Below are 72,089 nucleotides of genomic sequence, written 5' to 3'. Positions count from 1 at the left end.
TGGCCATTAGTCCATACTTAAATTTTCCATTGGTGATATATTGTTAACTATTGGCATCAGAGACATGCCTCGGGAACATGTGGGACGAAGCGTAAAGGAGTTCATTGCCCAAAACGTTATCCACCCAAGAGTGTACAGATACCCTTGTTCTTACCTAGACTTTGATGAGGAGCTTCACTGAGACGGTCCCCATTGGCAGACATAGTGTGAGCATCAACTCCATGGTCATTCTCAGCGTTCTTCCAGGTTGCTGCCTCTGACCTCTCACCTCGCAGTTTATTGCTCCCTGCTGTGGTGGTGATGACACCCTAGCTTCATGGTTAAAGAGAGGATATTTTACCTAATTTTCCTTTAACTCCGAGGAACAGATAGACGAGGAACATTGCCAGCTTCTTCCATTCCAGAGCCACATGGAAACCTAATGGAAACCAGCCGGACAAAGCTGTTGCTACTTTGGGTGATGAATTACTGATAGCAATACCACAATTTTTGATCAACCTAGTAAACATTCTTTGAAGGTGTCTCACCTTCTACGTTAATCTCTGACCTTTGTTCTAACCACCTGTCGATTTGTCCTGCTTCTCCTTTCACCCTATTTTCTTCCCCACCCCTTACAATCAGTCTGAAAAAGGGTCTCGACCCGAAACGTCACTTATTCATGTTCTCTAGAGATGCTGCCTGACCCGCTGAGTTCCTCCAGCACTTTGAACCTTCTTTTCAGTTTATTCAGTGCCTGTATATATTTTTTCATAGATGGAGACCTAAACTGTGCACTTGAATCACCTAGTCGTAGAAGCTGTGGGCCACGTACGGGAAGGTGGGATTAATAAGAATGGGTGCATACTGGTCAATGTGGATATGGTGGGCTGAATGGCCTGTTTCCATATTATATATCCCTACTCTAAATGTCATTGAAACCAAGGTTTGAAATTTTTAATTTCGTTTAGAGATACGATATGGAAACACAGCCTTTGGCCCCCCGAGCCCATGCCGACCAACGATCCTCATACATTAGTTCTATCCCACACACTAGGGAGAATTTAAAGGAGCCCATTAACCTATACATCTTTGGAATGTGGGAGGAAACCGGAACTCCCAGAGAAAATACACGCGGTCACAGGGAGAACGTACAAACTCTGTACAGACAGTACCCATAGTGAGGTTCGAAGCCAGGTCTCTGGCGCTGTGAGGCAGAAGCTCTACCACTGCACCACTGTGCTTCCCCTTTGAAATAAAGGTTGAGAATTTATTTGCAATTGTGAGCCACCATGCTTGCCACTCACTTTTGCCTGCACATGCTCCAAATCTCTTCAATCCCTGCATGTTCATGTGCCCCTCTGAAAGCCTCTTCACCACCACAATCATATCTGCTTCCACCAACTTCCCTGGCAGCGTGTTCCAAGCACCCAACAAACTCCGTGTTAAAAATAAATCCCATCTGACCTTTTAGCTATACCCTGGCCCCATAGCAGAAGCATCCACGTCGCGGGGCTGGAAACAGGAAGTGTCCTGAGCTCATTCTGCTACCACCACCATCTATTGTACAAGTGATGGCTCCCACTGATTGTCGCCGGAAGTTTGCCCCCTTTTCAGGACGGACGGTGACAGTGATGTAACATTTGAAACATGGATGATGGACACGAACGAAGAATAAACTATACCCTCTAGTATTTGACATTTCCATCCTGGAAAAAATATTCTGACTGGAGTAAGTACCCAATTGTCAAAATTCAAATGTTTAGCACAGGTAAACATCTTGCAGTGTTGTAGAATTTCTGGACTGTTCCATTTCTTAAACTACTATCTTCTTCATTTCCATAGGCCTGGACCAACAGCAATAGATGTGATCCATAACTCATAAATTTCATAGGATCATAAAATAGTATAACATTTTGCCGGCTCCCTGGAAGAATTATTTAATTAATCCCGACTTTTAGCATGGATTTAAAGGTCTCACAGTTTGCCTTCTGCTACTTTTAAGTTGGATTGAACATGGTGTCCATAAGACAACTTATGCAGTGGTACCCATGGAACAATAAGGGAATGTCAGTATTATTCATTCATAGTGTAAGGGGTTTCTGCGCAGAGCTTTCGCCCGACCTAAGGTCCCCGTGCCTTGCTCAGATCCCTTGACCAGGCCGCGCACACTGGTTCCCCATGAGTGGTTCGAGCCACTCACCCCCTACAGTTCTAGACACTGGACTTAGATACAGGAGCGTTGATAGTGCAGAAAAAAACTCAACCAGACCAGATTTGAAGACCAGGGTTTAAATGGAAAAGGCTTTTATTGAGCGCTGGGGACTATTGTCCATGAATACTTATACAGTTCTATAAGACATATCTATAAGACACATACCGAATTACATGAATACTTTTGACTATGAATCATAAAACGCACAGTTCTACAAGACATATACATGAATACCTTTTACTCTGAATTCTAAAATGCACAGTTCTACAAGACATATACACGACTGTAAGATGGGGAACGTACGACACATCGCAAAATTGACCAACACATATTCCTTTACACACCCACGTTTATTCAAACCACCCTCCCCTCTACACTAAACTATGTCCAGGATATGCAGGATTGGGGTACAAGCTCACCATGGGGCTATTACTGGGGTTACTGGCTGTTCGTGCTGCTTCTCCGCTGCTTTCCGTGAGGGTCGTGTTTGTCCCCTGAGTTTCTTCCTTCCGTTTCTTGCGTTCCTTGCAGGCTTTCTTGCAGTAATTCTTCTCGAGTTGCGTGCCGGTTCCTCTCTCTTGCACTTCGCTTCTTCTTGCCTGTCTTTTCTTCCTCCTGCATCCGTTTGACTTCTTTCTTGCATCAGTTTAAAACCCAAAAGTCGTGGCCAGTTATACTAATTCTGGCCCGTCCTATCTCCCGCCAGATCTCGGGATCTCTTTGTTTAAAAAGATATGTATGAGTTTTCTCTCTGATCTGCGCTTATGTCCGGGGGTACCGGGGATGGCCAGATGGTGTTAATTGGTATTTCGTTGCGAGGTGATGGGTTTAACTGGTTTCCCATCACCTACCAGGTAGTTTTCTATGGGCTATTGTGCCCCCTTAACGAGATTAACTGTGTAGGTCGGCTTGGGGCATTGTGAGTATGCTGATGTCAGCGCCCCAGTGTCTGGACTTCGACCTGGTTTCGCAGGTTTCTGCATGGCCAATACCCATCCATTGTTCTGGCCGTGGCTTTGCAGAAACCTAGAGACTGGGCTGTAAGGTTTTTGCTTTTGTGGCTGGTCACGAGGTCCTGCAGCCATCTTAGGACCCACAGATAGTGACATCCCTTGGTAACTTGACCGCAGCCTTTCTCCGCTATCAGCCCCAGTCTCCCGTTTAAAATGTCCAAACTGCAGCTCTTTGGTTAGGTGTTGCTTTCAGAACGAGGGAAAACTTCTCAAATCTTACAGTCCCTCCTGTTGATTTGCATAACCCCAGCTTATCGAATCAATTAAACAATGTGGTTGAGCAATGTTTTCCCGATTCTCCACACCAAACCCCTGAGGTTTTAACTAAACTAGTGTTCCATTGCGAACGTACAGTCCCCATCTTTTAGGCTGACCTTTACTGCCCGTGTCCCGGGCAAAACTACATTACAAGTATGTACATTTTCATGTCAGACATATACACCTACACCTTGTCCCAGGCCGATGCCTCCGCCATCCTCCTACTGGTGTCAGCTTTAATGTAGGACATGAAAACAACACAACAGCAAAACGATACATTTTGTACATTCCTTCACAATCACTCTTGATACAAATTTTGAAAAAAAACAATGCAAATCACAGTTCACTCGGTGCGGAGGGGGCACGTCCTATCTAGCAGCTTGCGGCTGGGTCCTGCTCGCCCACCCGCACGTAACGGTCTCTCCATTCCCCTTGATATACCCGGTTATTGAGGTGCTGCCCTCTTTTACATTTTACACATAATAAATATAATACTATCCCTGCTTGTACCACAACTAATGCGTGTGACGCTATCCTAACCCAAGACGGGACCTCGATATTGGTGAACAGGTCCCACCATGGTGGAATCACAATGTCCAATATTTCGGACCCTATCTCTACTGTCTTTTGCTCCAGGGTGTAAAAGTGCCTTTGTGATACGGCGACTGCCTGTAACAGGGTTGTGAGATGTTCGGGGAGAGGGGGAATGGCGTACCCGAAATGTGCTACAAATCGCTGCAGGTCGGTGAAGTTCTCCTGTACAGTTAGGTGAACCGTGGAGGGTTCAGGAATGGGGACAATTCGCTGCTGTGCCACTTGAACCTCTGCCCTGGGTTTAAAAACAGAAGCTGCTGTCTCTTACCGGACACGAACCGTGCTGTCCGTGTCGATAGTACTGCGCTGCAGTGGTAACACAATAGGTACCACCCCCTATGTATGCCACCTGTGGGGGCACATGGCTCTGTGCCATTGCCTCCATGGTACAATTCATAGGCTTTGCGCCAGCAGTCCTGAACCCGCACTGCTGTTCCGAAAAGGCATTCAAGTGCTGAGGACACAATATGATATGTGCTCCCCGGCTCCGACACCCCGAGAGGTCAGTACCCGTCATCGATTGCTCCCAGCGGATGACGTGCGATGGGACCGCTGCGTAGCGAAATGGGCTCCCCCCTGAATGACTCCAATGTTCTCCACCCTGTACACTGGTGCGGGCCTTGTCGTCTTGCCCAACACTGGCATCCGCACCACTATTCCCATGACTGTGTGGTTTGACTGGCCACAATCTACGGGAACAGGGTATGCCTCCGATGCTAACCTGAGCTGGCATGGGGTGAGCGCGTTCTGAAAGGGTAGCAGCGCCTGTAGGTGTTTGTTACTGATCCAGGACGGGACCAATCCTTCCTTTAGGTCCTCGAGGTTGCTGCGGCCCTCGCCCAGCAACCATGCCCCGTACAGTATGCACACCTCATTTTGCGCTGCCTGATCGGACGCGTTCCGATCTTCCCTAATCAGTGCGTTCACCGTGCCGGCATGCCTTTCCAGCTCAGCGATTATCTCGCGCAGGTGTAGTGTCATCGCCTGGGCCTCATGCAGCTCGGACCCGACGACCTTGTTCTCACCCGTGAGTATGCCTTTTAACTGCGCCTTTAACCTGTTAATCTGGGTCTGCAGCTCCATGGTATCTAGAGCGTTGACCACAGATGTCCCGGTGTTAAAGCCCGTAAATACATCATTCACTACACCCCTCCTATGCCTCCCCGTCTGACCCCAGTCCTCCGGCTCTTGGCTATACAAGTTCTCCTTGTCCACACTGGCAAGGTCGAACTCGTAAAATTGCCGGAACATGTTGGTCAGTAGCACCTGGTACAGTCTTTCAGTTTCCCTGGGGCACAACCCCGGCAACCGCACCTCGGTGAGGTTTAAGATCACCGAGGCTACCGCGTAGTGCACCCCCTGGTACAATACCTGATCAGTCGGTATCAGTACCAGGCCATTCCCGGGCCCCTTAGTGGTTTTTGGGCACTCACACTCCTGTGCTACTGCCAGCGGAACTGTGGGAGGTGTTATGCGTGGTCGTGTGATGAGTTCAGTGGCGTTTACCGGGATCGGGGAAAGGGGGACCCCACAAGCCCGCGAGCTAACATCCCACCTCATCCCCTTACCGTCATCCTGCCACTGTCTCTGGAAAAATATGCTGTTGCCCGTGGGGCAGCGATACCTCGAACCCCACATACACATATAAATCCCCTCATCCGGTTCCCACCATTTGTCCCAACACACACTCAACTGTTCTTTAGTCCCAGAAATAGTTCTGTGAGTGTTGTTGTTAAGTCTCTCCCACTCAACAGTGGAGTTGGCCTTGTCCGGCTCGTTTTCCTCAGCCACCACCGCCTGCTCGCGGGGACCTTTCCCGTGCATACCAGGCAGATCCTTTTGCCAACGGTGGCGCTTACCCTTTGGGCGATGATCTTGACTCTCGGGCACAATAACGAAGTGTCCCGATAAGCAAAGCCTGAGGCGCTGGAATACTCTGAAGAGTTCGATCCCAGCCACCCCGGCCACCGGCCTTCATGGAAGTGAACTGCGGTCTCCTCCGCTTCTCTCCTTCCAGTCCCATCGGTCGCGATGGGAGCCGTGTCCCCGGAGCAGCCGTAAATGATGATGTCCTTGGTGCGGCCCCGATAGGCCCACCCACATCCGATCGCTGTGGCAACGATCCACCATACGAGTGCCTCCTTCCACTCCAGAAAAACAGATAAAGAAATATGGTATAGCCAGCCTCTTGGGGAGCGCTTGGCTTTGTTAACGCCTCTGCGGGCGGGTCTCTTGACCCCCAGCCTGCACCCCACACCCACACATCCTGGATGCATCAACTTTATTTAAACTCTAACTATCCCCACAAAACTTATCTAAATTACTTATCCTTATCTAATGACCTAATACTTATCTATATTACCTAATCCTTATCTATCTAAAATATAATACAGCGCCGCCTTCCCAGGGCGGCTCAGCTAATCCCTGTCAGGGCTGCAGCGGGTCGTCTCCTGCGGCTGCACCTCGCTGTCTCCCACCTTTGATCCTCCGCAGCCTGTCGCTGCCTGGCGGGGGGGCTAGGCCTCCTCTGAAACGTTAGCTCCCTCCTCCTTACTTGGCTCCCGTACCTCGGGGCGTGATTGACCTCTGGCCAAAACTTTCTAGATTGGGGTTCCCTACTAGACCTACGGAGGATCACCTTAGGCACTGCCCCCTGGACAGCCTGGCTGAGGACCGGTTCCTGCCGTGCCGCAGCTCGGGTACCCCCCGCAGCTGCCGACCCTGGCCCCTCCTCATCCAGCTCTGCCCCTTTGGTGCTGGGTATACCCGCGGCATCCGGCCTCACCCTGCCTGTACCTACAGGTGGTGAGCCTCCGCCCGCTACCCCCGCCTTCCTGGTGCTTGAGTCGGGGACGTTACTGTCGTCCCCCTCCGACTCCGACTCCTCCGTAATGGGATCCAGCCCCTGGTCGAGCTGATCAGGCTCTTCCTCATCTGAATCCCACCCAAAACGCGAGACCCTCCATTCCTGGAGAATGTCCTCCCCCCTCACGCAGGCAACCTTGCCTGCCTGCGTGACCTGCCTCATCCTTGGCTGTGAGTCCCCACTCACAGGGCTGGCCCCTGTGCTTGACCCCTGTGCTCCAGGCTTATAACTACCTACCCTACCACAATCGTGTTTGTGGGTCGCAAACGCGTTCAGGTTGTTCCCCACACACTCTTGCAGTTCGGCCGGGACCTCCGCCACCATGCGCTCGAGGTCGTAACCCTCGGGCGGCTTCATGGTGCACAGAGTCCCTTTCCCCTCTTTTCCCCTAATCCCCTTCCCACCCCCTTCTGTCCACTTCATCAGGATACACTCCCATGTGGTATGGAGTGCTCCCAAGTGAATGGGCAGCGGGATGGAACGTGCGCCAGCCTGTTCCTTCCCTGTGAACCCCGCCAGTGCGAAAGGGACCCCCGTGGACAGGGGAGAGTCAAAGGGTTCCTCTGTGTGGACCACGGTGCATGAAGCCCCCGTGTCCGACAGGTAACTGCCCCTTTGCCTCTCCACTACCATTTCCACAAGCGGCCTCTTCCACGCATCGTAGCGGAGCGGACACAGATAGGCAGGCTGCGTGGGCTGATGTCATTGGGAAATGTCCAGTGCCCCCCCGCACACGGGGAGCCGGTAGCGACTGCCACCTTCCCCTGTGCGGCCATGAGGGACCGCATTACCTCGATCATCGTTTCGATGATCTCGGGCTTAACTGGGACATCGGCGCGCAGGGTGGTGCCAACCCTATTTTCCTTGGTGTGGGCCCTGCAATCCTTCCGCCAGTGCCCCACCTTACCGCACCTGAAACACTTGGACTGTGCGGTAGGGTTACCCTCCTGTCGCCACCCCTTTTGGGCCGGTGCAGTAGCCTCCGCTACGTGCACCTTCCCTTTTACTAGTCGGGTAGACGTACTCCGGGTGTTTCTATACCCTACCGTGAGACGGTCCAAAACTGCCTCCTCCGTGCTATTTGTGGGATCAAACCAGGCTTTCGCCTGCTCCCTGACGGCTGCCAGGCTGTTTGACACCAAGCATGGGAGCCACTGGGCTCTCCCATTCCCGACCAGGACATCCGGCGCGGGGACGTGTGGGCAGCTGCTCTGATACACTGTCCACAGTCGCGCCGCAAAAACCCTTGGGGGTTCTCCCTCCATCTGGAGGGTCTTCCCTAATCGGGCAAATGGACCCTCATCGCCCATCCCCAAGACTTCCAGGACCTCGTCCCGCAGGAGATCGTAGGTCCTGGTCCCTCTTTTACTCTCATCTGAGAGGCATTGGAGGATCGAGCTGTCCAGGGAGAACAGCAACAATTTTGCCCGTTCTCCCTCGTCGCAACCGTTGATTGCGGCGGTTTGCTCTATCTCCCTGAAATGCAGCGAAGGGTCCCCTGACTCGGACAATTTTGCAACATGCCCGATCATAGCTCTTAACTGCTGGGAGCTGTGGGGCACCACGATCTCGCTCTGAATGGGTCCGGCGTCCCCATTCAGCGGGGTGGGTCCCCGTCTGGTTTCCAAGACCGGGCACATGGGCGCCGGTGCCGAGTCCTCGACTGGGAGCTCCTCTCTCTCTCTCTCCCCTACACTACCCCTTTTCCAGGATGCCTCGTCGCTAGGGGGATCGCAGAGTTTGGGGGCTGAAGCCACCATGGTCTTTCTGGGGACCGGAACCGGGACCTTCGCACCCGCTAGTGACTGGCCCGCGGGGGGTTCATCAAACAGACCAGCCCGCTTGCTTTATTTAAAGCACCCCGCAGACCCTCTATCTCCTGCAGGCAGACCCCGTGTTCAGCCCCTTCCGACCTGTCCTCTAAAACCATTTTGTAGGCTGCCCTAACCCCCTTGAGGTTCTCTTCCTGGGTCTCCAGCTGGTGGCTCAGGGAAGCGCACTGCTCCCGGAGCCTGCCCTCACGGAGCATAGCCTCAGTGATCTGACACTCCATCAGCTCTACCCTGGCTTCGTGGCGGTTGGTCACGACCCGGCGCTCCTTGTTTAAAGAGTCCAGAGCCTCGATCAATTGGTTCCCACCCGCAGCCTTCTCCTCTACCTCCTCCTGAAGGTCCCTGATCTGGGCTGCCTGTGCCACAGCGACGCGGTCCAAAAGCTGGACCTGCTTCTTATAGCAGGTCAGCCAGACCGCCTTCTCTACCGATTTCTTGTGGGCTTTACTGGCCGTCCACCGGATCGCTGCATCCAGTGGGCGCTTGTTCTCTAACAAACCACACATCCATTGTTTGGTGATATTCACCTTGCTAAAAACATAGTCCACAATGCGCTCGTCCATTACATCCCTAGTTTTAAAATCTTTTTCTGGCACACTATCATCCTGCTGCCAGTGTCCCTTCGTGGCCGCCATTATCTGTAAGGGGTTTCTGCGCCGAGCTTTCGCCCGACCTAAGGTCCCCGTGCCTTGCTCTGATCCCTTGACCAGGCCGCGCACACTGGTTCCCCGTGAGTGGTTCGAGCCACTCACCCCCTACAGTTCTAGACACTGGACTTAGATGCAGGAGCGTTGATAGTGCAGAAAAAAACTCAACCAGACCAGATTTGAAGACCAGGGTTTAAATGGAAAAGGCTTTTATTGAGTGCTGGGGACTATTGTCCATGAATACTTATACAGTTCTATAAGACATATCTATAAGACACATACCGAATTACATGAATACTTTTGACTATGAATCATAAAACGCACAGTTCTACAAGACATATACATGAATACCTTTTATTCTGAATTCTAAAACGCACAGTTCTACAAGACATATACACGACTGTAAGATGGGGAACGTACGACACATCGCAAAATTGACCAACACATATTCCTTTACACACCCACGTTTATTCAAACCACCCTCCCCTCTACACTAAACTATGTCCAGGATATGCAGGATCGGGGTACATGCTCACCATGGGGCTATTACTGGGGTTACTGGCTGTTCGTGCTGCTTCTCCGCTGCTTTCCGTGAGGGTCGTGCTTGTCCCCTGAGTTTCTTCCTTCCGTTTCTTGCGTTCCTTGCAGGTTTTCTTGCAGTATTTCTTCTCGAGTTGCATGCCGGTTCCTCTCTCTTGCACTTCGCTTCTTCTTGCCTGTTTTTTCTTCCTCCTGCATCCGTTTGACTTCTTTCTTGCATCAGTTTAAAACCCAAAAGTCGTGGCCAGTTATACTAATTCTGGCCCGTCCTATCTCCCGCCAGATCTCAGGATCCCTTTGTTTAAAAAGATATGTATGAGTTTTCTCTCTGATCTGCGCTTATGTCCGGGGGTACCGGGGATGGCCAGACGGTGTTAATTGGTATTTCGTTGCGAGGTGATGGGTTTAACTGGTTTCCCATCACCTACCAGGTAGTTTTCTATGGGCTATTGTGCCCCCTTAACGAGATTAACTGTGTAGGTCGGCTTGGGGCATTGTGAGTATGCTGATGTCAGCGCCCCAGTGTCTGGACTTCGACCTGGTTTCGCAGGTTTCTGCATGGCCAATACCCATCCATTGTTCTGGCCGTGGCTTTGCAGAAACCTAGAGGCTGGACTGTAAGGTTTTTGCTTTTGTGGCTGGTCACGAGGTCCTGCAGCCATCTTAGGACCCACAGATAGTGACATCCCTTGGTAAACTGACCGCAGTCTTTCTCCGCTATCAGCCCCAGTCTCCCGTTTAAAATGTCCAAACTGCAGCTCTTTGGTTAGGTGTTGCTTTCAGAATGAGGGAAAACTTCTCAAATCTTACAATAGTGTACAAAATAATGCAAGTTCAATTCATAATCCTCATTCTGCTAAAAATGCAGTGTCCCAGCCTAAAAGGAGAGTATTTTAAATTGTGTAGGAAAGATCTGAGATGCTGGTTTATGCCGAAGATAGACACAAAGTGCTGGAGTAACTCAGCAGGTCAGGCAACATCTCTGGAGAAAAGGGATGGGTGACATTTCAGATCGGAACCCTTCCCCAGTCTGAAGAACATTTGCGAAAGTTGCAATAGGTTGACATTTAGTCTGATCTTCTCTCAGTTCAGCTGAGCTTTTGATATATAAACACTGTGTTATTCATTTGTTACTCAATGGCAAGTGGCGTCATTTTTTGCTGATATGCATGTGAGTTAGAAGCTGTCTTTGGCATGTTATCAATTTATAGGCACTCACGGACAAAGTCCTTCAACCAAAGTTCGAGAGATACACAAAAGGTTGCCCGAGGAGACTTCAGTTGGAAGAAAAATCTGCTCGAAGAAAGTTTACCCTCTGCTGCACACCAACAAGTTCAAATAAAGGTAAAACACTGCAAAATGGATCTCTCATTAGTTCAGTGTAAGTAAAAAACTGCAGATGCTGGTACAAATTGAAGGTATTTATTTCACAAAATGCTGGAGTAACTCGGCAGGTCAGGCAGCATCTCAGGAGAGAAGGAGTGGGTGATGTTTCAGGTCGAGACCCTTCTTCGGTGGACCTCACTATGGCACTGGAGGAGGCCCATGACAGAAAGGTCAGACTGGGAGTGGGAGGTGGAGTTGAAGTGCTCATTAGTTCAGTTGTCAATTGTGAATAATGAAAATGGAGTGAATTTGGTGGTAAACACATATTGTGTGTGTGTGTGTGTGTGTGATATTTGTGCTGTATAAGTGCAGATTTAAACTCTTCAAGGAGCAAAAGGTTAATAAAAACATATTATTGACTCCAGAATGCAGCTGAACAATTTACCATTGATGGGATAAGCATATGTTACATTCTGAGACATGGCAGTTTGAGAATTTCCATTTCAGAAAATTTGATTATTTATGCTAACTTTTGTCATTTGCACTTACTCATGTACAGCCAAACTGATTTAGCAACATTTATGCAAAAAATAAATGTAAGTTAAGTTCCACACTTTGTATTACGAAGCGCTCGGCTGATATTTGTCCTAATCTAAGAGAGAGATCTTGATACACAAATTAGGTTCTGTGGAACACCTATTTTGGTGCACCACGGGTGCTGTTTTGATTATAAGTTGAATAGTCTGTCTTTAATAATGTATTTAAGGCACAGATCACACCAGATTCCATTTAAATATGTGTGCAATGGATTTCCCACTGGATGTATGGAGGGACTCAAATTGTGATGTCAGTTAGTACGTGAAGCTACAGTGATGAACAGCACTGTCATTATGTGGCTCAGTACACCAGCTACCAATTTTGCATATGGTGAGCATTTGCTTAGTTGCAGGAAGGACTACCCAGTGACAGTATTTAGAAAGACCATCAACTTTCAGATTGATTTTTTTACTGGCTTTAGATTCAATTGCTGTAAGTGTTTGGCATTTTCTAAAATTCATTGCAGTCTTTAAATCGATAAGATGCAGGTGAAGGAGTGAGTGTGGGGATTGGCTGCAACAAGGTAAACCCTTGGTGAGCTTTTTCACTGTTTTCAGTGTGGGAGATTTAAAAGCCAGTCAGAGAGAGCCTGGAGCACAACTTCAAGGTCGGCAGAGGAGCGGCAGTTGAAGGAGCGAGTGGCTGCAACATCTAAGTTAGTTAATTGATTAACAATTAAAAGTAGGGCTAGGTCTAGCGGAGCGACCTTTTGGGAATGGCCTTGTTGAGGTGAAGTGTGAGTCATTGGCGAGGAGGCTACATTTAAATCGGTTCTGTGTGTGTGTTCCACTATTTAAACTTGTGACTTATTGCAGTGACTTATTGAAGGAGGCTATCGGCAGCAGAGAAGGGAATAGGTTTCAGTTCTGTGAGTGTGTCTCATTCTTAATTAGTGAGTTGTCTATTGAAATAATGGCAGGCAAGTTGTTGCAGTGTGTCTCTTGCAGGATGTGGGAAGTCAGGGACACTGCTGGTGCCTCTGACAACTACACCTGTGGAAATTGTGTCCAGGTGCAGCTCCTGAAGGACCGTGTTAGGGAATGGAACAGCAGCTGGATGACCTCAGGACCATCTGGGAAAACGAGAGCTTCCTGGACAGGACCTACAGTGAGGTTGTCACACCGAGGATACAAGAAGAGCAAAATGGGTGGCGATGAGGAAGAGAAGTGAGCATGGAGTGCAGGTGACCCCGGTGGCTGTACCTATTGAAAACAGGTACACCCTCTTGGGAGCTGTCAGGGCAGACGGCACGTCAAGTTTGAGTGGCAGCCAGGGCTGTGACTCCAATCCTGGTGCTGAGGCTCAACAGGGAAGAGTGACATCAGTCAGAGCCATAGTGGTGGGGGACCCGATAGTCAGAGGTGCGGACAGGAGATTCTGCGGCAACAGATGAGACTCCAGGATGATGTGCTGCCTCCCTGGTGCCAAGGTCCAGGACATCCTCGAGAGGAAGGGGGAGCAGCCGGAAGTTGTTGTGCATGTTGGCACAAATGATATAGGTAGGAAGAGGAAGGAGGTTCTGCAACATGAGTTTAAGGAATTGGGTAAAAGGCTGAAAAGTAGGACCTCTAGGATAGTTATCTCTGGTTTGCTTCCAGCACCTCGTGCTAGTGAAGGGAGGACAGGAAGATTGGGGAAATTAATGTGTGGCTGAGGAGTTGCTGCAGGGGGCAGGGATTTAGATATCTGGACCATTGGGATCTCTTCTGGGGAAGGGGTGACCTGTACAAAAGGGACGGGTTGCACCTTAACTTGAGGGCTACCAACATTCTGGCGGGCAGCTTTGCTAATGCTATACGGGTGGGTTTAAACTAGATAGGCAGGTGAGAGGTTAGAAGTTGGTATGGAGGGTGGTGAGGGAAAGGTTAGTGGACAGAATAGGCATGTGAAAGGTGGAGAGCGAGGAAGGAAGGTTGGGTTAAGCTGCGTGTATTTTAATGCAATGGTTCAGGTATTTTACCTGACGGGTAAGGCAGATGAGCTCAGGGCATGATGGATAGTTAAGAGTGACTGGGACATTGTGGCCATTACTGAAACCTGGTTGTGAGAGGGGCAGGGCTGGCAGCTCAATGTTCCGGGGTACAGGAGCTTCAGGAGAGACAGGGGTGAGGGAAAAAGAGGAGGGGGGTTGCATTGTTAGTTAAGGATGATGCCATGGCCGTGGTCAGAGGTGACATTATGGACGGTTGGTCCAGTGAGGCTATGTGGGTGAAGCTGAGGAACAAGAAAGGGATGATTACCTTGTTGGGAGTGTACTACAGACCCCCGAATAGTCAATGGGAATTAGAAGAATAAATATGCCAGGAGATTGCAGGCAGCTGCAGGTCAAATAAGGTTGTTGTAGCAGGGGATTTTAACTTTCCCAATATTGACTGGGAAAATCTGAGTGTGAAGGGTTTAAATGGGTTGCAATTCTCAAAAGTGTTAGGAGAGTTTTCTCAAGCAGTATGTAGAGGCCTCCACACATGAGAGGGCAACAGAAGGCTCCCCAACGGGCCGCAGCTGTGGACTGGGAAAGGGGCTGGCGGCCTTTATCAAGGTGCTGCGGTCTCAATGCCTCTCGGACTGCCACGTAGAAGCCCGGGTCGGGGCCTGGCCAGGGCCTCGCGGGTCGGACGGAGGAGCCAGGCCTTGCGGACCGGAGTCCGGGTCGGCGGAGAGGCCGACGGAGCCTGCGGCTGGGGCCCGGGTCGGCACCACATAGGCGTGAAGTCGGACATCGACAGCAGTGACTCCTCAGCAGCGGTGAAGCCTCATGACAATGGGGCCTCGGCAGTGGTGAAGCCTCGCTGCGGCGGCGATACCTCGCGGGGCGACCCAGGGTTGACGGTCAATGACAGCGTGGAGGACTACCATGAGGGGGGAGGGGAAGAACAATGGAGGACCTGGCATGGGGGGACCGGCAGTGATGGAGGTGGGGGGAGAACAATGGACAATGGGGACCTGGTGTGGGGGAACCACTGTGGGGGGTGGTGGTGGGTGTGGGGAGAGGGGAAGAACAAAAGGAGAAGGCGGCGTGCTTTGTAACTTTGTCAGCGGCGTAGGTGGCTGCTGTTTGTATACATTGGGTATACAAGCAAAGAATTTCACCGTGCCTAGTCACATGTGACAATAAAGTAATTAATTCCATTCCATTCCAACACTGGATCAAATATTGGGAAATTGGGATGGGCAAGTTTTTTTTTTTTTTTTTTTTTTTTTTTTTTTTTTTTTTTTGGAAGTAAGCACATTACATTTTAATGGTTCCTTTTTACAGGTGCCAAGAATTATTAAAACATTATTTGTACAACTTCCTTTTTAAAAAGAAATGAGAAAGAAAGAAGTAGTGAAGAGTAAAGAATAAATTAGTGAGTATCGAGTGAAAAAAAAAAAAAAAAAAAAAGGAAATGTGCAAAAGTAAAGCAGAGAGGAGATTCTCCCACGCAACCAATCGATGTTTTTTTTTTTTTTAATATTCTTAATCAATTTTCAGTCAAACCCCGAATTTTAATTTTATGCTGATATTACACCGCATGATTCCACAAGGTCAATAAATGGAGACCAACTCGATAAGAATTGGTCTTTTTTTTCTATTAGGAGGAGTCTCATTTCTTCCAAATGTGCTGTTTCCAACATATTACCAATCCACATTTTAAGTGTTGGTGGAATAGACTTTTTCCACAATTTAAGTATGAGTTTTTTCGCTATTATTAAACCATAATTAAAAAATGAGATTTGGGATATATTTAATTTATTTACATCTCCAAAGATAATCATTTCCATGCTAGGTTCCATTTTTGTCTTAAATAAACTAGTAAATATATCAAATATATCACCCCAAAAACTTTGAAGTTTTATGCACGAAACGAAAGAGTGTGTAAGATTGGCATTTTGTGAAAGACATTTATCACAAATGGGTGAGATATTTGAATAAAATTTATTCAACCTAACTTTTGAGTAATATAGTCTGTGTAATATTTTAAATTGGATTAAATTATGTCTAGAGTTAATCGAACATTTATGTATGTATATCAAATACCTCTCCCATGTTTCTTTAGAAATTTTTATCAGTAATTCTTTTTCCCAGTCTTCTCTAATTGCCTCTGTTGAAGGCAATTCTCTATTAAGAATACTGTTATATAGATATGATATTAATTTTTGTGAGTCCGCCTTAATATTCATTGCTTCTTCCAGTGGGTCTATCATTATATTCTGTGATCTTGGTATATATTTTTTTATAAAGTCACATATCTGTAAATATTTAAAGTATTGGTTATTATTGAGATTAAATGTTGATTTTAATTGTTGAAATGATAATAAATTTCCCGTTTCATACATGTCACCCAACTTTTTAATTCCCTATCTTTCCCATTGTCTATATGTTTTATCCATAATAGCTGGTTTAAATACCGGGTTATTCACTATTGGTGTTAATGAAGATAAGTTTCTTAATTTTAAATTTAATTTTATTTGTTTCCAAATTCGAATTATATTGCGTATAATTGGATTCTTCTTATATAATATATTATTCAATTTTATCGGGGAGAAGAGGATCGCTCCTAAATCATAAGGCAGACAATCCTCTTTTTCCATTCTTATCCATTCCATCTGTTGAGAAGGACACTCCAACCAATAAATAATATTCTTAATATGCACTGCCCAATAATAATATAAAAAATTAGGCAGTGCAAGTCCCCCTACATCTTTAGGTTTACACAAATGATTTCTTTTAATTCTATGTGCTTTGTAGTCCCATATAAAATTAGTAATATTAGACTCTAGTTTTTAAAAAAAATATTTTGGTATATATATTGGTATGGATTGAAATAAATATAATATTTGTGGTAGCACTATCATTTTGATAGCGTTTATTCTGCCAATTAATGATAGTGGGAGCGTTTTCCAAAATATAATCAAAGCGTTCAATTTATTTAACAGAGGACTAAAATTAGCGTTAAATAATGATTTATATCTTCTGGTAACTTGAATACCTAAATACTTAAATTTTTCCGTTGCAATTTTAAATGGAAATTTTAATAGATGATTCGCTTTCTGAGGATGTAATGACATAATTTCACTTTTATTCCAATTTATTCTATATCCAGAAAAGGAGCCAAATTCCTCTATTACATTTAATACGTTCGGGATACTCGTTTTTGAATTTGTAATATATAAAAGTATATCATCCGCGTATAATGAAATTTTATTATTAGAGTCCTTAGTATTGTATCCATGAATATTCGGATGAGTTCTTATCCTTTCCGCCAGTGGCTCTATCATAAGGGCAAATAGCAGGGGTGATAAAACACATCCCTGCCTATTGCCCCGTGATAATTGGAATTTTTGAGACAACGTATTATTAGTTAATATTCTTGCTGTTGGTTTATCGTATAATAATTTTACCCATCTAATAAAATTATCTCCTATATTAAATTTTTGGAGTACTATGTATAAATACTGCCACTCTACCTGATCAAATGCTTTTTCTGCGTCCAAAGATATAACTGCTAAGTCTTCCTTTTCCCCTTTATGTGAATACATTATATTATAAAGTCGTCTCAAATTGTTAAATGATTGTCTTTTGGGTATAAACCCCGTTTGGTCCTGATTTATCAATTTATTAATATATTTGCTCAATCTTCTTGCTAAAATCTTTGCTAAAATTTTTTGGTCTGTATTTAACAGTGCTATAGCTCTATACGAGCCCGGATCTTCTAAATCTTTATCTTTTAATGGGCAAGTTAATGAAGTGTTTGTGAAGGAGCCTTTTGGGACCAGTGACCACAGTTCGATTAAGTTTAAGATATTTATGGATAGGGTCCATGTGTTAAAATGCTCAACTGGGGTAAGGCCAACTTTAAATGTATGAGAGAAAGTCTCGTGTTGACTGGAGCAGGTTACTTGAGGGGGAAGGAACATCAGTCAAGTGGGATGTTTTTAAAAGTGTGCTGACAAAAGCTCAGGTTATGTACGTCCCTGTTAGAGTGAAGGGCAAAGCAGGCAAACTTAAGGAAGCTTGGCTCACGAGGAAAATTGAGGCATTGGTCAAAAACTAGAAGGGTGCGAGGGACAGGTATAGGCATTTGGGATCAAGTGCATCCCTGGTGGAGTTTTGTGATCTAAGGTGTAAATTGAAAAAGGAAATTAGACGTGCAAAAATGGGTCAGGAGATAGCTCTGGCAGGTAGCATTAAGGACAATCCAAAACGGTTTTTATAAATAAGGGGGAAAAGGGTAACTAGAGAGAGAGTGGGACATCTCAGGAATCAAAGCTGTCACCTCTGTGTGGAGCCACAGAAGATGAGTATTTCTCCTCTGTATTTACCAAGGAGAAAGACAGTGGGACTGAGGAACTTGGGGCAGACAATGGAGGTGTCTTGAGAGCAGTCTGTGTTACCGTCGAAGAAGTACTGAAGGTACGGTCGTATGTGAAGGTATTCAAGTCTCCAGGGCCTGATGAGATATATCCGAGGACATTACGGGAAACTAGAGAAGAAATTGCGGGAGCCCTGATTGAAATTTACGAGTCGTCCTTAAATACAGAAAAGGTGCCGGAAGACTGGAGGGTGGCAAATGTTGTGCCTCTTTTCAAGAAGGGCTGCAGGGAAAATGCTGGGAACTATAGGCCGGTAAACTTAACACTTGCAGTTGGAAAGTTACTAGAGAGTATTCTGAAGGATAAGTTATACAGGCATTTGGATGGGTAAGGGCTGATTAGGGATAGTCAGCATGGTTTTATTTGTGAGGTAGTGTCCCACAAATCTGTGTTTTGAAGACGTGATCAAAAAGGTCGAATGGATAGCAAATAGTAGCTGAAGGAGGCAAAGGGTGATCGTGGAAGGTTGCTTCTCGGACTGGAGACCAGTGTGGGCAAGTTAGGCCGAAGGGCCTGTTTCCACACTGTATCACTCTATGATTTTATGACTATGACTCTATAACTCTATGGATATATAATAGAAAATTTGCACATGGCAGCATAATGTGTTAAATTATCAGTACTTTACTATTAATTATGTTGATCGAGAAATAAATGCTGGCCAGTTAAATGGGAAACTTCTTGTTAGGCTTCAAATAGTTATTTACTATGAATTACGGCGTTGAAATAAATCTGATAATCAGGTTTTTTTACTAAAGTCATTATCAATTCAGGTTGAATTTAACAGCCGTGTATATTTGAAGTCAGGCGCCAACAGAAATAAAGCTATTAAATATGATTTCAGACATGGGTGTACTACCTGATTGTAATTTTCTTACATGATTTGCAAGCGTTTACTTGTGTGATAGTATTTAAATACTGGGAATGGAGTGCTAATAATGTTTAAGCAACTCAATGTACATAAATTTTCTTAACCCATTTGGCAATAATTATAATGTAACATTCTAAAATCATATCTGAGTTCATAATGTGTACATAATGTATTGAAGTATGCTTACTCATCTTAAAAGACAACGATGAATAATGATGTTACAGCTTGATGTTGCAGGATCAATTTATTCCAAAGAGGTGGAAAGACTCTAAGGGGAGTAAGAGACACCTGTGGCTGACGAGGGAAGTCAGGGACAGCATAAAAATTAAGGAGAGGAAGTATAACATAGCAAAGAAGAGTGGGAAGACAGAGGATTGGGACTCTTTTAAAGAGCAACAAAAGTTAACTAAAAAGGCAATACGGGGAGAAAAGATGAGGTACGAGGGTAAACTAGCCAATAATATAAAGGAGGATAGCAAAAGTTTTTTTAGGTACGTGAAGAGGAAAAAAATAGTCAAGGCAAATGTGGGTCCCTTGAAGACAGAAGCAGGGGAATTTATTATGGGGAACAAAGAAATGGCAGACGAGTTAAACCGTTACTTTGGATCTGTCTTCACTGAGGAAGATACACACAATCTCCCAAATGTTCTAGGGGCCGGAGAACCTAGGGTGATGGAGGAACTGAAGGAAATCCACATTAGGCAGGAAATGGTTTTGGGTAGACTGATGGGACTGAAGGCTGATAAATCCCCAGGGCCTGATGGTCTGCATCCCAGAGTACTTAAGGAGGTGGCTCTAGAAATAGTGGAAGCATTGGAGATCATTTTTCAATGTTCTATAGATTCAGGATCAGTTCCTGTGGATTGGAGGATAGCAAATGTTATCCCACTTTTTAAGAAAGGAGGGAGAGAGAAAACGGGGAATTATAGACCAGTTAGTCTGACATCAGTGGTGGGGAAGATGCTGGAGTCAATTATAAAAGACGAAATTGCTGAGCATTTGGATAGCAGTAACGGGATCATTCCGAGTCAGCATGGATTTACGAAGGGGAAATCATGCTTGACAAATCTACTGGAATTTTTTGAGGATGTAACTAGGAAAATTGACAAGGGAGAGTCAGTGGATGTGGTGTACCTCGACTTTCAGAAAGCCTTCGACAAGGTCCCACATAGGAGATTAGTGGGCAAAATTAGGGCACATGGTATTGGGGGTAGGGTACTGACATGGATAGAAAATTGGTTGACAGACAGAAAGCAATGAGTGGGGATAAATGGGTCCCTTTCGGAATGGCAGGCAGTGACCAGTGGGGTACCGCAAGGTTCGGTGCTGGGACCCCAGCTATTTACGATATACATTAATGACTTAGACGAAGGGATTAAAAGTACCATTAGCAAATTTGCAGATGATACTAAGTTGGGGGGTAGTGTGAATTGTGAGGAAGATGCAATAAGGCTGCAGGGTGACTTGGACAGGTTGTGTGAGTGGGCGGATACATGGCAGATGCAGTTTAATGTAGATAAGTGTGAGGTTATTCACTTTGGAAGTAAGAATAGAAAGACAGATTATTATCTGAATGGTGTCAAGTTAGGAGGAGGGGGAGTTCAACGAGATCTGGGTGTCCTAGTGCATCAGTCAATGAAAGGAAGCATGCAGGTACAGCAGGCAGTGAAGAAAGCCAATGGAATGTTGGCCTTCGTAACAAGAGGAGTTGAGTATAGGAGCAAAGAGGTCCTTCTACAGTTGTACCGGGCCCTGGTGAGACCGCACCTGGAGTACTGTGTGCAGTTTTGGTCTCCAAATTTGAGGAAGGATATTCTTGCTATGGAGGGCGTGCAGCGTAGGTTCACTAGGTTAATTCCCGGAATGGCGGGACTGTCGTATGTTGAAAGGCTGGAGCGATTGGGCTTGTATACACTGGAATTTAGAAGGATGAGGGGGGATCTTATTGAAACATATAAGATAATTAGGGGATTGGACACATTAGAGGCAGATAACATGTTCCCAATGTTAGGGGAGTCCAGAACAAGGGGCCACAGTTTGAGAATAAGGGGTAGGCCATTTAGAACGGAGATGAGGAAGAACTTTTTCAGTCAGAGGGTGGTGAAGGTGTGGAATTCTCTGCCTCAGAAGGCAGTGGAGGCCAGTTCGTTGGATGCTTTCAAGAGAGAGCTGGATAGAGCTCTTGAGGATAGCGGAGTGAGGGGGTATGGGGAGAAGGCAGGAACGGGGTACTGATTGAGTGATCAGCCATGATCGCATTGAATGGCGGTGCTGGCTCGATGGGCTGAATGGCCTACTCCTGCACCTATTGTCTATTGTCTATTGTCTATTGTCTAATCCAGCTGTTGGAATAGATTTTTTCTTTCCTCACTATTAGCTTTATTACTTAATGGAAAAGTTAGAGATAAGTTAATGGCAAAGCTGGTTTTCATATAGATTAGCCTGATGGGGATATGCCAACACCTTAAATATTGAGGGATTCTATTCGTGTTATGAGTTCTGGGTAAAACGTCAGATATGTTTACATGCCAGATTCAAAATTTAATTATTGGCTGCATCAATCATTGCACCTGCACTCTATCAAGGTGAAAACATGTTGCATGTGTTTTTTTATCATATTCTAATATGAATCAAATAAGTAACAAGGAAGGGCGGCACAGTTGCACAGTGGTAGAGTTGCTGTCGTACAGTGCCAGAGACCTGGGCTCGATCGACTCTGGGTGCTGTCTGTATGGAGTTTGTACATTCTCCCTGTGACCATACGGGTTTTTGCCCAGGTGCTCCGGTTTCCTCCCACACACTAAATATGAACAGGTTTGTAGGTTAATTGGCTTCAGTAAAGATTGTAAATTGCCCCTAGTGTGTGGGATCATGCTTGGGTGTGGGGAGAGCTGGTCGGTGCAAACTCAGTAGGCCGAAGGGCCTGTTTCTGTGTTGTATCTCTAAACTAAACTGAACTAAAGAAGTTTAGATAGTAGAGAGTTCTTGTAAAATATATTTTAATTGTTTCTGATAAAATGGCAACTTAAAGAACTGAAGTGGGATGTAAAGAAAATCCTTTTCATGTAGAAAATGATCTCACTGCCCGAAAGCGTGGTGAAAACAGACTCAACCAGGACCTTCAATAGGTAATAGGATAAATAGTTAAGGGGAAAGCATTTGCAGAATAACTGGGAAAGAGTGTGTGAAAGGGACTGATTGGATTTCTCTACAGAGAGCCGGTCTCAATAGTCCAAATAGATGCCTTCCGTGCTGCAATGGAACATCATTTATAGCTAGTCTAATCTTTTATAACTGAGTTTTAAATACATTGCTTATGTATTTATACATATTTTAGAAGCATTGTCCTTGCCCTGTTCTTTTCAAATTGTCACTGGCTGAGCTGATGAAAATTTTGGCAACATTCCGGCAACATTCTTTTAATCAGCTGCTAAAGTTGACCGTCTGCCATATGTATTCTGTACAAAGACTCATTTTTTAAAGGGGAAGTTACTAAAGTCACACTCGACAAAAATACTTTTTTGTTACAGTATAGTTGCAGACACGTGTCACAGAAAATTTGTGCGTTTTCCAAGATGAACTTCAAGAATACACTGAAGAAAAACCCAAAGCTGGTTGTGATCGGAGCTGGGATAGCTGGTGTGGGAGCGGCTGGAAAACTACTAACGCACGGATTCACTGACATTCAGATTGTTGAGGCTTCAAGCCAACCTGGAGGGCGGATCAGAAGCTGTCTGTTCGGTATGGTTAACAAGACGGAAAATGCATGAGATGGTGGAAATTAATTAAGTTACATAAATCCAGATTCATTAAATGAAGGAAGACAACAATAATTATTAATAATGAAAATAATTACCAATGACTTTCTGTTGCTCAATGATGCAGTTTTTGTCTGATATATTTATGGCATTCTGTTCACAAACAACATGGACACAAGATCTCTCAAATATATAATGATAGAGCAGAACGCTAGAGTTGCTGCCTTACAGCACCAGAGACCCGAGTTCGATCCTGACCTTGGGTGCGGTCTGTATGGATTTTGTACGTTCTCCCCGTGACTTACGTGAGTTTTCTCCTGATCCTCTGGTTTCCTCCCACATTACAAAGACCTAAAGATTTGTCGGTTAATTGGCTTAGGTAAAAATTGTAAATTGTCCCTAGTGTCAAAGATAGTGCGGGGTGATTGCTGGTCAGCGTGGACTCTGTGGGCCGAAGGGCCTGTGTCAGTGCTGCATCTCTAAGGACTAAAGTCTAGATATTATGGTTTTGCTCGAGAACAAATGATGAACAACAACATGACTATTTTTAATATTCCAACCTACACTTTGGAACATCCAGATTGACTGTGAAAAGTTCCATCAGTTATTTTGTAAGTAAATCATTTGGCCCAGAAATGATATCTCAATTAAAGTTTTTGTTTCCCTGATTTATTCAGGTAAGTCAACCGTTGATGAAGGAGCCCAGTACATTCATGGGGCGAGTATGAAGAACCCTATTTTTCAACTGGCCAAAGAACATGGCCTTTTACAGGAAACGCACGATCGGTCTGACCCAGAATTGTCAGTGCTTACCGACATGCAGAAGCAGATGGATCCCGATGTCACGAAAGAAGTGAAGAATCTAGCCAGCAGCATACTGAGACGTGCTCATCTTATTGCTCAACAAAAGCAATACACACAAGCTAACAGCCTGGCTGATGTCTACTTAGAGGAAGTGAAAACGTTAGTCGCACAGTGGGATGGTGACCACACTGACCTGAGAAGACAAAAGCTGGGTTTGTTGAGCATGTTAATGAAATGGCAGTGTGTTCATCTTGCAGCAGACAGTCTGAGTGAAGTGTCTGTACACGAATATGAAGAATATAACAACATTGAAGGCCACGACAGAAATTCTCAAGGGTTAGTGAAGCATGCTTGAAACTCCCCACAATAATTTAGATGATGTTTACTAGCTATGATACTTTTAATTTATATTTGGATGTAGTTGGTCCTGCACCCCAAGGATTATGATATTGGATCAGCTCCACAATGGTCAAAGTCAACATGGATCTTGAAATGTATTAAACTCAAATTTCAAATCATCGCAATTTGTAGCCCAAAACCGGCAGATAATCAAGTTCCTGTAAACCTAATAGTTCAAGTGAGAAGAAGGAATCTGTCCCTCTTATCCGCTCTAGCCAACATGAGACTCCAATTCCAGGGTGGCACAGCAGTAGAGTTGCTGCCTTACAGTGCCAGAGACCCAGGCTCGATCCTAACTACGGGTGCTGGCTGTATGGTGTTTGCACATTCTCCCTGTGACCGTGTGGGTTTCCTCTGGGTGCTGCGGTTTCCTCCCACACTCCAAAGACGTACAGGTTCGTAGGTTATTGGCTTCTGTAAAATTTTCCCTGGTGTGTAGGATGTGTTAGTGCATGGATGATGGCTGCTCAGCGAGGACTTGGTGGGCAGAAGGGCCTGTTTCCATGCTGTTTCTCTAAAATCCATTATACCTGACTTTTAATGCATTCAGAGATTTTGAGGACAGCCAATAAGTAATACCAGATCTTAAGAGCAATTAAAAGTGCCTATTGCATTAATTCAATGTTTCAAGTTTCATTGAATTCATCAAAATTATTGAGTGTTTGAGTTATGTGGATACATTGCTAATTATTTTGCACAATGCAACATAATGAAGATTTGTAAAATTATGCACAGTTATTTAGCATAGAATGTGTCTTTTTAGGTTTTGAAAGAGCAAGAGAATGGTTCAGTGAAATCATCATTGTTATACGGGCAAACATTGAAAACAGCCTGTGTCTAGCGGAGCCCCACAAAACAGTATCTGACTGAAATCAGATGTTCTATTTCAATGGAACAAATTGAGTTATGAGCAGAATAATAGACACATTCACTGTTCCTTAAAAATTGGCTTTTTTTCATCCATCTAAAAGCGAAATAGGACGTGAGCTGGTACCTCTGACAAGTTAGCAATACTGTAATGGTACATCAGGCTCTCTGGATTAAGATGAGCTGATGACCTTCATACATCCTAACTGATGCAAGAATACAACAACCAACCCACAGCCAATTCATTACTTATCCTAAAACAGGCAGACTATTTAATATTGCTATCTTATTAGCTACCTAATGAATGTGAGGCTAAATTAATCTCATTAATCTATGTTAATTTCCTACACTCATTTTAACTGAAAATTAATAATAAGTGGTTCATTATAGTTGAATTAATGTAACGTACCAAATTGCTTTCATAACAATTCAGTTATTGTCAATTAACCCCATCTACTTGCACAGTCAATGTATAAATGCCACTAATATGATTGAAAGGTTAATAAATATTTATTTCAGTAATGTTCTTGCTTGACCTATCGTGACCGTCAAAAAGTTAGTTCGTTCACTAGGAGTTTTGTGTAGATCTTAATGGAAGATTGGTAATGTTAATTCTGAGGTAATCTCAACAGGTTGAAGGCAGCCACTTCAACAACCCAAATTTACATATTCATTCCAATATGTAAATTGCAGAAGTAGGAATGTTTTAAACAGTGTCTTCGATACATGTTCATGTCAGCACTTAAATCCGAAGGTTTTTTTCATTTTTCTTCATAACAAAGGACACCAAGGTTCTGAAGATGATACAGGGAAGTTCTAACACTGAATATTGTTAATAGGTCAGGTTCCACATGTTGGATCTATTTACTTTAAAACTACAACACGATTCTGAGTTTTTTAAATAAATAAGTCTGGTAGGATAGGTTATATGAAATGGTTAGTTATGGTAGACTGCCCAAACTTTAGGGATTTGGCAGATTCACTGGAATCTTTTGAAATAAATCAGGCAACCTCTTGAGAAAAAGAGTGGCAAGGTGGTCTGTATGGAGTTCGTATGTTCTCCCTGCGACAGCGTGGGTTTTCTCCGGGTGCTCCGGTTTTCTCCCATATTTCACAGACTTACAGGTCTGTAAGTTAATTGGCTTCTGTAAATTGTCCCTAGTCTGTACGATGGAACTAGTGTAACAGGAATTACTAGTTGGCACGGACTTCGTGGGTCAGGGCCTGTTTCCGCACTGTATCTCTAAACTAAAGAATAAATTGATGTTTACAGCTGCACTAATGCTAGATAATAAATGATCGAGGGTTGACAAGATCCTGCCTTGATTGCATTAGGAAATGTTGAGAGTGGGGTGAAAGGCTGGAAGATTGAAAAATATTTCCAGGATTTTTGTTTTCATAAATTAGCCATTTCCTCATTCATTATGATCACCATCTCCCTGATTCATCCCAGGAAATTGTAGGGTTACCCAGTGCTGTGTGGATTTACCACACTTGGGGGGGAATTGGCTGTTCTTCTTTCTCTTTACTTATAATTGCATTGTGTTTCCAATTCTACCTTAATGACAGAATGCTCTATTGTTCCAGGTTATTCCCCGACTTGCTTCAGAAATTGCTGGAGGTTATTCCGAGAGAGAAGCTGTTGCTGAAGAAGCCTGTTCAGCAAATCCTGTGGAATGGAAGCTTTGAGTCAGAGGACAGATCACTATATCCTGTCAAGGTGGTGTGTGAAGATGGAGGCCACATTCTAGCTGATCATGTCATCCTTACCATTTCACTAGGTAATTGTAACATCACCGCACAAGGTGCAGGATCAACAATAAATCAACAATAAATAAAGATGTAACACATTCACTATTATAAAGGAATATAACAGAGGTGCACCGCAGGAGAATGGCCACCTCACAGTGTCAGACTCTGGATTCGATCCTGACTGAGGGTGCTATCTGTATGGCGTTTGTACGTTCTCGCTGTGATTATGTGGGTCTTCCCCAGGTGCTCCACAGTTTCCTCCCACAGTCCAAGGACGTACAGGTTTTTAAGTTAATTGACTTCCAGAAAAAGTTATCCCTCAAATTTTTTATTAAGGAGATGGGGAATCTGGTGAATGAAGTGTGATATCATGACAGGTAGAGTCATAGAGGGGAGATACATTTCCTCCCGGTGGATGCAACAAGGACTACAAACCATCATGGCTGCCAGCAAAAGACTACAAAACCCACAGTCAGCAGGGCTGCCTGCCCTGCTGACACTGATTGCTGCTGACACTGATTGCTGCTGATACTGATTGCTGCTGACACTGATTGCTGCTGACACTGATTGCTGCTGATACTAATTGCTGCTGACACTGATTGCTGCTGACACTGATTGCTGCTGACTAATTGCTGCTGACACGGACTGATTGCTGCTGACACTGATTGATTGCTGCTGACACTGATTGCTGCTGACTAATTGCTGCTGACACTGACTGATTGCTGCTGAAACTGATTGATTGCTGCTGATACGGATTGCTGCCCAGCTGAACCAGATGAGCTGATTGCCTCAGTGAGAGAGTTAAAAGGGAAGGGAAGCAGTGTATTTAAAGAGAGAGACAATGACTGGAGCAGAGAAGCAGTGTTTGAGTTATATTTTGTAAGAAGGCAGCAAGCTACAGTTTTGATTTAACTACCTGTTTTGGTTTTGTGTACCTGTCTGCAAACAATTAAGTTTACCTGTTTTTGGAAAAGACTAAATCTATGGAATTTAAGTTTGAAAACAAGAACTTTTCTGTCTTCATTTCTGGCACCCACACCTCCCAACCTTCAAGAGAAAAGCTCCCGACCTCAAGACATCACAGAGGGAAGAGGAATGAGGGAGAGTAGGCAATGTGGCATGTTGGAGAAAGCAGCATCAAGAGAAGACAAGGGGTTTGGGGGTAAATTCTCCTACTTCAAGGACCAGTGTACGTGACATCTTGTTATTTGAATAAGTCACTAAAGTAGTTTTACCATGTTAGTCTCAGGACGCAAACCACTTGGCCTGGGGTTGTCAAGGTGACCTTAGCTCTGAACATTACGGCTTCATTTGGGCTGTGGCAATATGCTATCTGTCACAGTTTGAAGTGAACTAGTGTTTAGGGTTACTAAGACTCTCCTGACATCAAGTAACACAAACAGGTCCTGCAGATGGCTAACTTCCTTGTGGTGCCAGATACCATTGACTTCTCCAACTTTAGATAGTTCCTCTGTCCCCCTCTTCCCCTCCCCCTTCCCAGTACTCCCTCTATCTTCCTGTCTCCACCTATATCCTTCCTTTGTCCCCCCCCCCCCCGACATCAGTCTGAAGAAGGGTCTCGACCCGAAACGTCTCCCATTCCTTCTCTCCTGAGATGCTGCCTGACCTGCTGAGTTACTCCAGCATTTTGTGATACCTTTGATTTGTACCAGCATCTGCAGTTATTTTTCTATATCCCGCAGCTCCGCTCTTTCTCCCCCGCTCCCAGTTCGTAACAAGGATAGAGTCCCCCTTGTCCACACCTTCCACCCCATCAGCCAGAGTATACAACAAATTATCCTCCAACATTTCCGTCACCTCCAACGGGATCCCACTACCGGCCACATCTTCCCATCTCCTCCCCTTTCTGCTTTTCACAGAGACCGTTCCGTCCGTAACTCCCTGATCTATTCGTCCCTTCCCACCCAAACCACCCCTTCCCCAGGTACTTTCCCCTGCAACCACAGGAGATGCAACACCTGTCCCTTTACTTCCTCCCTCGACTCCATCCAAGGACCCAAACAGTCTTTCCAGGTAAGGCAGAGGTTCACCTACACCTCCTCCAACTTCATCTATTGTATCCGCTGTTCCAAATGTCAACTTCTCTATATTGGCGAGACCGAATGCAGGCTCGGCAATCGTTTCGCTCAACACCTTCGCTCAGTCCGCCTTAACCAACCTGATCTCCCAGTGGCTCAGCACTTCAACTCCCCCTCCCACTCCCAGTCTGACCTTTCTGTCATGGGCCTCCTCCAGTGTCATAGTGAGGCCCAGTGCAAATTGGAGGAACAGCATCTCATATTTCGCTTGGGCAGCTTACAGCTTAGTGGTGTGAAAATTGATTTCTCTAACTTTAGATAGCTCCTCTGTCCCTCTCTTTCCCCTCCCCCTTCCTAGTTCTCCCACTGTCTTCCTGTCTCCAACCACATCCTTTCTTTGTCCCGCCCCCCTCCCCTGACATTTGTCTGAAGAAGGGTCTCGACCCGAAACGTCACCCATTCCTTCTCTCCTGAGATGCTGCCTGATCTTCTGAGTTACTCCAGCATTTTGTGATACCATTAAATATAAAGGTAGGTGGCAAGATTCTCATGTTGGAGATGGTCATTACCAAAAAGTTTGTCGTTCAAATGTTGCTTGCCACTTATCAGCACAGGTTTTAATGCTGTCTAAGGCTTGCTCTATGCAAGCATCAGCTGCTTCATTTGTTGAGGAATGACAGATTATATTGAATTTATTGTCAGAAGCACAAGTAGGATGAGATGCAGGTATTTGTGCATAGAACGACAAACTCAATCCAATTTCCCAATCCTTAGCAATTGAAGCAACTGTGCATTTTGGCTATGATAAAGCCAAATGGTAGCAATTTGGCTATGATACCAAGCCCATGATCTGGAGTTAAGATGACCTAGCAAAAGTCAAACTTAGCATTGGTAGATGCCATATTAGATTGGTAGATAGCATGTTAGCGACAGGTTTCATCAGTTTACTGTGATTGAGAATAGAAGCGTTGGGTGGTAAGTTAGCTGGATTGGATTTGCCCCAATTTTTGTGAATGGGACATACATGTCTATTGCTGATTTTCCAGCAACTGGTGGTCCTGCACCTCCTTTAATCCGTAAAAATTATGAGAGTGCACTTGAAATCGCCTCCGGAATTCCCCCTGAAACTGAGGCACCTAGGCCGAGTGAGGCAGCCGATCTCTACCTCATCAGGACTTCCATGACCGATCGGCAGATTGAATTTGCCCTGTGCAGTCATGCTCAGGTCCTCGGTAGCAAATGGCACCGACCATTATCTCAAGTGCCAGAACTGAATGAGATAATAACAGAAAATGGTAAAGATACTCAACAGGTCAAGCAGCATCTTTGAGCATAGCACCGTCTTTGTTCTTAGATTTAATGTTCTGATGACACCCCATTGACATGGAATGTTAATTCCGTTTCTGTCTCCACAACTGCTGCTGCCCAGCTGCATATTTACAATGTTTTCTGCTGATATATTGTTTTCCATTGTACGTTATTTTTATTAAAAAATAAATGGAATGTGTGATTAGTATAGTTTAAGCCTTTCAGTGGGTTAGACTTGATATTATATTAAAACAATACCTCATAGGGTAGCATTTCTGCCATCATACCCATTATATAAACAGCATTATTGTTTGTGAGTGTAAAGTGAAAAATATTGATCAACCTCTGGCGATAACAATTCGGCAAACCTGCAGTAGCACAAAAGTTCATTTTAAAACAAATGTAGCAGAAAATAAATGTTTGATCTTTTCCATCCACAGGTTGTCTAAAGGCGAATGGTCAGTCTTTGTTCCAGCCAAGACTTCCTGAGCAAAAATTAAATGCAATTCAAAGCATGGGCTTTGGTACGATGAACAAGATTTACCTGGAATTCGAGGCCCCATTTTGGGATGAAAATACAGATGTAATTGGATTGGTTTGGGAGGAGGAAACCCCATTGTCACGTCAGGAACCCAATCTGGCTGAGTGGTGGAAACGTGCCCCTGTTTTCTATGTGGTCAGACCAACAGAAAGGTATGATTAGAAATGTCTTGCCTTTGCAGAGCATCTTTGTATCTCTCTCAGCAATGTCTCCATGTCATACCTAAAATTCAAGTTTTGTTTAGTTCAGAGATACAGCTTGGAAACAGGCCCTTCGGCCCACCAAGTCTGCACCGACCAGCGATCACCCATTCACAGTAGTTCTATCCTACATCATATACACATCAGGGACAATTTTACGGAAGCCAATTAACCGAAAAACATGTGCGTCTTTGGAATGTGGGAGGAAACCGGAGCACCCAGAGAAAACCCATGTGGTCACAGGGAGAATGTACAAACTTTGTACGACAGAACCCGTGTTCAGGATCAAAACCGGTATCTGGGATCAATCCTGGGTAGGGCAGCAGCTCTGCCACTGCGCCGCCTCTTTCATTTCTTTTTTTTTTCATTAGGATTTCACGATCACCATTGCTGAGCTAGATTTTGTTTTTAAATTCCAGATTTAATGAACTAACCTTAAACTCCACATTTGCGTTGGTGGGATTGTGACTCTCTTCTCTGGATGGTCAGCCTCTATATCTCCAGTCCAGCCATTTAACTACTCCCCACCACCCAAGTGTTTACATCATATTCACACTAGGAAAAATTTTGGATCTCACATAGTGAGTGGGCAGATTAGACCAAATATATTAAATTTTTCAAAGATTATTCTTTCAGTCATTAATTTGTTGCCTATACACTTCTACTCATAGAAACATAGAAAATAGGTGCAGGAATATGCCATTCGGCCCTTTGAGCCAGCACCGCTATTCAACATGATCATGGCTGATCATGCAAAATTAGTACCCCGTTCCGTTTTTTTCCCCATATCCCTTGATTCCCTTTGCCCAAAAGCTAAATCTAACTCTGTAGTTCATCACCTGAGTTCATCTTCTCCCATATCCACTGACCTCCAAGCTACCTAGACTACATCTCGTCCCACCCGGTCTTTTGGAAGAATGCCACCCCTTTTTCTCAGTTTCTTTATCACTGCCGCATCTGTTCTCGAGATTACTCCACTCCAGGACATCTGAAATGCCCTCCTTTTTCAGGAATCGTAGTTCACTCACAAGCCCTGAATTACATAGTAGAAGGCCAATGGGGGAAAACAGTTTTCAAAATATCTGCCTAGCAATTTAGCAAGGATCTTAATGCATACCACCAGAATTTATTACTCACTATTTTTAAGATATTGTTTTTCTACTCTTCCAACCAAAGTGATAAAAACTACATATTCGCCAAAATTATTCTCTACCTGCCTCCCCTTTCAGTACTCAATAGTTTGCATCACTTTGCAGGCATTCTTCATCCTTCTGCTCTTTCCCACCCAGCTTTATAGACAATAGACAATAAGTGCAGGAGTAGGCCATTCAGCCCTTCGAGCCAGCACACCCATTCAATGTGATCATGGCTGATCTTTCACAATCAGCACCCCGTTCCTGCCTTCTCCCCATACCCCCTGACTCCACTATTGTTAAGAGCTCTACCTAGCTCTCTCTTGAAAGCATTCAGAGAATTGGCCTCCACCGCCTTCTGAGGCAGAGAATTCCACAGATTTACAACTCTCTGACTGAAAACGGTTTTCCTCGTCTCTGTTCTAAATGGCCTACCCCTTATTCTTAAACTGTGGCCCTTGGTTCTGGAACTCCCCCAACATTGGGAACATGTTTCCTGCCTCTAATGTGTCCAATCCCTTAATAATCTCATACATTTCAATAAGATCCCCTCTCATCCTTCTAAATTCCAGTGTATACAAGCCTAGTCGTTCCAGTCTTTCAACATACGACAGTCCCGCCATTCCGGGAATTAACCTAGTAAACCTACGCTGCACGCCCTCAATAGCAAGAGTATCCTTCCTCAAATTTGGAGACCAAAACTGCACACAGTACTCCAGGTGCGCTTTGTGTTGACAACAAACATAACAATGCATAATGTGTAAGAAGGAAAAAGAAGTGTCTCGACCCAAAACGTCACCCATTCCTCCTCTCCAGAGATGCTGCCTGTCCCGCTGAGTTACTCCAGCTTTTTGTGTCTATCTTCAGTTTAAACCAGCATCTGCAGTTCCTTCCTACACAGGAAAGATGTTGTTAAGTTGGAAAGAGTGCAGAGAAGATTTAGAAGGAGATTGCCAGGACACAAAAAATCTGAGCTATAGGGAGAGGTTGAGCAAGCTGGGACTCTATTCCTGGAGAACAAGAGGATGAGGGGTGATCTTATAGAGGTGTATGAAGTCATGAGAGGAATAGATCGGTCGGAAGCACAGAGTGTCTTGCCCAGAGTGGGAGAATCAAGAACCAGAGGGCATGGATTTAAGGTGAAGGGAGAAAGACTTTATAGGAATCTGAGAGGTAACTTTTTCACGCAAAGGGTGGTGGATGTATGGAACGGGCTGCTGGAGGAGGTACTTGAAGCAGGTATTATCGCAACGTTTAAGAGGCAATCAGACAAGTACATGGTTTAGAGGGATATGGGCCAAACAGCGTCCAGTTGGACTAGTGTAGATGGGACATGTTGATCGGTGTGGGCACGTTGGGCTGGGGGGTCTGTTTCCACACTGTATGACTCTATGACTATCTTCTAACTGGCCTGGATTTAGATTCCAAACAGTAGGCAGTAGCAAGACTGTCACTTCATCTCTCTGATCAAATGCAGTAGTTTAAATACTCCAAGAGCCACTGTTATCTGGTTGGCCTAAATATCTTTATTCTCCGTGGATTATACCGTCAATTCTATGTATAATTAGGCAGCCTAGACCACTATGAACTTTGGAACTATTTGCATTGTGATACCAAATTAAGATTTCAAGATCAATTTATTGTCACATGTACTAATTAAGTACAGTGAAATTTGAGTTACCATACAGCCATACTAAGTGAAAAGCAACAAGACACACCGCCACATAAAATAAAATTTAACATAAACATCCACCACAGCGGATTCCACATTCCTCACTGTGATGGAAGGTAATAAAGTTCAATCAACTTCCTCTTTGTTCTCCCGCGGTCGGGGCTGTTGAACCATCCGCAGTCGGGGCCCCCGATCAAAGCCCCCGCAGCCGACGGTTCGAAGCCCTCGCATCGGGATGATTGAAATTCCTACGTCGGGGCGGTTAAATCTCTCTCCGCGGCATGGAGCTCCCGAGTCAGCCTTTTCTTACCAGAGACCGCAGGCTTCATGGTGTTAAAGTCCACAAGCCCCGCGGTTGGAGGTCTCCACAGGCGATCCCCGGCAAAGGGATCGCAGCTCCTTGATGTTAAAGTTCGCGCCGCGCCTACAAGTGCCGGGCCGGTCTCCAGGAAAGGCCGCCAACTCCTTGATGTTAGGCCGCAGTGAGGACGGAGATACGATACGGAAAAAAAATCGCATCTCTGTCGAGGTAAGAGATTGAAAAAAGGTTTCCCCCAACTCCCACCCCCCACGTAAAACAAACCAAGGAAAACTAAAACATACTTTTAACACATACTTAAAATAACAAAAACTGAAGAAAGGGTAGACAGACTGCTGGCGAGGGAGCCATTGCTGGTGGTGCCACTCGGTGATCAGCCTCATTCAAGAAAGGGGACTGAATGATATGGAAAATTAAGTCTTAAATAGCTAGGAATGACCTTGCATAGTTGGAATCAAAAGGTTTTTGTCAAAATGGATGAGAAAAAGCTCTTAACTATACAGTGAAGCTCAAAATGTGCCCTTCCCATCAGAAACATTGGCTGTCATTTAGATAAATCCAGAGTTTATCCAGCAATGAAGTCTGTTGCACACATGCTGATCAATGTGTGGAGTATTTTTCGATGTCTTAAGACTGCCCATTTATCCTTCTGTCATGTTTTAACTAAGTAATATTCTGGTTTATCTGTTTTGCTTTGCGAATAAGCAAGGGTCTACATGCATTACGGTTAGAAGTTTGGTTACGTATGTAATTGAATACAATAAGCATGCATTATTAGCAAGTGTTATAGTTAAATTGTTTTTGTATGTATAAGATTTTTTAATGTCAAATATCAAGTGACTAAAGCTTGCTGTTTGGTTCCAAAGATATGGGCATCTTCTTGTGGGAACAATCTCTGGAAAAGAGGCAGAATTTATAGAATCGCTGAGTCCGCAAGAAGTGGCTTCAAGTTTCACTTGTCTTTTCAGACAATTTACAGGTAGCAATTGGAATTCTTATGTAAATATATGGGAATAAATTAACCGATCGGGGTAATTTGTACAAACTGTTGTAGAAACCAACTGCCATTTTTTTTTTGAGGATTTGGGTAAAGGATGGGAGATTTGGAGTGGACAAGAATTTTTTTGTTTGTTTACACACTCAGAATGTGACCTGCAGCTTATTTCCTTGATGGGTTAATGGAAGCAGGAACTCTCACAACATTTGAAAAGTATTTAGAAGTGCACTTGCATTTGAAAATACATTTGAAAAGTATTTAGAAGTGCTACAGCATGCATTCTATGAGCCGAATGCTGGAAATTGGGATTGGTATAGATTTAAGGGCCTGCCCCACTTAGGCGATTTTAAGGCGACTAGGCTCTCGCCGACAGTTCGCCGGGGTGTCGCGGGTATAATTGTGAGGAGTCTTCAAAGAATAATAGTGGATCTCAGCGCGTCGCTGAGAAATCAACCAGAGTGAAATTTCTCAGCGACAGCTGGCTTGTCGCCAGGTATCGTTGCTTATTGCGGGCGCTGTCGCATGCTGTCCGCAGGTTTGCTAGGTTGTCTTATATGCATTTAGAAGCACATAATATTAAATTAAGTAAAGTCACTTGAAGATACCATAAAATACTTGTGTTTAACCAATTTATTCACCGTCAGGACATTTGACAGGTAGATTGGAGGCAACAGTTTGACGGTCAGGTAAGCGTGGGAATTTTCGCGATGTTTATGGCCATCAGCGATTACATTTAAAGTAGGCTCCCAACCCAGATATGCAACCCAGAAACCAGACATGCATCTCCCGTAAATTTTCAAAGCATGCCCACACACTTTTCACAAAAATCCATTTAACCACTTTTAAAATTAAATTTCTTAATACTGCTATTAGTAAACTGGAAGTCAATCCAGTTTATGCCTTGTTAACGTGAAGCTTAGTTTTCAAGTAACCCGGGCAAGATGTTATATTTCAAAACTCTCAAGTACTTACCAACTTGTCAGTAATTTCAGTGAAAATTAGGACGCCAGAGAAGCATTGACAGCGAGGGAATTTCGTGATATTTCCGATGACGGTGTAATCTCGATCTGACTCGGCATTGTTGTGGTCATTGTTGTCGGGCAAAAGAAAATGTTTGCGATCTGCTACGACTTTGACAGTCGCCGGCAGTCGCTTAAAAAATCGCCTAAGTGGGACAGGCCCTTTAATGTTGTTGACCCTTATTACCTCAAACGGGTATCAACTAACGTGTCAAACAAAAGACTCTAAACCAAAGTTTAGTACAACTCAATCTTTAACACTCGAGTTACTTAAGCATGCATGCAAACTATTGACTTCTCATAACTTTTCATGTGCTTTACTATTTAAACTTATCATTTCCTAAACTAAATCACAAAATTCATGACTTAAACTCAGATATTACCCGTATGCATGAATTGGCCAGATTCACTCTGTTTGCAGGGAGTAGTCTTCTCTGAGTTTCAAACTCAGGTCCCTTCTTCTTGCGATGGTTGTTCTCATGTTGTCACTGCCAAAGTCTCGAACTGCCCATCTTTTATACAAATTTTTCCTTTACTCTTCTGAAGGAAGCTTTTGTTCTAACCCAAGGCTCTCGTGATTCTGGTCAATCATTTCAAGTTGTTATTATCCAAGGGCTGAATAATTAAAAATTATATTTGTTCCTTATCAGGCTAGAGATTTCTTAATTATGTTACCTGTTCATATTTACATTCTCATCATATAGTCCCTTTGCAAAATGGCCATTCCCATTCACCTTATCTTCTCAAGGCCACACAACAAAGCCATGAAGTTACCTTCAGTTATGCTCTCACCAGAAGTCAACCATGAGACCATTTTCACAGTGCTTCTTTGTTCTCCTGGTCCCAGAATTTCTCTGTCTCTTTCTAGCTAACAACATACTCCCAAAACATGGCGGGATACTTGACATCAAGTCCCCGGCTAAAATGGCTAACTTGTACACAGTGGGCCCCAAGGACCTGGTTACGTGCTGCACAACTCTAACTTTATAAATCTTCGGATGATACTTTTTATTTTGAGCTATTTTTTTTCTATTGATGTTCATTCATAATCCCACATGAAAAACAGTAACAGGTTTCAGGCAATGTTAGATTTCTACACTTGTCTCACTATCTCTTCCTTTTGTATCATCATTTAATCCTTCCGCGCCTCCATCTCTCTCACAAAACTTCCTCCAGTTCCTCTGCCCCCACAGGTGCCTCATGACCCCACTGAGCATTCCCTGTTTTCTGCTCATTTCATATATGCGATATCTGCAGTATCTTTTTAATGTTTAGAATGCGCCAGTTAAGGTGCATCTGACTTGCATCTGGACTCTGTGTTAATCCCACACGTGCACTTACTTGCTGCAGGACCCAGGCACTCCATTGTACTGATGCCATCACTCCAGGGCCCTTCCATGAGGTGCGAGTAGCAATGCCTCAGTTGGCACAGGCTGAGGCTGCGAGCCTCTGACTACCCATTTGGTCATAGACAGCCCTCTGCAGCCAAAAACATCTTTGTGCTTATTTCTGGTATTCAGAGACAGTTTAAATTATGAGAATAACGATTTTTAAAAATAGTTTAAATTATATAATATAAAATATATTAATATGTATATATATATATATCAATTTAAAAGATAAAGTGAAATAAAGAAAAAGAATCACGTGCACTTAACCTTAATGTCCATTTGTGGAGTGGAGTCTGCAGATACTGGTGGTCAGCCTCACAGTGACACCAGAGTTCAACTGTACTCAATCCAGCCCAGTTGGGTTATTCTGTGGATTAAGTTCAATTTGAAAATGTTGCTGATTTTTCTGAATCCTTTTTAAAATTGTCAGTTCCATAAATGTAGTCCATGTGCATCACAGTGAGTATCTTATTGCAGGGTTGTGATGCTCATCATCACACTGCACTCTGACACTTATTACTGGCAGTGACTGACTGAGCGACAAGGGACGAATTACTCTTGATGAAGAGTTGAATGATTTTGGACTGTTGGGTTAAAAGGTTTGTTCATAATGGATGAGAATGGCCCCTGCAATAACCTTTCCCCAGCAGAGCAATTAGTTGTCACTTGGACAATCCATAGTTTACTAACAGTGAAATCTCTGCATATGTTTATCAGCGCATAAACAGCTTTCTGCTATATCTTTCGTTGTGTCTGGTTATCCATCTGGTTTATCTTTGTTACATAGTTAATACAGGTCCTACATTTGAGTATAGGAGCAGGGAGGTTCTGCTGCAGTTGTACAGAGCCTTGGTGAGACCACACCTGGAGTATTGTGTACAGTTTTGGTCTCCTAATCTGAGGAAAGACGTTCTAGCCTTAGAGGGAGTACAGAGAAGGTTCACCAGATTAATCCCTGGGATGGCAGGACTTTCATATGAAGAAAGACTGGATAGACTAGGCTTATATTCGCTGGAATTTAGAAGACTGAGGGGGGATCTTATTGAAACATATAAAATTCTTAGGGGGTTGGAGAGGCTAGATGCAGGAAGATTGTTCCCGATGTTGGGGAAGTCCAGAACAAGGGGTCACAGCTTAAGGATAAGGGGGAAGTCTTTTAGGACCGAGATGAGAAAACATTTCTTCACACAGAAGTCTGTGGAATTCTCTGCCACAGAAGGTAGTTGAGGCCAGTTCATTGGCTATATTTAAGAGGGAGTTAGATGTGGCCCTTGTGGCTAAAGGGATCAGGGGGTATGGAGAGAAGGCAGGTACAGGTTACTGAGCTGGATGATCAGCCATGATCATATTGAATGGCGGTGCAGGCTCGAAGGGCCAAATGGCCTACTCCTGCACCTATTTTCTATGTTTCTATGTTTCCACCACAGATTTTCCAGCATCCTTGCTTGCAGAGCCTTTCGGGATTATCTGTTTTGCCGGACCAACAGACGTCACGACCTCCGGGAGGAGTCTAACCGTGATGGAATGGTCTGCCTAGGCCACCGAGGAGCTGAGATACTGGCCCTCAAAGTCGGCCACAGAAGTCGGCTATGGGAATAGATCTGCCGGCTCCAGCTGGACCCGAGTTCCAGAGTCCCGGCCACAGTGGGCAAATTTGACCCGCTGATCGTCGTGGAAATCCCAATGAGGTCGATGAGGTCAAGCTCGGCCACCTCACCTTGCCTAGGTGTCACATTTTCAGGGGGACTTCCGGGAGGAATTTCAAGTGCGCTCTCATCATTTTGTCCGGAACAAAGGAGATGCCAGACCACCAGAAAATTGGTGGTGGACCTGTACTGTAGGGAACATTGTAGAGAAAGTTTTACTTTTCAGGTTCACACAATATTGTTCTCCTTGAGATTTTTCATATACTCAGGCTTAAAGTACATTAAAAAAAAATATATATATATATATCATTTTGGTATTTTGTAGAATGTATACTAATTCTAATTTATTTGCAACTGGGATTTTTTTTAGGGAGATCATCACTGCCTGGATTAACGAATGTTTTTGTAACAAAATGGTTCAGTAACCCGTATACTCGTGGCTCCTACTCCCATATATCGATCAATTCAACTGGTGATATGATAGACCTACTGACTGAACCTTTACCACAAGCAACAGAGGGAAGTGGATCTCCAGTAAGTCATGGCATATGTCCTTCCAATGCATAAACTGATGCAACTTGCTTATAATTGTATTTAGATTTAAACTTGAGGAAGTGACAAAGGTGATTGTTAAGGGTAGGGCGGTGGATGTTATCTACCTGGATTTTAGCAAGGCATTTGATTATGTTCCCTATCGTAGGCTGATCCAGAAGATTAAAATGCATAGGATGAACAGTGACTTGGTCATGTGGTTTCAGAATTAGCTTGCTGGTTGAAGAGTGAGGGATGTGGTGGAATGACAATATTCATGCTGGAGTTCTGAGACCAGTGGAGTTCTACAGGGAACTGTGCAGAGACCTCTGCTGTTTGTGAAATATGTAAACGATTGGACGTAAACCTAGATGGGTTGGATAGTAAATTTGCAGATGATGCCAAGATTGCTGGGGTTGCGGACTGTGAAGATATAGATCAGCTCCAGAAATGGGCAGAGAAATGGCAGATGGAGTTTAACCCGAGCAAGTGTGAGGTGTTGCAGGTTGGGAGGTCAAATGCAAGGGGAAAAAATATTTATAATGGATGCCATGACCCTTTGTAACATTGATGTACAGAGTGATCTTGGGTTCATAACTCCTGAAACTGGCAAAACAAGTAGAGAGAGAGTGTGGTAAAGAGGCATATGGTATGATTGCTTTCATAGTGTATGGCATTGAGTGTAAGAGTCAGGAAGTCATGATGTGGCTTTATAGGACTTTGGTTAGGCCACATTTGGAGGTTTGTGTGCAGTTCTGGTCACCCCGTTTTCGGATATGGAAGGTTTGGAAAGGGTGCAGAAGAGGTTTACCAAAATGAGGCCTGGTTTAGGCGGTGTTAGGTACAAGGACAGGTTGGATATACTTTGATTGTTTTCTCTGGAATGATGTATGTTGCGTGGGGAGATCTCATAGAAATCTAAAAAATTATGAGGCATAGATGGGATAGACAATCAGAGCCTTTTTCCCAGATAGAAAAATCAAATACTAGAGGGCAAAGCTTTAAATTGAGATGGGGAAAATTTAAAGGAGATGTGCCGGGTAGGTCTTTTTACACGGTGAGGACGGTGAGTATCCGGTTTGTGCCACTAGGGGTAGTGGTTGATGCAAATACAATCGTGGCATTTAAGACACTTTTGGCCAGGCATACAAATATACAAGGAATGGAGGGATATGGATTACTTGCAGCAGGTGTGCAGGTCTCGGCATCATGTTCGTCACATATAATGTGGGCCGTAGGGCTTGTTCTTGTGCTGAACTGTTCTATGTTCTCACTGTAGTTCGCTTTCCTCCCATCTTGCCGTTAGTGTCATAAGTTCTAAAAGCAGAATTAGGCCTTTCGGCCCATCAAGTCTACTCCGCCATTCACTCAAGGTTGATCTATCTTTCCCTCTCAACCCCATTCTTCTGCCATCTCACCATAACCCCCGACACCTGTACGAATCGAGAATCTGTCAATGCCTTAAAAATCTCCTCCAAAAATATCAAATATCATTAAAAAGCCTCTACCGCCTTCTGTGGCACTGAATACCACAAATTCATCACCCTCAAACTAAAGAGTCCTCCTCTCTTTTCTAAAGATATGTCCTTTTATTCTGAGGCAATGGCCTCCGATCCTAGACACTCCCACTATTGGAAACATCTTCTCCACATCCACTCTATCCAGATCTGGGTGTCATTTTATAGAGTGTCCTGCATGTGAGTATTATTCACATGCCAGTCTCAAACAACTATGCAGTCAGAATGGCCAAGCAATCAAGCTAAATGTTTTTTCAGGTATAAAAATAGAGATGCTGGAAACACTCAGCAGGTCAGGCAGCATCTGTGGAAGAATAAACAATTAACATTTTAGATCATTGACCTTTCACTATGAGGGAATTACCTGAAGAGTTTTAACCCACAACATTATCTTTGGATTTTGGCAAATCCAGTTCTAGCAGTTTATTTTGTTTTGGTTGAGGTCTGTTCATTTACACGTGTCTTCAAACCCAAGACTGATGGAAGATGTAATGGCCTATATTGCTCCACACTTTAGTGGCAACATTTCACTGATTGTTCTGGAAGAACTGGCTCCATATCCCTCTCTCTCCGTCCCTCCCCCACCCTAGTTGGCCTGCTAGTTTCACTGTTGTTCTGCTTAGTTTCGCTGTTTTCATCCACTCGTTATCACCTTTTCCACAGGCAATAATGGACCATTGTGGGCTCTGCATTTCCTTGATCATTGTTGCTGGCTTTGATTTGTTCTTTTTATACTATTCATTCATTTGTTCTTTGTACCTTTTCATATCTCTAATTTCCTTCTCCTCTGACTCTGTCTGAAGAAGGGTCTCGACCCGAAAAGTCACCTATTCCTTTTCTCCAGAGATTCTGCCTGACCTGCTGAGTTACTCCAGTATTTTGTGTCTATCTTCAGTTGTCCTTACCTCATTCTCCAAGGCTCTGAAGGAGGCATTCAATGAAGCTCTGTATTGTACTCTATTGAATGAGGTTTAGTTTAATTTAGAGATGCATCATGAAAACAGGCCCTTCAGCCCACTGAGTTTGCACCGACCAGTGATTCCTGCACATTAACACTATCCGACACACACTCAGGACAATTTAAACTCCTACCAAGCCAATTTACCTACATACACATCTTTGGAGTGTGGGAGAAAACCGAGATCTCGGTAAAAACCCATGTGGTCACAGGGAGAACGCACAAACTCTGTACAGACAATATCCGTAGTCGGGGTCAAACCAGGGCCTCCGGCACTGCAAGCGCTGTAAGGCAGCAACTCTACCGCTGTGCCACCATTTACATGATAATTAGCAGAACCACTTGGTGTGGGTTAAATGGGGTAATTTGTTTATTCTAATGTTATCATCTCTCATATTGATGAGCATTCATCATGTAACCACACACTCTGATTCCAGACGTTGCAGGTTTTATTTGCTGGTGAAGCCACACATCGGAGCTACCACAGCACCACTCATGGAGCCCTGCTGTCTGGCTGGAGGGAGGCAGATCGATTAATTGATCTTTACTCCACCAAATGAATCTCCAGAATCAAAGGTCCAAAACTTCAAATACTGTGATTTATTTTCCATTTCTTTGATTTGCTGCATTGAAGATTAATCATGTTTTTTTCAAATAAAAACCTTCAAAGGTGAAAGAGATCATTTCAAGGACAAAAATCAGATCCATTTAAGAACAATATTTTAGTCAAACAAAATCTCAAGTTTTAACATGCTTTTAAAGGTAGATCAAACTAAATATAATTTAACTATAATTTGTTCTGACCAATTTGATATCAAAAAGAATTAATGAAATCTGGAATGAAAATAAAGTCAAACTGGAACTGTAAGATATTCCAAAGTGAGAATTAGCACATTTGGGAATAAGGTTTCACAAGAATAGTACAATTTACAGTCCTTGAATAGAATGATTGTATTTTTGTAATGTTTGATTATTACATTAAATCATTGCCATATTAAACTCTCAACCTCTTGTTTGGATATCCTGTGCTATCCTATCCTTCTGTCGGTTAACTTTGATCCTGCAAATGTTTACTGTGCTTGATAATGTTGTGAATAAAGTCCTTTGCAAATCATGCATTCCAGTGACATTCACAACCTCCATTTCCACCTTTCCTGTTACTAATTTACCCAAGTTAATGTTATAAGGTTATAGGTTATCTTTGTAAAACAATGGTAATGTACAGTGCTAATACTGAAGCATTGCAACCTGCACCCAGTGTTACATTATAGTTCATTCACTTAATCTTCGGTATTACTGAGACATCACCCTCAGAAAATCAAAATCAAAATATTGATCTGCAAATTAAGCACCAAACAAAAAGTGGAACATGTTTTAAATATCACAGTACAATCACATGGAAATTATTCATCCATTTGCAGTGAAGAAGGGATCCAGTGAATACATTAGCAGCCCCAAGAAAACATTAAACCAATCTTTAATCGTTGTTTTCTTGGGCTGCTAACACATTCTCTGGATCCCTTCTTCAACGCAAATGGATTCATAATCTCCATTTGATTACACTGATATTTAAAACATGTTTCACTTTCCTATGGCACTGATCAATGGCACATTTTGCAGACAACAGTCCTCTTACCGTCATTCTTGTTATTCTGTCTGAAATTTTGCATTGGAGTAATTTCTGAGGAAAGTGTTGTCCATGGTCCTTGATCTTATAGAATCCTACAGTCCCTTTGTGGCCTCCTAATTTTTAATAAGTTCTCTCCTATATATCCAGTATAAACCTCAAATAACTCATTTGATAGATTTCCTCTACCTAACGTTTGCTTCCTTTTTGTTTTGTCCTGGATCAAACTTTCAATATCCTTTGTGAACTAAGGTATCCAAATCTTACCACCTAAGCTCATAATCCTTAAAGAAACATGCTAACTGAACGCTTACTATCTTGTTTTTAAGCACCACCACCTATCAGATGTTGGTTTCCCCTCTAATGGCTGTGTCCAATCTACTTCTGCCAGATCCTACATTGTTATAAAAATCCTAACCACATTCCTATGCACACTTCTTAAGATCTAATTCAAATCTGTCCCCAGTAGGACTCCCTACATGCTACTTCTTAAAGATTAAAAGTTTAATGTATTCCATTTTTCTCTCCCAGTCCTCACTCTCCCATGGTTCAAAGTCAGGTTATTGCTCCTATTGACCGCCATTACCCATAACATTCTCGTCACAATTCTCAATCTTTGCCCACATTACAATATTCCCATTTTTAATATTCCCATTTTTAATATTCCCATTCTCCCAATTCCATTCCTATCACGACCCTAGTTCCCATATTTCTCATTCACTCCATTAGTTCTATTCCTCAGTGTCAATATTCTCTTCATTATTCTGTCACCTTTCTCTAACCGCTCCCTGCTACCATCGACCGCACCACCACCCCCTTCAAACTCCCACCATCCATAATCTACCCAATGAGTATAGTATCATTCTGACACCAGGCCGTAAAAGGATTCCTGGTTTGGTCAGCCAAATAGAAATACTTGACCATCAGTGGTAGCCCATCAGTGGTCTGTCACTATTTTGTGGAGTGGTCCCAGCAGGTCTGTTACTTGGCTTCCAAAAGAGAATTATTGAAAAGGTATGAAGTTTTTCAGTGTGGGATGATCTGGAAATAGACAAATCCTGAAGGAACTATATTGCAAAGCACAAAATTGAACTTTTGGGGGGTATATAGGACACAGAACAGTTATTAAAATCTATCTGGCTAGGCATAGATTGTTTGCCATTCTCCCTGAACTTGATTCACATTGCTAAAGTTACAGACATTTACGAGAATTATTTTAGAAACAATGCTCCAACTGCTAAAGAACTGTTCAATAGAAAAAAAGAAGAAAATAAAATATTCATTAAGTTGGCAATAATAAAAGCAATTAGCAAAATACAGAAATCAGCTCCTTTAGGATGAAAGGGCTCGTTTAACTTCAGTAACATATAGTCCCCAATCTCAAATGTGCACTGAGTTAATTTTCATTATTAATAGTCTCACTGTATTTAACAAATGGTCCGTGTGTGACTGGCAAAGTGCCTAACAGAGAATACATTTTTTGAGGGTTGACTTGTTATGTGCCTAAAAAGTATTGAAGGGAAATATTGCAATTAAGATCCATCACACAAACAACATCATTCTACAGTGGGTCCAATACTAAAAGACGTGATTCATAATCACCCATTCAATATATTCAAACAACATTCAATGTCATGCTCGTTCAATATTGCAATATTAATTTCCTTTGCTAATATGTAGCTGACAACTTCAGAAAATGTTTTCTTTATACCTACTGTTTAATTTTCAAAATGCTGCTGGCAGCTTCCATTAATAGAAAGCATAAGGTTGGCTGCACATTTCCATCTGAGGTCCACCTGCTGGGTGCACATATTGACATTTACATCGAAGCATTCCCTACATTTTAAAAAATGCGGAACATGTTGTTTCACAATATGTTTTCCACATGGGCCCTTTATTAATAAGTATAGCTGGCGGTGCTTATTTTGCAAAGAACAGAATCCCCGTTGTGCTCTCAATTGTCCCTTTGGTGTTCTTAGTGTACACTTCTGGAAATGTCTTTTCTTCTTGTGTACATTTTGCCTGTCTCTCCTTTTTCTGCTTTTTGGATCACCATGTTTTTTAAATTTCTTTTTATGTCTTTGCTTGTTCTTTTAGTCTAATTATTCTCACTTGGATTCTGGCCTCAAGTGTGAAAATAAATTATCGATTAATTTAGTTTAGTTTAGAGACAGAGCACAGAAACGTCTTTTCGGCCTACCGAGTCCATCTCGATCAGTGATCCCTGCACACTAACACTATCCACACAATAGGGACAATTTTACAATTTTACCAAGCCAATTAACCTACAAACCTGTACACATTGGAGTGTGGGAGGAAACTGGAGCTCCTGGAGAAAACCCACAGAGGTCACAGGGAGAATGTACAAACTCCATACAGATAGCAACTGTAGTAAAGATCGAACCCAGTGCCTCTGGAGCTGTAAGGTAACTCTCCCCCTGCGCCAATATGCCGCCCTCAATGTCATGTTCTAACATTATAGACAAAGGAATATGCAACAAAAAAACCCAGAATAAATAAGGTTTTCGTGGTTAGCAGCATAACAAATTAACAACAGAAATCAGAAATAGTGAATTTCCCATAGGAAGAAATAATTAGTTTCTACCCTGGAGCACATGTGCTCTAATCCCAGAAATAGATATTATCATGTCATTAAATTTTCATTTCATACTACCCAAGGACTGTTTTGCTGTCACAAATAACATAGTGTGATTGGCAATGTGTCCAACACAGAAGGCTTACTTTTGAGAAGAATCTGCTCCTTTAGGCTGACTACACTCATGCAGTCGGCAAAACCTGACACAGCTAACTTAGCAAATGCAAAATACATGTGGATTTATTGTTTTAAACAAACATAAGCCAATTTACCACAAAACTACTTATCCACATTTCAAAACCAATCAGAGCAATCTCCAAGACCCTAAAAGATGTATGTATTCTATTCCAGGAACCGATAGTTATACTTCTTTAACTGCTGTTTGGAAGCAAGTGTAGGCAAAAGATTTACAGCACAGTCTACTTATAAAGTGTAAATAGCCAATAGCAACATCAAAAACGAGCTTCACTTCTTCTGCCACACATCACACTTGAACAGTTTTCTAACAGCTTATCATTCTAAATGACACACATTTTTATTGACCTGTCATGTTGCCACAGTTCACAGCACAGAAGTGTTCACCAGCAGGGACAAATCATCCCAAGCGACTTGCACATAACTTCAGGTAACTGTCTCAAGGGTGACATTTCCAGTCCTTGGGTACAAATCACTTGCCCAGGTTCTAAGCAGAGAGCATCTAGAGAGAGGAAGATAGACGGAAGGTTCAAAATATAAAGATAAATCGCTCAGTCAGTTGCTATCAATGTCCTGGATGGAAACCATCGCAAAAGAGGGCGGCACGGTAGCGCAGCGGTAGAGTTGCTGCTTTACAGAAAATGCAGCGCCGAAGACTCAGGTTCGATCCTGACTACGGGTGCTGTACTGTAAGGAGTTTGTACGTTCTCCCTGTGACCTGCGTGGGTTTTTTCCGAGATCCTCGGTTTCCTCCCACACTCCAAAGACGTACAGGTTTGTAGGTTAATTGACTGGGTAAATGTAAAAATTGTCCCTAATGTGTGTAGGATAGTGTTAATGTGCGGGGATCGCTGGGCGGCGCGGACTTGGTGGGCCGAAAAAGCCTGTTTCCGCGCTGTATCTGAAATATGAAATATAAAAAAAATATGAAACCATCGCAAAAGTTTGACCATTTTTGCCATCGTTTTCTTTAAGCTTTGCCTGTTGTGGCATATGCTCAAATATTTTAGCGGTCTAACTGTAAAAGGGCTCCCCAATGCTATCTCACTAAAGACTAAGAAAATATGTTATCTTTACACATTTAACTGTAACTCTTTTTATGGCAATGTTGTTGAGAATACCATCAAGACAAAGAAACGTGGGATTAATTCAGTGTACATTAAGCTGGTGAGGCCAGGCGGTCAGTCACTTGTACACTGCTGCTGTAGTCATTACAAGAATGATATGAATGCACCAGTCAATTGGGTTTATTTTGATTTCCAGCTATAATGATCATGTAAAAAGGTGGAAAAATACTTTCTACGAATGGGAGTGGACAGACAAGATTACATATCATCAGATTACAGCCATTCAGGAACAAAGTGAAAATGCACCAGTTTCTAGTTGGAATACTCAAACCCAAAAATCTGACAATTCTTGGGATCTTTTGGGAGCAAGATAAATAGATTAGTCCAAATGCTAATTATCACAGATGCCATTAACATGAAAAAAAAAATGTTCAAAATATTCAGTCGGCCAAACAACATGAGTTGAGAGAAACATTATAAGTGATGAGACATTTCAGAGTTCGGACCTGGTGTGTTGCCAGTATTGAGTATTCTACACACTTCAGATGCTACACAAGAGTAGCAACTGATAGAGGACAAAGGCGGGAAGGTGGAGAAGAGGTACAAATAAGGGTTAGAGCTGCAAAGATGTCAAATACTGCAGTATTGTTCAGATCAGAGTAGCAGCAAGGAAAAGCCAAAACAAAGTGGGGCCAACAATGAAATATATTTACCTCAAGACTCTTTTACTTTTCCCTGATGATAAAGCCTGGCTGTTTGTTGGCAGTTAAAGAATAAAGCCGGGAAACATTGGGAGAGTCATGTTATTTTACTTCTCCAGTGCTTTTAACACCATCCGGCCTGTACTGCTAGGGAGCAAACTGACGAAGATGTGGACTCCATTGGTGTCCTGGATCACCAACTACCTGATTGGATGACCACAATATGCCAGGCTACAGAAGTGTGTCTCAGGCATGGTAGCGAGCAACTCAGGGGCCCCACAGGGGATGGTCCTCTCCCTTCCTGTTCATCATCTACACCTCCAACATAACTTGGACTCCTGCCACCTGCAGAAGTTTTCAGATGACTGCAATTGTGGGCTGGATCAGTAAGGGGAGGGAAGCTGAATATAGAGGTGTAGACAATGACTTTGTTGAGTGGTGTGGGCTGAATCACCTGTCACTCAACACCGACAAGACTAAAGAGTTAATGTAGACTTTAGGAGGAGAGGAACACCCCTGTCCCCTGTCTCTATCAATGGTGTGGATGTGCAGTTTACCAGGGAATACAAATACCTTGGAGTGCACCAAAATAGTAAACTGGGCAGGCCCAGGAAAGCTGAGTCCCTGTACAGAAGGGACAGAGCCAGCTGTACTTTTTGAGACGGCTACGCTCCTTCAATGTCTGCAGTAGGATGCTGTAGATGTTCGACCAATTGGTGGTAGCCAATGCCATCTTCTTCATGGCCGCTTGCTGGGCAGCAGGGCAAAGCCGCGTACACCAATAGGATCAACAAAATCATCAGGAGGGCTGGCTCCGTCCTGGGGGCGGAGTTGGATTCATGGGAGATGGTCGTGGATGGGAGAATGCTCCTCAAAGTGCGGAGCCTCCTGGACAATACAGCTCACCCACTCCATGACACACTGGTCAACCTGAGGAGTACCTTCAACGACAAAGTGGTTTCAACAAGATGCAGGACAGAACGCCACAGGAGACCCTTCTTCCCTGTGGCTATCAAAGTGTATAACTCCTCCTCCTTCTATCGTGGAGTAGACTGAGACTGACTCCCTTCTCCCCCCACCAGTTTTATGACTGTTGGCAGATCAATTTCCTTCCTGGTGTGGCGGCTCCCAAGGGTCGGGCCATACCACTACCGACCCCTCGGCACGGGAATGGACCCGGTCCTGTATTAGGTATATAAGGACATTGGGCGCAAAGCTATTCCAGCAGACTCGACCAGTCCGATAACTGTGAAATAAACCGAACGCCCCGAAATACCCGTCTCCTCGCCTTTATTTCGGGCCTCTCTCGACGCACCACACTGGGATAAATAAACTTCTATCATATCGTATACAATATATTATTGGAGTGGTTCATAACCTAGTCAGAACAAATTAAAAGTAAATTATGTTGAACAAGCTCAGAGCAGAATCCAAAATTTACACCAGGGAGACTGGAACATTTTCAGGTTGAATTAAGACAGCAGCACTTCCAATATTGCACCATGAGAACAAGGAGGGTGGGTATACTTATTAGCCACCAAACAGAATCTTCAGTGACATTGCTAATAGAAACTTGTAATCAAAATTCTGTCGACACTTCTGTGATTTAATCAAACAGGATAAGAGCTTAGATGGCTTAAAGTTATCAGAAGAGTTTGATATACATGGAGGCAAGCATAATTATGTGACACATTGGACCAACAAGAACTCAGTAAGCCCAACAACAATCGTCCTGCCTCCGCATCCCATTTTCCCTCTGCTTTCCCAGACTGGCTCCATTTCTCACTTCATAGTCTTACTAAACAGGAATAGGCGGTGAGATCACTGGTTTTAGGTCGAAGTCTCTCAGCTATGTCACCCAGTTTTATGCAATATATACAAAACCTAAAGGTGGTGCTGTGAGGAGGCATTTTCAATGTGAAATGGAACTTAATGGCTTATCTATCACCAAGTATGTAAAGGGACTAATGATTTTGTTCCGCATTGGCAATCAGCATGAGTCTGACATGATAAAGCTGTGGCATGACATTTACAGCATTTCCTGGTTTTCCATTTTTAAAAACAGGACAAATACTGTAGTGTGGCGGCTCCCAAGGGTCGGGCCATACTACTACCCTCGGCACGGGAATGGACCAGTCCAGGGGGGCTGTCCGGTACCATGTATATAAGGACAAGGTTTTGGGCGCGAAGCCATTCCGGCAGACTCAACCCGTCTGATAACCGAGGTATAATAAAACATAATGCCCCCGAAATATCATATCATATCATATCATATATATACAGCCGGAAACAGGCCTTTTCGGCCCACCAAGTCCGTGCCGCCCAACGATCCCCGTACATTAACACTATCCTACACACACTAGGGACAATTTTTACATTTACCCAGCCAATTAACCTACAAACCTGTACGTCTTTGGAGTGTGGGAGGAAACCGAAGATCTCGGAGAAAACTCATGCAGGTCACGGGGAGAACGTACAAACTCCTTACCTGGCTCCTTGCCTTTATTTCGGGCCTCTATCGACGCGCCACAGTAGAACTTTTATCAGCAGAATTTTGTTCCGATTATACAACACTCTTAGTTCCCAATCCATGATAGGCCTCACTGATTATACTCCCAATCTGGCACTACTGATGTATCATCTTCCTTCATGAAATACAAGTCTATGAAACGGTTGACATCAGCTAGACTACTTTTACAAAACTGCTTGTGTGGGAGAATTAATGTCAACCATCTCTGAGACTTCAGAGTTACAGCGCAGAAATATGCCCTTCGGCCCAACAAGTCCATGCCAGCCAGGGCTCACCCCATACACTAGCACTATCCTACACACTAGGGACAATTTACAATTTTAACAAAGTCAATTAACCTACGAATCTGCACATCTTTGTCGAGTGTGGGAGGAAACCGGAGCACCCAGAGGAAACCCCCATGGTCACAGGGAGAATGTACACAACACCGTACAGACAGCACGCTAAGTCAGGATTGAACCCGGGTCTGTGGCGCTGTAGGGCACCAGCTCTACCACTGCGCCACAGTGCCGCCCTTCCTGGTGCATCTCCAGGCCTTTACCCTCCTTCAACAACAGAGATTTTACTGCTATGTTATTATTATTGCTTCTTTCGACATCTCCTTCTACCATCTTTCCTGCCCTAAATTATATTCTTGCACTTTGCCAATCACAGCAATAACACAAGTCCATGAGAAACACATGCCAATGCATTTAGTGACAACAAAATGTTTAAAGACGTACCCAAATGTTCGGCTACTGAGATATACAGCGAAACTATCGATGGCTGAATAGATGAAGGTGGCGGCATATGGGAGTCTTGCTTCTATTGGCTGAGACATAGAATATAAATGCAGGGAGATCAATTGGGAACAATATAAACACTAGTTAACCATCTGCTAATATAGTGTAGAATACTGTGTAGAATTCAGTGCTGATATGAGAGCATCACAGAGCTAATCAACAAAAGTCATTGTCAGGTGACTGGCAGTTTTAAGAAGACATTGGCAAAAGTGAGAGCTTTGTTTCCTTCATAGAAACATAGAAACATAGAAAATAGGTGCAGGAGTAGGCCATTCGGCCCTTCGAGCCTGCACCGCCATTCAATATGATCATGGCTGATCATCCAACTCAGTATCCTGTACCTGCCTTCTCTCCATACCCCCTGATCCCTTTAGCCACAAGGGCCACATCTAACTCCCTCTTAAATATAGCCAATGAACTGGCCTCAATTATCTTCTGTGGCAGAGAATTCCACAGATTCACCACTCTCTGTGTGAAAAAAAACTTTCTCATCTCGGTCCTAAAAGACTTCCCCCTTATCCTTAAACTGTGACCCCTTGTTCTGGACTTCCCCAACATCGGGAACAATCTTCCTGCATCTAGCCTGTCCAACCCCTTAAGAATTTTGTAAGTTTCTATAAGATCCCCCCTCAATCTTCTAAATTCCAGCGAGTACAAGCCGAGTCCATCCAGTCTTTCTTCATATGAAAGTCCTGCCATCCCAGGAATCAATCTTGTGAACCTTCTCTGTACTCCCTCTACGGCAAGAATGTCTTTCCTCAGATTAGGAGACCAAAACTGTACGCAATACTCCAGGTGTGGTCTCACCAATGCCTTGTACAACTGCAGCAGAACCTCCCTGCTCCTATACTCAAATCCCCTTGCTATGAATGCCAACATACCATTCGCTTTCTTCACTGCCTGCTGCACCTGCATGCCTACTTTCAATGACTGGTGTACCATGACACCCAGGTCTCGTTGCATCTCCCCTTTTCCTAATTGGCCACCATTCGGATAATAATTAGCTTTCCTGTTCTTGCCACCGAAGTGGATAACTTCACATTTATCCACATTATACTGCATCTGCCATGCATTTGTCCACTCATCTAACCTATCCAAGTCACCTTGCAGCCTCCTAGCATCCTCCTCACAGCTAACACTGCCCCCCAGCTTCGTGTCATCCGCAAACTTGGAGATGTTGCATTCAATTCCCTCGTCCAAATCATTAATATATATTGTAAATAGCTGGGGTCCCAGCACTGAGCCTTGCGGTACCCCACTAGTCACTGCCTGCCATTCTGAAAAGGACCTGTTTATTCCTACGCTTTGCTTCCTGTCTGCCAGCCAGTTCTCTATCCACATCAATACTGAACCCACAATACCGTGTGCTTTAAGTTTGCATACTAATCTCTTATGTGGAACCTTGTCGAAAGCCTTCTGGAAGTCCAGATATAACACATCCACTGGTTCTACCTTATCCATTCTACTAGTTACATCCTCGAAAAATTCTATAAGATTCGTCAGACATGATTTACCTTTCATAAATCCATGCTGATTTGTCCAATGATTTCACCACTTTCCAAATGTGTTGCTATCCCATCTTTAATTCCTGACTCTAGCATTTTCCCCACTACCGATGTTAGACTAACTGGTCTGTAATTCCCCGTTTTCTCTCTCCTTCCCTTTTTGAAAAGTGGGGTTACATTAGCTACCCTCCAATCCTCAGGAACTACTCCAGAATCTAAAGAGTTTTGAAAAATTATCACAAATGCATCCACTATTTCTGGGGCTACCTCCTTAAGCACTCTGGGATGCAGCCTATCTGGCCCTGGGGATTTATCGGCCTTTAATCCATTCAATTTACCTAACACCACTTCCCGACTAACCTGCATTTCACTCAGTTCCTCCATCTCATTTGACCCCCGGTCCCCTGCTATTTCCGGCAGATTATTTATGTCTTCCTTAGTGAAGACAGAACCAAAGTAGTTATTCAATTGGTCTGCCATGCCCTTGTTCCCCATGATCAATTCACCTGTTTCTGACTGCAAGGGACCTACATTTGTTTTAACTAATCTTTTTCTCTTCACATATCTATAAAAGCTTTTGCAGTCAGTTTTTATGTTCCCTGTCAGTCTTCTTTCATAATCTATTTTCCCTTTCCTAATTAAGCCCTTTGTCGTCCTCTGCTGGACTCTGAATTTCTCCCAGTCCTCTGGCAGGCTGCTTTTTCTTGCTAATTTGTATGCTTCATCTTTTGTTTTGATACTATCCCTAATTTCCCTTGTTAGCCACGGATGCACTACCTTCCCTGATTTATTCTTTTGCCGTTCTTCGAAGCTGGAGAGCTTTAATTGAGCCATGTAAAACTCGGAAGCCTAGGAAAGTGAACCAAATAGAATTATTTCTCTCAGCAGAGAGGTAAATAGAGGGGATATGAACTTAAGGTAGGAAATAGAAGGATTAACGGGAATCTATGGAGACAATTTTGGAACTGAGGTAGTGTGTACTCTAGAACTTACCACCCGAGTTGAAGTAAAAGCCTTCAACTTGTTTGAGAAAAAAAGCGGTTGGGTAATCACCAGGTATAATCACAGGGTTACAGACGAGACTGGATAATGGTGATACAAGGAACTGCTGATGCTGGTTTACAAAAAAAAACACCAAGTGATGGAGTAACTCAGTAGGTTAGGCAGCATCTTTGGAGAACATAGACTGACATTTGGAATTGGGATGCATTTTATACAGATTGTGGCAGGGTGGGGGTGGGGGGGGGACTGTAAGAGAGCTGGGGGCAGAACAAAGACTAGGAAGAAATAGGTGAATACAGGCAAGGCTTTTTTTTTTAAATGGGCAGATAGCTAGACAAAGACCAGAGACAAAAAGACATCAACTGGGAAATGGAGCTAGCCTAAACAACTCTTTATCTGAGTTCAGAAGGACACAAGGCACAAGAGACTAGCTTCTGCACACATGTATCTGAGATGCCCTGAACTAACACATTCTCAAAAAACATACTTTTTAGATTACAGCAGTTTCAGGTTCTTTTTTCAAAAACACAAAACTACTTCTCAGGATCTCAGAAAACAACATCATTAATCATACGATTTATTAAACACACTTTAAAAATCAAATTATTCACACTTCATTTTTGAAAACATTCATTAAATATCTGTAAAATGATGTACGGAAGCATCGTCATACTGCAGGATATATTGAAACAGACGATACTCCAGCAACAGACTGTGGGACTGACAATGTGAAAGACACAAAAAATAGAAAACACTGGATATATACAGCAAGTCAGGCAGCATCTTGGAGAGAGAAACAGTTAGCTGTCCAGGTCAAAGGCCCTTTGTAAGCAGAAGACAAAATGGTGGAGAAACTCAGCGGTCAGGCAGCAACTGTGGAGGGTCATCTGAGATGATGTTTTGGGTCAGGACTTTTCTTTAGATTGCTCTTTATTGTTCGAATGTTTCTGCAACTTTAACTGTTTCTCTCTGCACAGATGCTGGCTGACTAGTTGAGCATTATCAGCATTTTGTTTTTGTTTCAAATTTCCAGAATCTCTAGCGTTTTTCATTTATTGAAGAAAAAACATATATATTCAAGCTTTGTCTTTTGACAAATCCCCACTCCACTGTCCTGTCCAGTTGCATTAACGTTTGACAATAACATTTGAATCAGTAAAAGGATGTAGACACTTCCATCAGTATTCCATGCTGCAACATTATTTAATAATCCAAATCCATAGACGCTGGACACTCAGGATAAATTGCTTTCAGCAAAAGCACTTTCAAAACCCTGCAATTGATTTTGTTAGATCCACTCTAATTATTACCGATGGTATTGCATTCATTACTGGCTGCTTCTTGATGTTCTTTCTTCTGTACTATTGCAGAAACATAGAAATTAGGAACAGAGGGCCATATGGACTTTCAAGCTCACTTTACTATTTAATCAGATCACAGTAGATCCTCAATCATAATACTATATTCTCACTCTCATGCCCCTTGATGTAATTTTCTGTCTAGAAATCCATCCGTCATCTTAAATATATTCAACCACTGGGCTTCCACAGCCTTCTGTGGCAGGGAATTCCACAGGTTCACCACCCGAGTAAAGATATTTCTCATCTCCTTGAGATTGCGAGCACCAATTAATTCTAGACTTCTGAGCCAGATCAAACTTTGCGACTTACAATGCTTCGACTTACCATCTTTCGACTTAGTGATGGAGCAAACGGCAGCAACCCATTGTGAGCCACAGCTTACTTCCAGCCACTTGATCTAATACAGATGCTCCCCCTTACCATATTTCGACTTTGCAAAGGTGCAAATGGCGTGGGGGGCGGGGGGATAAGAGGGGTTGAGGGGGGATAGAGTGGGTGACGGGGTGGAGGGTCTGCGGAAGGGTGGGGAGGATAAAGGGGGTTGAGGGGGGATGGAGTGGGTGAGTGGTGGGGGGTGAGGGGAGGGGGGGATAAGGGGGTTGAGGGGGGGAATGGTGTGGGTGAGTGGCTGAGGGGGGGAGGGGAGGAGGGGGGTTGAGGGGGATGGAGTGGGTGACTGGGGTGGTGGAGGGGGATAAGGGCGGTTCGGGGGGCTGGAGTGGGTGAGTGGGGGGGAGGCAGAGGAGGGGGTGATAAGGAGGGTTGAGGGGAATGGAGTGGGGGAGGGGAAGGAGGAGGGGGTGTCGGGGAGGGGAGTGTGCTAGACCAATGCAGGAGAGTTTTGGGGGGGTTGAGGAGGGATGGAGTGGGTGAGTGGCTGAGGGGGGGAGGGGAGGAGGGGAGATAAGGGGGGTTGAGGGGGGATGGAAAGGTTGGGTGGGGGGAGGGCGAGGGGAAGGAGGGGAGTGGGGGGGGAGATGGAGTAGGGGAGGAGAGGGTGCTGCACCATTCCATGAGTGATTTGGGCCCAACGGGTCCACTCGGTCTAGTATTTATCTAAAAGCCCACATAATTTGCTTGATGCACCAAAAAAAAACCTCACCTGGTACAGGTTTGTCTCCAGATTTTGGCTGAAAATAAAAACAATGTCAATCAATATATTTTTTATAGGTATTCAGAGACCTTCATAAGATAAGATCAAATAAATTCTCGCATTGTTTCATAGTAACACACTGCTCACTATAATGAGGTCAATGTTTATACAAGGGAGACTCTCCATTGTACTCCCCATTTCAACAGGATGAGACTGATTCTGGAAGACAAGCAATTAATAATAATATATGCCTTTAATCATTCCACACCGGGGAAATTTACAGTGTTGCAGCAGCAAAGTGGATAGCAAGAGATCATTCATTAAAATAAATAAAAGTAAAGACAAGAATAAATTGTATTCCTTATCAGTTACTGTTGACTGGCCTGCTGGGAGCAGTGCTGGTTGTGCAGTCTCACAGCAGCGGGAAGGAAGGACCTCCTATATCTCTCCTTCACGCACCTGGGGTGAAGGAGTCTGTCAATTAGTTAAAAATAGAGCATGAGCAAACAAAGGGGGCAAGCTATTATTTTCTGAAACAAACAGGAAATACCACTGAATTTCTTGTTCAGCAATCCCATGAAGTCATTGTCATTGTCATTGTCAACCCTTATGGTCCAATGGCAATAGTTGCAAGGTGGTGAAAGGCTGAATTTGTGGTTTTTTATTGAACAGGTGGATGATGACTTAAAGCTCAGCATACAAAGGTGCATAAGCAAGCCTCGTCTGCATACAGCGGCTTCTTTAGATAAACATATTCTGCTGTTAAGGCTAAATAGATTGACTTATTTCCAATCTGTCAAGTAGATTCGTTCCACTCCAAAGTAATTCCTATTGCAGGTAAAGTGCACCAGTGCAAAGAGAATGACTGAGAAAAGAGCTAAAGTGATCATGCAACTTTGCTTGGCATGAAACTGCAATAAGGTTGGACCTTCTGTGGACCTGGTGCTTAATATAACAGCATGTGAGCAGTTACTGGCTGCAGTAGTTGTTGGGTAGCAATGCTACCAAGATTGTATGGATGATGTAGCTTAGTTTGTTTGAAGAAACAGGGTAGAAAGAGGCTCAAGAGCCCACCGAGTCCGCGCCGACCAGCAATCACCCGTGCACTAGTTTTATCCTACACATTAGGGCAAATTTATTGAAGCCAATTAACCTACAAACAGAATGTGGGAGGAAACCAGAGCACCCGGAGAAACCCCAAATGGTCACAGGGGGAAATATATAAACTCCGTGCAGACAGCACCCAAGGTCAGGATCGAACCTGGGTTACTGGCACTGTAAAGCAGCGACTCGACTGATGTGCCACTGAGCCGCCCTAGGATGATGTGGAGAGAATGAACAAACTTACTTTACATTTGCAGCAAATCATCGCAATTTCATTCATGAAGGTGAATTGAAATACCAAAGTACAATGCGTAAATAATCCTATTCAAATCCACACTATGTATGAAGCAGAGCACCAGCCTTTTTTGTGAATGTGCTTTATATTCAATTGTTAATTTCTGTGTAGTCATAGATGACCTATTCTGAAAATTAGCAATATTTGATCCAATGTTGAGTTGTTTAGTAGACACATTTGACCATTTTTTTTAGTATCACCTTTACTGCATAACAAAAAACCCGTTTTAACTTCGATCCTATTAAACCTGAACTAGTAGCAGTGTGTCCTCGTGCAAAAAAGTACAGCCAGATGGTTTTGGTATTAAAAGCGGTCTCAGAAAGTGGCGCAATCCCCATGTTCCTCAGAGTTGAATGCTGCTGAGACAATCAGCTAAACCACATTGAAACCCATCTGCCACCAATGCAAATTGTGGGATTCAAACCATTTGTTCTCCCTGCACATTGTGGAATTAAGGGAACATCACACAGTCGGTAACGATGTTCTTCTGCACTCATTGATATATTTAACAAAAGCGTTGACCAGACAGACCTGAATGTACTTGGGCTGGAATTTCTGCCGGATATCCAGAAGTAACATGTCCACTCTCTGACGCTGAAATAATGAACTTGGCTCCTCTTTCTTCTTTGATTTTGGTTTTACTTTGTCTGTTTGGGAGAAAGGGGGTAAATGACACAACATTTAATTGATCTTCAAGGCAAACAATTACCCTTTTAAATGGAGGCACAAAATATTGCAGATGCTGGAATCTGGAGCAAGAAAAAGAGAGCCATTGGAGGAACTCAACTGGTCAGGCAGCACATGTGGAGGGAAATAGACAGTCAACGTTTCAGGTCAGGACCATTCATTTGGACCGAAAGAGTAGAGGGCAAGAAGACAGTCAAGAGGTTGGGGAGAAGGTTGGGCAACAGCTCGCAACTAATAGGTGGGCACGGGTGAAGTGGGCTTGATTGGCTGATAAGTCAGGTGGAGAGGGAAGGGTAGAGATAGTGACAAGTCTGGGCAGTGTTAAGTGGACAAAAAAAGGCTGATCAGCATCCTTTCCTCTCCCACCTAACTCTTATCTGACAATCAACCCCTCCTCACGTGCACCACCTATTGCTTGCGAGCTGTTGTTCCACATCTTTATACTGTCTACTTCCCCTCTTCCCTTTCAATGCTAGTTTAGAAAATGACCAAAGAGAGCAATCATAGGATTACTCCTGGTGTCACACACTAGTAAGTGCAGAAAGAGGAGGATAAAGCAAATGACTGCATGACTGGAGTGACATGCAGGAGAGAGAACTTTAGATTTCCTTGGAAGGTGGGAACTATACTAGTTATATGTGTTACACCTCAACAAGCGTAGCACCAAAATGATCGCAGGAGGGCTTTTTGGTGCTTTTGTGATGGATTTGAACCAGCTCAGATGGGGAATAGTGACCTGAGTTAGATGGGAGAGAAACAAGGCTCGAGGTTAAAAATGTAGTGAGCAAGCAGGCAGCAGAAACAGCAGCAAAAAAGTTAGAGTATGGGAAAATGTTCAAAGCCCAAACTTAATGATGCTCTTGTAGTGGGTGCGGTCACCGCGGTAATCAGGCCAGACGCCAGGTGAGTAGTTAATAATGCATTTAAAATATATATGCATTGAAAAGAAATATTGCCACAGAATATCATTTATTTACATTTATTGTACAAATTTGTTGCTTTAGATACCATCCCTCCCCCACCCACGTCACACCAGCTTCTCATTCTCACCTTGCAAATAGCTAACAATGGCCTGTTTCCTTTATCATCGTTACTTTTTTGCATATCTTTCATTCATATGTTCTTTATCTCTCTCCATCACCATCTATATCTTTCGACCCGAAACGTCACCCATTCCTTCTCTCCAGAAATGATGCTTGTCCCACTGAGTTACTCCAGCATTTTGTGTCTATCTATAGCTAAATATCATATCCAGTCACCAAACATAAAGGGACTAATATTGCAACATGTGGTATATTCAATTAAGGTTGAAAACAGGGACCACCATTTTGTTTGATCCTTGGCCCCAGTACAGCTCACCCAGATGTTTCATGGGTGAAGGCACGCTCCAGATCATAATGCTGGTGATTCATTGATGGGAATGGTTGGTGACACTGAACACAAACTAAACATCTGGCAAAATAAGAACTCACAAAGTCAACATGAAATTTTAATTTATTGGGGAATAGAAGAATCTTTGAACTTATAAATAACAGGTGGGGGGTCAGCATGGCATCCACCAAGCATCCACCATTCACTGTGTAAAATAAACTTGCCCTGCATATCTCCTTTAAGCTATCCTCCTAACATTTCCACTCTGCAAAAAAAGTTCTAACTGTATACCTTTCTATGATTCTCATAATTGTATAAACTTCTGTCAAGTCTCTCCTCAACCTCTGACACTCCAGAGAAAACAGTTTCGCCAGTGTCTCCTTATAGCTAATACCCTCCAATCCACACAGCAACCTGATGAACCTCTTCTGCGCCCTCGCCAAAGCTTCCACTTCCTTGCCCTAAAGGGGTGACCAGAGCCGCATATAATGCTCCAAGTGAGGCAAAACAAAAGTTTCATAAAGGTGTAACATGACTTCCTGACTCTTGCACTTCTTGCCCTGACAGATGAAGACAATGCAACATCTTTACCATTCTGTCCGCATGTTGCCATTTTTAGTGAGCTATGAACATTTACCTCAAGATCCCTCTATACATCAATGCTGTTAAGGGTCTTGCTATTAACTGTACACTTTCTCTTTATATTTGACCACCCAAAGAGCAACATCTCAGTAACTTAGGTTAAACTTTGTCTGCAATTTCTCCACCCCTGTCTGTAACCTGCTGGATATCCTGCTGTAGCCTTTGACTGCGTTCCTCAGTTTCCAACTCCACCAATTTTTGTGTCTTCTGTAAATGTACTAACCAACCCATCTATATTTTTAGCTCAGTCATTTATATATAATCATAAACAATCGAGGTCCCGGCACAGATCCCTCGGGGACTCCATTGATCACAAACCTATTGAGTTAACGATCTTGTACTTTTTTAATCAATTTATCGTTATTTCATAATTATTATGGAAACTGAATGAAGGAATATTTTTTCCTCAGTTAAGCAAAACTAAATTCATTACAGTTCCGTTCTCAAATGCTTTATTCATGCTTTCTTAAAGTCAACTTTTAAATTTAAAAAATGATTCCATGCTGAGAAATGTTTCGAGACAATCACCCTAGACTACTGATGGCTGAAAACTGGAAAGCAGCAGAGATTTATAAAAGGCATATCCTACTTGACTTAATTGTATGATTTACTTGCAGTTAAGATGAACGTGATCAAAAAAATCCCCAAATTCATTTGCTAAAATATCACAAAAAAATTGTTAGCAAAAGGTAAGCTTGCAGCATTAAGGAAATGGAAGCTACATGGAAACATCACTGCTGAAGAGCATAAAATGGAGAATAGCAAAAGTGGGCATGAGTATCCTCCATAAATGATCTAAACTTGGATCACCAGTGAAGTGTTTCAAAGTTTGCAAATGATGCAAATGATTGCAAATGATTTAAACGGGAAAGAAACCAGTTGAATGAGCAGACACACGGTAGTACAATTTTAGTATGAGGAAGGTAGAGAGACAATATTTTCTAAAGAGTATTCGTTTGAAATGCATGCATTTCAACCAGTACAGAATTCATTGAAGTTGAAAGACTTAAGAGGCACATAGGTTTGTGGATTTATATAGCCCCAACCAGAGTATTGAATTCAATTCTAACACCAGTTTCAGGAATATTATTAATATGCAGGAATAAATAGAGAGAATAGACAGAGTTTTTTACCCCAAAGAAGGGTAATCAAGACGTAGAAGAAATAGGTTTAACATGAGAGGAGAAGATTGAATAGCAACCTGAGGGCAACTTTTTCACTCAGAGAGTTCTGGGTATATGGAATGAGCTGCCACCGGAGGTAATTGAGATAGGTACTATAACAACATTTAAGAGGCATTTCAACAGGTACATGGATAGAATAAGTTGAGAGCATTTGCGCCAAATGGGATTAGTTTAGATGGGGCATCTGTGTTGGCATGGATGAGTTGGGTCAAAGGGCCTGTATCCTGTGCTATATGACAACGTCTGTTTTTGCTTCAAGATTCCAGCATCTGCAGTCTCTGGGTCTCTTGATCGACATGGGCGAGTAGATATGACTGTAGGACTCAATGACTCTCATCCGTTTGAGATGCTGTCTGACCCGCTGAGTTTCTCCAGCAGGAGGTGAGTTCACCATGAATAAAAGCAGCTCAACCAAACGAACAATGACTTCAGCAGAGAAAATTAGGAGACTTCGAGCAAAAAGGAAACAACAAGATCCTGACTTTTCTTCTAAGGAGAGTCAACGGGTGGTAGCACTACGCAAGAAACGCTTACAAGAAATGACAAAGAGGCAGATGACTACATCGCAAAGCTGCTGCTGCAAGAAAGCAACAGTCACGTGAAAACAAACTCAAAACAGAATTATCAGAAGCTGCACAGAAAGCCTACAAGAGTCCACAGAGTCTAGGAAGAGCAATTAAGAAAACTGAAAAGCTTCTACCCAGGTCACCCAGGATAAAGAAGGAGGTAATCTTCAACCTGGCAAAGAAAGTCATTGTGAACTTCATGTCAAACTCGGTATGAAAGTGATACATTTTCTTTCTTGTTATGAATAAACTTTGAAACAATGACAACACCTTTCTTTTTTTGTCTTTATTTCCAGGTTCAGAGACTCACTCTTTACAATATCAGTTAAAATCATGAACAGCAATAACCAAAGATAGTTATGTCTTGTTTAGTACCTGGTATGCACTACCCACATGCTGCCATATCTGTACATATTCCCTGCATGCATGTCATGTCACACACATGACCACCAAAATGTCACACATGTGATCAGATGTCATCACATAAAGTAATACATAAAAAAATTCTTATAAGAGATTAATCTTACTCATTGCTATTTTCCTACCTACAGAATTATAATGCATGTCCGCTAAAGATATGAACATTCTAGCTTTTTAAAATTCAGAGTTTGTAAGATAAAACTGTTATGAAAAAAATGCTTCCGTGTGAGGCCACACATGTGACCAGTCATATTTGACCTCTGACCCTAAACAAACATTGTCAGCATAACATATAAAAATTTCACTTGATAAACTTTGACATATATAAGTCATATATACAGTACAAAACAATATCCCTGTAATGCTTTCAGAATTAGAAGAGGTGTATTCCACAGCTATTCATATTTTTGGTCACAAATGTGACTAAAGGGCCTGTCCCGCTTTAGGTGATTTTAAGGCGACTGCTGTCGTCGACAGTTCGCCGGGTGTCGCGGGCATGATCGTGAGGAGTCTTACAAGGAATGTAGTGGATCTCAGCGTGTCGCTGAGAAATCATCCGGAGTGAAATTTCTCGGCGACAGCTGGCTTGTCGCCACGTATCGCTGCTTATTGCGGGCGCTGTCGCCTGCTGTCCCCAGGTTTTCTAGGTTCTCTTAGATGCATTTAGAAGCACATAATATTAAAATAAGTAAAGTCATTTCAAAATACCATAAAATGCTTGTGTTTAAACAATTTATTTACCGTCAGGACATTTGACAGGTAGATTGGAGTTTGACGGTCAGGTAAGCGTGGGAATTTTTGCGATGTTTGTGGCCATCAGCCATTACATTTAATGTGGGCTCCCAACCCAGATATGCAACCCAGAAACTAGATATGCATTTCCCGTACATTTTCAAAGAATGCCCACACACTTTTCACAAAAATCCACTTAACCACTTTTTTTTTTTAATACAGCTATTAGTAAACTGGAAGTAAATCCAGTTTATGCCTTGTTACAGTGAAGCTTGGTTTTTAAGTAACCCATACAAGATGTTATAGTTCAAAACTCTCAAGTACTTACCGACTTGTCAGTGATTTCAGCGAAAATTAGGACGCCGGAGAAGCATTGACAGCGTGGCAATTTTGCAATGTTTCCGAAGACGGTGTAATCTCGACATGACTCGGCATTGTCGTGGTCATTGTCGTCGGGTAAAAGAACATTTTGACGATCTGCTACGACTTTGACAGTCGTCAAAAATATCGCCTAGTAGGACAGGCCTTTAAGAACGGCCCTTTTGAAGTTGTAGCCAGCTGATTAGATGAGGGGAAGCACATGGATCTGATAACGCGCTGCAAGAGATTACTCAGCAAAAGAGTACATGGGATTGTGGCTAATGCACTGGTGTGCATTGAGCATGGGTAAAGGACAGAAAATAGAACAGGAATGTGTGATCAGTTTGGAAGGTTGTGATTTGTGGAGTAGTCGTACATCACCAATACTGCGGACCATGGTCATCCCACCATCTGAAGTCAAACTGCATTACCTAGATGGTGTTTGCATTTGTGCATGTTGTACGATAAGCCCCAAGTTGTTTGAAACATACAGGAGGTTGGGCCTTGTATGCAACAACTACAAGAGATATCCTTGAACAACCTGTACTTCCCATCCCCAGAGCAACCTATGGCTCAGGAAAAGGGTGTTTGAACATCAGAACTTAAACTTGGCACTAAACGCATGGTTTATCAAATAGTAGTCTATATGCTGATCTAAATGCTTCTGTTCCTTGATTTGCCTGCATTTGGTTTAGCCCTCTAAACCCTTCCTGAACATCTAGCTTTCCAAATGCCTTTTAAAAGTGTAGAAAGGAACTGCAGATGCTAGTTTAAACCGAAGATAGACAGTAAAGGCTGGAGTAATTCAACGGGTAAATATTCATTATTTCCAGTGATGCTCTCTGACCTGCTCAGTTACTGCAGCATTTTGTGTCTATCATCTGCCTTTTAAAAGTATCTGCTGTTTTGCACACCATTTATTTACTGATACAAAGTACAATAACAGAATAACCAAATGAGATAGAGTTAAGTGCTGGTGGAAGCAGCACCAAGAAGGGGATGTGAAAGAGGTGATTGGTTCAGGAAGACAGACACGAAATGATGGAGAAACTCAGCGGGACAGGCAGCATCTTTGGAGAGACGGAATGGGTGACATTTCGGGTCAAGACCTTTCTTCTGACTGAGAGTCAGGGGAGATGGAAACTAGAGATATGGAAGGGATGGTGATCAAGGAAACGTAGAATGGTTCATTGTTGGTTGAGGGGAAGGTAGCAACGAGGCATGCGAACAGTAAAATTAATCAGGAGGACAGTGCTGGGATTGAACCGGAACACTGATGGATAGGCCTGAAGGAGGACATGCAAACTCCACACAACACACACAGATCAAAGCAGATAATGGTCAAGGAAGTAGAATCGTTCATTGTTCACTATGGGGAAGGTGACAACCAGGCATAAAATAAGTAAAGACGTTTCAGGTCGAGATCTTGACCCGAAATGTCACCCATTCCTTCTCTCCAGAGATGCTGCCAGACCTGTTGAGTTACTCCAGCTTTTTGTGTCTATCTTCGGTTTAAACCAGCATCTGAAGTTCCTTCTGACAGAATTAACCAGGGGGACAGTGAAACTAGTTAGAGAATTAGCCTGGGGGAAGGGACGGAATGGGAAAGCCAGGGTTACTTGCTTTAGTTAAGAGTGTTGGGATTGAACCCTGAGGGATCAGCCTAAAGGAGGACATACAAACTCCGCACAGACTGCACCCCAGACTGGGATTGAACCCGAGACCCTGCGGTCTGAAGGAGGACATGCAAACTCCACACAGACAGCGCCTGCATCATCACCCATCCCAGGCATGCTGGGAGTTGTAATCCAATACACTACGCCTGCGCGTTCACCCCTTCAGTGAAACAGGTAGTATAAGAAAATAACTGCAGATGCTGGTACAAATCGAAGGTATTTATTCACAAAATGCTGGAGTAACTCAGCAGGTCAGGCAGCATCTCGGGAGAGAAGGAATAGGTGACCTTTCGGGTCGAGACCCTTCTTCAGACTGAAACAATGCGTTTCGACGTGTGCATTGTCTGCACTTTATTTCTTTTGTCTTTAATCGCAAACCAGTATCTGCAGTTCCTATTGTGTAGGAAGGATCTGCAGATGCTGGTTTAAACTGAAGATATACACACAAAAAGCTGGAGTAACTCAGCGGGACAGGCAGCATCTCTGGAGAGAAGAAATGGGTAACGTTTCAGGTCGAGACCCTTCTTCAGACTCAGAGTCTGAAGAAGGGTCTCGACCCGAAACATCACCCAGAGATGCTACCGGGCCCGCTGAGTTACCCCAGCTTTTTGTGTCTATCATCTGCAGTTCCTATTGATGTTTCTTCATCATTTCGTTCATGTTTTGACCAGAGGAAGGAACTGCAGATGCTGGTTTACGATAAAAAGACACAAAGGTCAGACACAATGCACACATGCGAACATTAAAACTCATTGTTTCAATGAGTTGGTTCAACCAGCATCTGCAGATCCTATTGATGTTTCTTCATCATGTTGTTCATGTTTTGATCAAAAGAAGGAACTGCAGATGCTGGTTTCCACCCGACCACGTCTCGACCCGAAACATCATCCATTCCTTCCACCCAGAGATCCTACCAGTCCCATTGAGTTACTCCAGCATTGTGTGTTTAACAATAAGTTTCAATGTCTGTTTATCGTAAACATCTGTGGCTCAAATTGATGTTTCTTCATTATTTCGTTCATGTTTTGAGCAAAGGAAGGAATTGCAGATGCTGGAACTGCACAAAATGCTGGAGTAACTCAACGGGGCAGGTAGCATCTCTGGAGAAACATAGAAACATAGAAAACAGGTGCAGGAATAGGCCATTCGGCCCTTCGAGCCTGCACCACCATTCAATATGATCATGGCTGATCATCCAACTCAGTATCCTGTACCTGCCTTCTCTCCATACCCCCTGATCCCTTTAGCCACAAGGGCCACATCTAACTCCCTTTTAAATATAGCCAATGAACTGGCCTCAACTACCTTCTGTGGCAGAGAATTCCACAGATTCACCACTCTCTGTGTGAAAAAAACCTTTCTCATCTCGGTCCTAAAAGACCCCCCTTATCCTTAAACTGTGACCCCTTGTTCTGGACTTCCCCAACATCGGGAACAATCTTCCTGCATCTAGCCTGTCCAACCCCTTAAGAATTTTGTAAGTTTCTATAAGATCACCCCTCAATCTTCTAAATTCCAGAGAGAAGGAATGGGTGATGTTTCGGGTCGAGACCCATTGCTGTCTGTTCCGCTGAGTTACTCCAGCAATTTGTGTCTATCTTCGGTGTAAACCAGCATCCACAGTTCCTATTGATGTTTCTTTGTAATTTCGTTCATGTTTTGACCAAAGGAACTGCAGATGCTGGTTTTCTCAATCGTGCATTTTTTTAAATAGAGCAATTGCAAAATCTGAAACAGCAGGGTGAACATGCACAAAACACTGTTCAGCAGCCCATTATGAGAAATACAAATCGGCTTTTCTCACTATCATTGCCCTTCAGGGTTATTAAAAAAAATACAAGACTTGCAAATAAGATTTTCATTATATGTATCTCTCCGTATTTGTCCAGATGTCAATATGCTTGACTTGATGTATAATTTGCTTAATATTGTTTCGTTAGACGATAAAACAAAGCTTGGAAATAAGAAAAAGACGTCAGGCAAAAGGATATCTGGGAGACTAAAATACTGAAAGGATAATTTAAAGACTGCAGATGCTGGAATCTGGGGCATAGCAAAAGTTGTTGCAGGAAGTCAGCGGGCAGTATCTGTGGAGGCAAAGGGTTAGTCGATGTTTTGGGCTAAGATTCTGCAACAGGAGACCGTTCAGTTATATTGCTCATAGAATCCATTACAATGTTGGCTTCTGTCAGCTGAACTCGCAAAAATCAACTCTGCATAAAGTTCTGGTGGAACAATGCGTCAGCAGCATTTGTGGAGGGAATGGACGGGCGACATTTTGAGTTAGGACTCTTCACACCCTGTCAATCTCTAAATTTGATGTGTTTTCCAACATATAATTATGGCGACATTATTGTAACATCAATAACGTGCCTTCCAGACTAATTGTAATTATAATGTTATTTCTTGCTTACCTTTCAATGTCGAGGTGAGTGCAAACAACGTTGTATAGTAGCAATACTCCACTAATCTTTCAACTTTAAGTATCAATAGAGCATTTCTCATATGTGTAGGAAAGAATTGCAGATGCAGGTTTAAATCGAAGGTAGACACAAAATGCTGGAGTAACTCAGCGGGACTGGCAGCATCTCTGGAGAGAAGGAATGGGTGCCGTTTCGGGTCAATCTGAAGAAGGGTCTCGACCCGAAACGTCACCCATTCCTTCTCTCCAGAGATGCTGCCTGTCCTGCTGAGTTACTCCAGGATTTTGTGTCTACCTCCGAGTATTTTTCATAGGCTGTTACATAGGATCCGTCCCTCAGTAGCCTGTGGTAGTAGGATTCTAGAGTGCCCTCAGAGTGCGGTGCCGTGACAACAACAACCAAATTCCTTGCTGGACCTTCTTGGTAAACAGTCACTGAGTCAGACATAGATAGGAAAGTCTCTTTAGCCCAATTCGACCTTGACGACCAAGATGCCTTTTCTCACTGAGTCTCATTTAGCCCAGACCCTTCAAAGCTTTTCTATCTATCCGCCTGTCCAAATGTCTTTTAAATGTTGTTATTAAAGAAGGGAAGACAACTGTCTCATCCGCACCTCAGCCAACTCAAGTGCACGCTGCGATTGGCGTGAGGCAGAAGCTGTGCATTCAATGCAAATATAATTAAAGGTGATGTTCTGATCGGGCGGGCTTTTTTCAAGGGCAAGTAAGTTTTAAAACTAGAGGGGACTGGTTAAGATAAAAGAGGAAAGAATGAAAGGGATCTGGGGGACCATTTTTTTCCACATAGGAGGCGGTGGGTACATGAAATGAAATGCTCGAGGAAGTGGTGGGTACAATTACAACTTTCAAAAGGCTTTTGGGTATGTTCTTAGATTGGAATGGTTTAGAGGGATGTGGGCCAAATACAAGTTGCACAAGAGATTATGTTACATCGGCACCTTGGTTAGCAAGCGTGAATTAGGCTGAGGGAAGGGGGGGGGGTGACTGAGATATGTTTATTAATTTTTTTTTAAAGATGATATGCAGAAAAACACATACATACAGGAAATATGTTACATCAATACATGACATTGCGTCATTTTACTCGAGATGATTTTTTTTACTTGAGGCGGGCTTTGAACTCGTTTCTTTTGCTCGAGGTTTGTTAATTCTGCTTTTTTACTCGGTGTGTTTTTTAGTTGAGGTATGTTTTTTGTCGAGGTAGGCTTTTTACTCCAGATGTCATTTTACTTGAGGGGGGCTTTCTACTCCTGTTATCTTTTACTCGACGTATAATTGTAGTCGAGGCGGGCTTCTTAATCTTTTTCTACCCGAGGTGTGTTTTTTTAAACTTTTTTTTAGTCGAGGCGGGCTTTTTACTCGTGTTTTTTTTTCTAATCGATATAACTCAGTGGGATTTTTACTGAATGTGTGATTGTTAACTGGGTGTGTTCTTTTACTCGAGGTGGGCTTTTTACTCGTCGTTTGCTTTTACTCGAGGTAAACTCGGTGTGTTTTTAACTCGTTTTTTACCCGAGCCGGGCTTTTTACTCGAGATGGTTTTTATTAGTCAAGGCAGGCTTTTTACTAGTGGTCGCTTTGAACTCGAGATAGGGGTTTAACCCGAGCTCTGTTTTGTACTCGTTTTTTTCACTCGTTAGTTGTTTTACTCAAGGTGTTTTTGTAACTGGACGGTGGTTGTTTAGTCGGGGTAGATGTTTAGGCGCGGTGGTTGTTTACTGGAGCAGGTTGTTTACATGAGGGGTTGTCCACTAGCGCTGTACTTTGGCGGGCGCTTGATTCGCCGACAGCGGAAACTTTCTCCGCTTCGGTTTCCCGCTCAGAAATGCCGTCATGTTGATTAGACGAAGCCCGAGGACCGATCAATGTTAGTTACTCGAGTTTTTACTCGCGGTATGTTTTTTTTAAACTCGATGTTCTTTTTACTCGTTCGGGTTTATACTTTAGGCGGGCTATTTACTCGTTTTTCTTAAATCCAAGTTATGTTTTTTTAAACTCGGGTGTGATTTTTCGTCGAGGCGGGCTTTTTACTTCTATTTTTTAGTTGTAGCCAGCTTTTTTATATTGGAGATGGATGTTTACTTCGCCGAGGCGGGCTTTTTATTCATGTTTTTTTAAACTCAAGGTGGGTTTTTTTCAATTCGGTGTTTTTTTCAATAGTCGAGACGGACTTTTTACTGTGAGGACGTGTTTCTGCGCACCGTCAAAACCACGAGTCACCGTTTTACCCAAAGACATTGATGCGTCTACCTGATCCAACCATAGCTCTTGAAAGAGCCACCGAAGGTAAGGTGCAGGAATAAGCCTTTGATCCCTCTTGCAGGATAGTGATCGCCTGAGGCTGACGACCAGGGTGAGTGTGATAACACTTAGAATCGTGTTTGTTTTGAGTGTTATGATGAATTCCTACACGAATAGGCGAGGGATGAAATGTCTGTTCAGTAGCTAAAAACTGCTTCTTTGCAATGGCCATGATGATAATTTTGACAGGTTTTTTACTCGAAGTGTGATCTTTAGTCGAGGTGGACTTTTTACTCCAGATGGCTTTTTACTTGAGGAAGGAAATGTACTCCTATGTTTTACTCGAAGTATAATTGTAGCCGAGGCGGGCTTTTTACTCTTTCTACCTGAGGTGTATTTTTTATATTCTTTTTTAAATCGAGGCGGGCTTTTTACTCGTGTTTTTTTTCTACTGGATATAACTCGGTGGGATTTATACTCAAGGTGTAATTTTTAACTGGGTGTGTTTTATTTTTACTCGAGGTGGGCTTTTTACTCGTGGTTTCCTTTTACTCGAGATAAACTCGGTGTGTTTTTAACGTGTCGAGCCGGGTTTTTTCTCGAAATGGTTTTTTTTTAGTCAAAGCGGGCTTTTTATTCGAGATGGTTTATTTAGTAAAGGCGGGCTTTTTACTAGTGGTTTCTTTGAATTCGAGATAGGGGTTTAACCCGTGCTGTGCTTTTTACTTTTTTTTCACTTGTTAGTTGTTTTACTCAAGGTGTTTTTGTAACAGGGCGGTGGTGGTTTAGTCGGGGTGGGTGTTTAGGCGGGGTGGATGTTTACTGGAGCAGGTTGTTTACATAAGGGATTGTCCACTCGCGCTGTACTTGCGGCGGGCGCGGTCTTCGGAAACTTTCTCCGCTTCGGTTTCCCGCTCAAAACAAACGTTCTTGCTAATTGGATGAAGCCCGAGGTCCGATCAGCTTTGGGGGTGGGTGCTCCGAGTGTTTAAAAGGCGGACGGGTCCTGTTCCCGCCTCCAGTCACGGAGCCGCTCTGGTGAACGAGGATCATAGTTCCCAGCTGTCATCGTTAGTCCATGTTACTAGTTGGTTAGTCTTATTTTTACTCGTGGTAATTGTTTATTAAAACTATTTGCTTTTTATTCGAGTTAAGTTTTTTACTTTAGGCGAGCTTTTTACTCGAAGTATGATTTTTTTTTTAACACGGTGGGAATTTTAGTCGAGGTGTGATTTTTAGTCGAGGCGACCTTTTACGTAATTTTTTTCCCCTCGATGGTTTTTTTTTGTCGAAACCAGCTTTTTACTGGAGATGGGTGTTTGCTTAGTCGAGGCGAGCTTTGTACTCGAGCTTTTTTTACCTCAAGAATTTAAAAAAAAACTTTACTCGGTGTGTTTTGCAACTCAATGTACTTTTTACTCGAAGTTTGTTTCTTAGTAAAGCGGCAATTTTACTCGTTCTTTGGGACTCGGTATGTGTTTTTTTAACTCGAGGTGTTTTTTGTAGTCTTTTTTTACTCGGGAGTTTATTTTACTCGAGGTGCGTTGTTTAACTGAAGGTGTTTTTTTTTAGTCGTGATGGTTTTTTTAGTTGAGGCGAGCTTTTTACTCGTGATTTTTATTTTCTCGACATGCGTTTTTAACTCGTGGTTTTACGCGACCTGTGCTTCCTACTCGAGTTGGGTGTTTTACTCGAGGTGTTTTTGTGACTGTTGAGTCGGGGTGGTTTAGTTTAGTCCGGGTGGGTGTTTAGGCGGGGTGGTTGTTAACTGGAGCAGGTTGTTAACATGAGGGGTTGTCCACTAGTGCTGTACTTGCGGCGGGCGCGGGCTTCGGAAACTTTCTCCGCTTCGGTTTCCCGCTCAAAAAAACGTTCTTGCTAATTGGTTGAAGCCCGAGGCCCGATCAGCTTTGGGGGCGGGTGCTCCGAGTGTTTAAAAGGCGGACGGGTCCTGTTCCCGCCTCCAGTC

General features: G+C 43.3%; 1 protein-coding gene across 1 annotated transcript; it reads left to right on the top strand.

Moving 5' to 3' along the window:
* Positions 1-21,501: 21,501 nt before the first annotated feature.
* Positions 21,502-42,500, top strand: LOC144597731 (peroxisomal N(1)-acetyl-spermine/spermidine oxidase-like). Its single transcript, XM_078407260.1, has 8 exons — positions 21,502-21,513; positions 22,689-22,830; positions 23,525-23,987; positions 26,505-26,698; positions 30,457-30,709; positions 34,748-34,860; positions 39,305-39,468; positions 42,378-42,500. Exons 1-8 carry the CDS (start codon positions 21,502-21,504, stop codon positions 42,498-42,500), a joined length of 1,464 nt encoding a protein of 487 aa, XP_078263386.1.
* Positions 42,501-72,089: the final 29,589 nt, after the last annotated feature.

Source organism: Rhinoraja longicauda, chromosome 10 (genome assembly GCF_053455715.1).
Source record: "Rhinoraja longicauda isolate Sanriku21f chromosome 10, sRhiLon1.1, whole genome shotgun sequence".
Lineage (NCBI taxonomy): Eukaryota > Metazoa > Chordata > Chondrichthyes > Rajiformes > Arhynchobatidae > Rhinoraja > Rhinoraja longicauda.
This window is presented reverse-complemented; position numbering and strand designations above follow the sequence as displayed.

Bases quoted from the DNA above. Each gene is read 5' to 3' on its own strand.
- LOC144597731 (XM_078407260.1), top strand. The intron at 23,988-26,504 runs GTTAGTGAAGCA...CTATTGTTCCAG, and splicing joins CACGACAGAAATTCTCAAGG to GTTATTCCCCGACTTGCTTC. The intron at 30,710-34,747 runs GTATGATTAGAA...TTGGTTCCAAAG, and splicing joins GTGGTCAGACCAACAGAAAG to ATATGGGCATCTTCTTGTGG.